The following is a 72,089-nucleotide window of genomic DNA, read 5'->3' as shown; positions in this document are numbered from 1 at the left end:
ACTTCTGGTGGGGAACTTTTTCCCAGAGCATTCCCATACCTGGCTGCTCTCTGCAGCCTGTTTATACCTTTCCCTGCTTTGCAGAAGAAGTTGGTAACCTGCTTGCCCTGAAGGCAGACCCTAAAGGCTTTAAAAAATGAGTAAAAAAATCTAAAGGATGATCAATAGCTTCTATACAGAAAGAAAGCAAGTTTGCAACCCTAAGGAGATTAATAGCAAACAGTCTCCAGATAATACCTCAAAGGGGAATGTTACTTGACCCCCATCACATAATGCTCTCCAAGAAGAGACCATTAATATCTCAAAAGAGTGCTAGAAGAAAAATGGGGAAAGGAAAGAGAAGCTATGCAAGAAAGTAACAACTTCCTGAAATGTGAATTGGAAAAAGTAAAGAATTCCCAGGAAGTGCAGGAAAACAGAATTTGTGAATTGGAAAAGGTAAAAAAAAATTCTAGGAAAGTAGGATTTGTGAATTGGAAAAGATAAAGAATTCCCAAGAAAGTAGGATTTATGAATTGAAAAAACAAAAAAACTCACTAAAAAAAATAGTGAAATGGAAAAAAATTCTATAGAGCAAAATAACTCATTTAAAAACTCAATTGCACATATACAAAAAGAAGTGTAAAAAAAACTAATGAAGAAAATAACTCATTAAAAATCAGAACTGAAGAAATAGAAATCAATGATTCATTGAGACATCAAGAATCAGTCAAGCAAGATCAAAAAAAAAAAAAAAGAAAAATTAGAAAGAAGCATTAAATATTTACTTGGAAAAACAACAGACAGACCTGGAAAATAGATATGGGAGAGAGAATCTGAAGATTATTGGACTTATCAAAAATTATGATGAAAAAAGAGCCTAGATACTATTTTACAGGAAATCATCAAAGAGAACTGCTCAGATGTAATAGAATCAGAAGGTAAAATAGGCATTGAAAGAATTCATCGAACACCTTCTGAAAGAAACACTAAAATAAAAATCCCAAGGAATATTGTGGCCAGATTTCAGAACTATCAGATTAAGGAAAAAATTTTACAAGCAGCCAAAAAAAAAAAACATTTAAATACCAAGGTGCCACAATAAGGATCACCCAAGATCTGGCTGCCTCTACATTAAAGGAAAGAAGGGCCTGGAATATGATATCTGAAAGGCACAAGAACTTGGATGCAGCCAAGAATAAACTACCCAGCGAAGCTTGAGCATTTTCTTCCAGGAAGAAGATGGAATTTAATGAAACAAATGAATTCCATTTGTTTCTAAGGAAAAACCAGAACTAAAAAAAAATTTGATTCCAACCATAAGACTAAGAGAAGCAGAAAAGGTAAAGGAACTCTTGAGAATTGTATTTCTGTTGTGGATATACAAAAAGACCAATGTATAATTTGATTTTACTGATATAACATAAAAAAGGGAAGAGAAATGGAAAGGGATACTGTCAGAAGGGAAAGGAGGATAAAAAGAGGGAAACCACATGCCACAAAGAGGCAAAGGAAACCATCATATCTGAGGGAATTTAGAGAGGGGAAGAATATTGTGAATCTTACCTCATCAGAGTTGGCTCAAAGAGAAAATAATTGACATATTTGTTTTATAAAGAATCTTCTCTCACCTCATTAAAAAGTGGGAGAGGAAAGGGAAAAGGAAAAATATTTAGAGGTTACGAAAAAATAGAGAAAGAGAAGACAATGAATTGGGACTTGAACTTTGGGGTTAGAAAAAGACCAAATTAAATATCCCAAAAATACAAATTGAATTTAAATTTAAAAAAGGGAAATTAATAATTGAAAAAAAAACTATTAATAAAAAAACTAACATTTTTTAAAAACCAAAAAAAGCAAGGAAATCTGATTAAAAAGGAAAAGGAAAATCAAAATTAGGTTTAAAATGAAAAGGGAAAACTTCCACCAATAAGAAAACAAAATGATAATGATAACCCAATTTTTTGCCAATAAAGAAAACCTAAGTGAAAGGGAGATTACCCACAAATTAGGTTCCAAAACAAAAGGGAAAGAAATTAAAGCCCATTTAAAAGAATAGAAAAAATTTAAAATCCTAAGAAAAATAGGACCAGAGGATTTTACATTTTTTTACCAAACTTTAAAAAATTGGCCCCAATTACATAAACATTTAAAAAATAAATGAAGGATCCTAAAATCTTTTTTTTGAAGAATTGAGTACCTAAACCAAGGTTGAAAAGAAAAGAAAAAATTATAACCAATCTTAAGAATATTATGAACACAAAAAAATATTACAAAAAAGACCAGAAAATCATCCCCATTTACAATGATAAGAGGATTTTACCAGGAATACTTAATTAGGAAAAATCAATAATGGCCAAAAAAAACTTAGAAAAGAATAAATATTTCCCAAATAATAAGGATCTATTTAAAAATTATTTAAAAAGTAAAAAAACTGAACCATTTAATAAATCAGGGAGGAAACAAAACCCAAAACCCGTAATTCTTTGATTAAAAAGTTTGGAAAAAAAGGGAAAAAGAAAAGGAAAATTAGAGGGAATAAGAAAAAATTACTTCTTTTATGAAATGATAACTTAGAGAACCCCAAATTTCCTAAAATATTATTAAAATAATCCCATTTAGAAGTTGCAGGATAAAAATAAAAAAACAAAAGATTCTTAATTACTAACAAAACCAACAATTAATTCAAAAAAATTATTTAAAATAATTTTATAGTTAAAATTTTAGGACCCCTATCTCCAATGAAAAAATCAGAAACTTTATTGAGCAAAACCAAAAAAACCCACAAAATCATGTTATTAACCAATGAAATAAAATTTCTGGATAGGGGGCAAATAAAAAATACAATACTACAATAAAACATTTAAGCATAAACAAAGACTCCCAAAAAACGTTTTAAAACCTAGAAAAATAAAACCAAATTCATAAAAAAAAAAAGGTCAAAATTTCAAGGGAATTAATGAAAAAATAAAAGAAGGGGCCTATTGTAAAGGATTAAAAAATTATATTTTAGTATTTTAAAGAAATATCAGAGAACCCCAGGATTAATAGAATCCCAGAAGGTAAATACATTAAAGAATTCATCGAACACCCTTTAAAAACCCAAAAAAAAACCCAAGGAATATTTAAAATTTCGAATATCAGATTAAGGAAAAAAACAGGCCCAAAAAAAAAACATTTAAAACCAGGCAAAGGATAAAATCTGGTGCATTAATTAAAGGAAAAACCTAATATATATTCAAAACACAAAACTTATGACCAAGAAAAACACCCAGCTAAGGGAGCATTTTTTCCAGGGAAAAGAAAAAAATAAACAAATGCCATTTGTTTCTAAAAAAAACCAGAATTAAACAAAAATTTATTCCAAGAAAGCCCAGATGAGAAAGGTAAAATAACCTTGAGAATTTATTTCTTTGAAACAAAAAAAAAATAATTTGTTGAAATTAAAACATAAAAAAAATAAAGGAAAAAGGGAAAATTTAAAAGGGGAAAAAAAGAAAACCACAAAAGAGGAAGGGGAAATATATTCGAGGGAAAGAGGGGAGAACATTGTGTGAATTTCTTCCAAAGAGTTGGCTTTAAAAGAAAAATAATTAATTTGTTTTGAAAAATTCCTTTGCCCTCATTAAACGGGGAGAAAAAAGGAAAAAAAGAGAATAAGGGGAAAAAAAGATCAAAGGGGAGGGAGGATTATAAAAGGAAAGTATTGGAAAAAGGGGAATAATTTAAAAGGGGAAAGGGGGGGGAAAAGAAAGAAACACAATCAAGGGCAGGAAATACAATTTAAATTTTAAGAAAGGAATGGGTGAACTCCCCATAAAGAGGGAAAAGAAATAAAAGTAGGAACCCTACAATAAACGTTTAAAGAAAAAATTTAAAGGAGGGGAAACAAGGGGAGAAATAAAAGGCTGACAAAATTATTAGCTTCGGGGAAAATTTGGGAGGCAAATTTTATTAGACAACAAAAGTAAAATTGATTTAATTAAAAAGAATGGAAGGAACCCCCAAAGGGAGCAAAACAACGAACAAATCAAATTAAAACTTTTCAAGGGACACATTTAAAAGGGAATTAAGAGAGTAAAAAAAAGACAAAAACTAATAGTAGGGAATCCAATTGCACCTCAGAATTGAAAATAAAACAAAAAAATAAGAAAAAATTAAAGAATAAAAGAAATTAAAAAAATTAGGATGTTGGATCTTTAAAAAATTAAGGATTTAAAAAGGGTTCCCTAAGTTAGGAACCTATTTTCAAAATTGACCAAATTAACCAAAAACAAATTAAAGAAGAAAGAGAAATAGAAATGTTTTTTTCGGGAATGATGAATAAAAATATTCCAAAAATTAGGGGGAAATGACCAAAATATTTGAAATAAACAATCTCAAAAGAAGATTGGGTGAAGCAGCAAATTATAGATAAATTAATAATTTCACCAAGATAATGACAATGATGAACATCATACCAAAATTTGTGGGATGCAGCCAAAAGGGTAATAAGAGGAATTTTTAATCCTTAGAGGCTTACTTGAATAAAACAGAAAAGAAAAGATTAATGAATTGAGTTTGCAATAAAAAAAAAAAAAAAATTAAAACCCCCAATCAAATATAAATTGAAATTTTAAAATTAAAAGGAGAAATTAAAAACACTGAAAGTAAACAACTATTGAACCAAATAAAACTAAGAGTTTTCGAAAAGCCAATAAATAGATGTTTTGGAAACTGATTAAAAAAGGGGAGGAAAATGAAATTAGTATCTTAAAAGAAAAGGGGAGAACTTTCCCCAATGAAGAGGAAATTAGAGAAATAATGAGTTATTTTGCTCAACCATGCCAATAAATTTGATAACCTAAGTGAAATGGATCACTTCCAAAAATACAGACTTCCCAGATAACAGAGGAAGAAGTAAATTGTTTGAATAGTCCCATTTGAGAAAAAGAAAAAACAGGCATAAACAACTCCCTAAGAAAAAATCCCAAGGACCAGATGGATTTACATGGAATTTTACCAAACACTAAAGAAAAATTGGCCCAACTATAAATTATTTGAAAAATAGGGAATGAAGGAGTCCTACCAAATTTTCAGACACAGACATGGATTGATATAAACCAGGTAGGTTGAAAAACAGAGAAAGAAAATTATGACCAATTCCCACGAATAGATGCTAAAATCTTAAATAAGATATTAAAAAGACTACAAAAAATCATCTCCAAGATAATACACTATGATCAAGTAGGATTTATACCAGGGCGGGTTCAATATTAGAAAACTATCAATAAAGGCCATTTAATAACCAATTTAACAAAAACCATATGATCATTCAAAGATGCAGAAAAGCATTTGATAAAAATCCAACATCCATTCCTATTAAAACACTTGAGATATAGGAATAAATGGACTTTTCCTTAAAATAACACAGCATCTATTTAAACCATCAGGCATCAATGTATGGGAAAAACGCAACCATTCCCAATAAGATTAGGAAACAAGGGCCCACTATCACCGTTACTATTTAAATTGTATTAGAAACATAGCTATACAGTAAGAGCTGAAAAAAGATTAAAGGAATAAGAAAGGGCAATGAGGAAGCCAAATTATCACTTTGCCGATGACATGATGGTATAATAGAACCCAAGAGATTCTACTAAAAGTTATTAGAAATGTCCAACGCAAAGTTGTTTTATAAAATAAACCCAATAAGTCATCACATTCTTATATATCACTAAAAAATCCAAAACGAGTTACAAAAGTTCCATTTAATGTAACACTGATAAATAAAAATATTTAGAATCATTCCAAGGGAAAACGAAACCAATGAGAAAAAAGACCACTTTAACACAAATTAAGTCTGATCAACCAATTGAAAAATATTAAATGCCTTGGAAGGGCGAAAAATAAAAAGATGAAATATTACCTAAACTAATCTATTTATTTAGCGCATACCAATCAGACTCCCAAAAAACTATTTTAATGACCTAGAAAAAATAAAAAAAGTTCATATGGAAAACAAAAAGTCAAGAAATTTCAAGGAATTAATGAAAAAATCAAATATGGTTTAGCTGTACCAGATCTAAAATTATATTATAGAGCAGCAGTTACCAAAACATTTGGATTGGCTATAGATTATTGATATGGAATAGAAGGGTTCGGTAAACAGTCCAAATATAGCAACCGCTTTGAAAACCCAAAGTTCGTTTTTGGGAAAGAACCGTTTGATAAAAATTTGGGAAAATTAAACCATATAGAAACTAATTGATCCATACTTAACGCCGGAACCAAGATAAGGTCAGGGTTCGACCTAGGCATGAAGAAATTTTAATAAATTAAGGAAATAGGAAGTTTACCCTCAGACCTGTGGGGGAATCTTAGACCAAAGGAACAAGATCATTACTGATCACAAAATAGAAAATTTCGATTATACCAAAACTGAAAAGTTTTCCCAAACAATGACGATTAGAAGGGAAAAATAAACTGGGAAAAATTTTTACATCGTTGTCTTATAAAGGCCCATTTCCAAAATATAGAGAATTAACCTAATTTATAAAAAAAGATTTCCAATTGAAAATGGCAAAGGTATGAACAGACAATTTTAGATAAGAAATTGAAACATTTCGAGTCAATGAAAGATGCCCAAGTCATTATTAATCAGAGAAACAATTAAGAAATTTAAAATACCACCACAACCTCATTCTAAGATGAAGGAAAAAATAGTATGATTGTTGGGGGATGGATAACTGGGAATTACTTGTTGGTGGAGGTAACAATCCAACCATTTTGGAGAGTAGTTGGAACTATGCTCAAAAGTTATCAAACTTGCATACCCTTTGATCCAGAGTGTTATACTGGGATTAACCCAAAGAGATTATAAAGAAGGGAAAGGACCAGTGCACGAATGTTTGGGGCAGCCCTTTTGAGTGGTTAAAAACTGAAACTGAATGGATTCCACGTGGAGAATGGTAAAAATTTGGTATATGAAATTATGGAATATTACTGTTCTGTAAGAAATGACCAAAGATTTCAGAAAGGCCCGGGAGACACACGAACCAGCTGAGGAAATGGACGACCAGGGATCATTATATCCAACAATAAATAGATGATGACCATCCTGATGGACAGGCCATCCCACAACGAGATCAACCAAATCATTTCTAATGGAAAGTAATGAACTGAACAAGCCCAGAAAAGAACTTGGGAGAACTAAAAAACCATTCATTAAATTTAATCCCTATATTTATGCAACATGCATTTTTGATTTTTCACAACAATTGTACAAAATTCAGAGCCGATTCTTTTTGTACAGCAAATAATTTTGGTCATGTATATTTATTATGTATCTAAGTTCTATTTTAATATATTTAACATTACTGGTTATCCTGCCATCTAGGGAGGGGTGGGGGGGTAAGAGGGAAAAATTGGAACAAGAGTTTCAATTGTTAATGCTGTAAAGTTACCCATGTATATATCCTGTAAATAAAAGGCTATTAAATAAAAAAAAAAAATGAAAAAAAAAATAAAATTATATTATAAAGCAGCAGTTGTCAAAACCATTTGGTATTGGCTAAGAAAGAGAGTAGTTGATCAGTGGAATAGATTAGGTTCAAAGGACAAAACAGTCGATAACTTTAATACTCTAGTGTTTGGCAAACCCAAAGACCCCAGCTTTTGGGATAAGAACTCACTGTTTGACAAAAATTGCTGGGAAATTCGAAACTAGTATGGTAGAAACTAGGCACTGACCCACAGCAATACACCGGATAAGGTCAAAATGGGTTCATGACCTAGGCATAAAGAATGAGTTTATAAATAAATTACAGGAACATAGGATAGTTTACCTCTCAGAGCTGTGGAAGAAGAAGGAATGTATGACCAAAGAAGAACTAGAAATCAATACTAATCACAAAATAGAAAATTTTGATTATATCAATTGAAAAGTTTTTGCAAACAAAACTAATAAGACAAGATTAGAAAAGAAAATAAACTGCCAAAAATTTTTACAGTCAAAGGTCTGATAAAGGCCCTTGTTTCCAAAATATTGGAATTGACTTAATTTAAAGAAAACTTCTCCAAATAAACCAACAATTTTAGACAAAGAAATTAAACTTTTTAGCCATATGAAAAGATGCTCCAAGTCATTATTAACGAGAAAAATTGGCAAGTCTGAGAAATATATACCTGTGATTGGCTAGAATGACAGGAAAGATAAGGAATGTTGAGGATGAAAACAGGGACATGATACATTGTTTGGAATTTGGGAATAAATAAGCATTCTGAGAAATTTGAACTATGGAAAAAGACAAAAGTATTTTTGATCCAGCAGGTTACTACTGGGCATATCCCAAAGAGATCTTAAAGTAGGAAAGGGACCTGTACATGCAAGAATATTTGTGGAGCCCCCTTTTGTAGTGGCTAGAAACTGAAACTGAGGGGATGCCCACTGTTGGAGAATGGCTGAAAATTGTATATGAAATTAGGAATATTAGGGTAAGAAATGACCAACAGGATGATTTCAGAAAGACCTGGAGAAAGTTACATGAATTCATGCTGAGTGAAATGAGCAGGAGCAGGAGATCATTATATATTTCAACAACAATACTATATGATGGTTGATTCTGATGGACCTGGCCCTCTTCAGCAATGAAATGAACCAAATCAGTTCCAATAGAGCAGTAATGAATTGAACCATCTACACCAAGGGAAAGAACTCTGGGAGATGACTAAGAACTATTACATAGAATTCCATTCCCTATATTTTTGTCTGCCTGCATTTTTTATTTCCTTCACAGGCTAATTGTGCACTATTTCAGAGTCCGATTCTTTTTGTACAGTAAAATAACTGTTTGGACATGCATACTTATTTTGTATTTAATTTATACTTTAACATATTTAACATGTATTGATCAACCTCCCATCTGAGGGGAAGGAGGGGAAAGATTGGAACAAAAGGTTTGGAGATTGTCAATTCTATAAAATTACCCATGCATATAACTTGTAAATAAAAAGCTATAATAAAAAAAAGGAAATAAATTTTTAAGTAGAAATGAAATGCCTAATTTTATTTCTTAAAAAATTACTTAATGGTCCAATTCTGTCCCACTCACTGGGTTGTATTGAAGATAATTGTTGACTGAGCCAGAAAGAGCAATCCCTCCTTCTCAAGGGCTTGGCTAAGTGCATATCCCTCTTGAACTATCAAGAGGGATGGGGAAGGGAGAGTTAGATAATGTTGAATGGTGAATCGATCCTGTCTCTTTGTGTCCAGCAGTTACCCAGACCAAACAAGTAAATGGCAGTGAGGTCATATGCATGACACCTAAGCAAACCTGAGATGCAGGACTTCAAGTTCTTAGCTACCTCTTCTCTTTTTTGTTTCTTTTCTTGACCTCAGGGCAGTCAGTCAGTCAAACAGATTCAGTAAGCACTTGTTATGTGCTGAACGCTATCACTGATAACAATTCAGAGAAATCCATGCTTTCAGATCTGGAGATAACCTTGGGCATTATAGAAGTTGGGAGGTCTTGGATTGATGCCAGTTGCCCAACAAGAGATGATTTTAAAAAACATATCTCTTAAAGAAGAAAAATACCATCAAAAAAGTTGCTTATCTAAGAAGCTATACTCAGTGCCATGTTAGGGTGGCTAACAGATTTGTTATGAATGAAATATCTCTTCAGAAGTAGTGCAAAATTGTTCTTATATTCCACAAGCCAGTGAAAAGATGATTTATTACTGTTCTATGTGGTAAATATTTGATAATGTATAGTTATTACATTTGTATAAAGGATAAATACCTTATATCCAGAAAAAACGTTTTTCTTTCATAAGAACTTTGTCTTTCCCATGGGTATCTTTCTAACAAAGAGCTTATTTTTAAAATAGTATTTTATTTTTTCCTGAGTTACATGTCAAGAAAATTTTTAACATTCATTTTTACAAGACTAGGACTCCCAAATTTTTCTACCTTCTTTCTTCCCTCCCGACCACTCTTCCAAAGATAATAGGAAATTTGACACCTCTCTAATATGCCCTTATGCAGATACTCAGCTTTCCCCAGCACCCCTACTAATTCAATGTCATGGCCAGGATACCACTCCTTATGTAATCATGCAGAGGAATCACATGAGACTGTTGCCCAAATCAAAGGTCCTGCTCTCCCTCCCACCATTCTCCATCAGACTTTCCCAGCCACCTTCCTATCTCCTGAACTAGTTTTCCCTTTACTAATGGGCCATTCTGATAAAAGTGATCCTAGCCACCAAAAATTCTCCCTACCTGCTTTGAAGAGTTTTGCCAGCATCTGCTGGTTTGACGTGTGCACTTTTTTGTCCTATAGACATCATTATTCTCCTCTGCTGTACTTTTCCATCACTTTTCTCCAGGCACCATCAGAGGAAGAGACAATTTGTAAAAGAACAATAATTATGATTGTTTACAATATTTGTGTGTGTGTGTGTGTGTGTGTGTGTGTGTGTATGTGCTTGTGCGCCTGCTTTGACTTTCTCTCCTGTACAAGTCCTGATGTTAAGTGGAGTAAAGTTATCATGTAAAGTATAACCCCTGAGAGTACAGTGGCTCAATGACTCATAACTTGTCAACTGAACTCCCTGGCTCCACAAACTTTCTAATAAAGAGATTGGCCAATACAAGGGCCCCCAGATACTCTGTGCCTCAGGTAGTCCAGATAAGAAGGCTAGTGCTCCTAAGCCATCTTTTCTATGAACACTTCCCAAGGTATTAGATTGGTGGGTGGATGGATAGATAGATGGATAGATAGAGCAAGCAAACATTTCTCAGGTGCTTGCTTTGTGGCAAGCACTGTGCTAAGCATGAGCATAGGAGAGGTGGGCTAGCAGCACTCAAGGAGAAAGACAAATATGAGAGTCCAAGCAATCAGTTGGTAAATCTCGGTTTGGACATGAGAGGCCATCACAGCAAACCTCATTGTTACAAGGGAGGAAATGGAGGCAGAAAGTACTTTAATAACTTTCCTTGGGACACATAACTAACAAGTCTCTGAGACAGGGTTGTGCTCAAGCATTCTTGACTCCATGTGCAGTGTTGTATCCACTCCATAGCACAGCTACCTCTTCATTCTCCATCACCTTCCATAGCCAATCCCTTACTCCACCCTGGCATGTCAGCTCCTTATTTCTGCACTGTGCATTCCCTTTAAGTCCCAGCACCACCACTATTTCTTCAATCTGTTCTCAACTACCATAGTGCTGTAATGCTGCATCACTCCAACTACCCACTACCTTGTGTCACTGAACAAAACTAGAGAGAATCACAAAATGCTGTTAACTGGATACATGACAAATTTTCTGTAGATGACTTGAACTGGAGCCTCATTGATACAAGGCAAACTTTTACACCTCCCTAATTAATTATCCACTAACCTACTCAACACAGTGTCTCTTCTGAAGCTTGTCATCCCTGCTGCCATGTCCCAAGGCTCCCATTACCAAACCTCTAAGATGAGAGCCCTGCCTCATATATTAAAGAAAAAATAGAGTCCAATCACCAAGAGGTCCCTCTCTTCTCCATTTCATGCCATAATGTCCAGCAGATTACCCCCTCCAGCATTCCTTCTCTCACTTTTCTTCAATCTTTCCCTTTTGTGGATAGCTTCTCCTGTCTGCAAACACATTCATTTCTCCTAGGCTCTCCAAAAATCATCTCTTGACCTCATCTCCACTAGCCCTCATCTTCTATTCCCTTTGATGGTGAAATTGATTGAGAAGGCTGGCTTCCTTCAGTGACCCTACTTCCTTTCTTTTCTCTGTCTTCTTAAGCCTCTATGGCATAGATCTCATGATCCACATGATCCTCATGATCTCAGACAAAGCAAAAAAAAGACCTACTTGAAAGACATAACTAGGGAAACTAATTGTGTGAAAAGATGCTACAATAAATGTAGTAATATTGAAATTAACCTCCCATCACAAATGTATCAGGAACTCTTCCAGATTTATAACAATAAGAGCCATTCACTAATTGAATACTACTGGAGGGATATGAACAGGGAGCTTTCAAAAGAAGAAATAACAGCTATCTATACTCATATGAAAGCGCATCCTAAATGACTAGCTTTTATAAAAATAGAAATGAAAACAACTTAGAGGTACCACTTCACATCTATCAGAAATGATAAATACTCGAGGGGATGAGGGAAAATAATTACACTGATGGGAGGCGTTGTTTCCTGTTGCCACCATTCTGGAGAACAATTTGGACCTATGCCCAAAGGATTGTAAACTCTGTAAATCCTTTGAACAAGCAATATCACCATCAGGTCTGTATTCAAAGCATGAAAAGTAAAAGAAAAGGACCTATATGTTCAAACATAGTTATAGCAGCTCTTTTTGGGGTGGGAAATAATTGGAAATTGAGGAGGTGCTTCTCAATGGGCAATAGCTGAACAAGCTGTGGCATATAGTTATGACAAAGTACTACTGTGCTATAAGAAATGACCAGGGTGACAGTTTCAGAATCACTTGGGAATATTTGAATTCATGCAAAGTCAGGTGACTTGAAACAGGAGATCATTGTGCACAGGAATGATAATTGTGAGAGACTTAGCAGCTCTAGAGAGTTTCCTAGGCAATGACACCTCCTCACGTTCTCATCCCACATGCAATTTCAGGATGTTTTTGACATTTCCTTTAGATTGAGTTCTGGAGAAAAATTGTTCGAGGCTCTTTCTCTAATATGACTCTTAGACAGGAATTTCCTATAGACAGGAATTTCACCAAAGACATCAATTTAGGCCAATAAGTGACTGTTGAATGTTAATAAGGAGGTAGAAATAGCTAGTTTTGGGAAATGACTTTTCTCTTGAATTTGAATTGAATTAAATTGAACTTCTCTTCTATTTTCTTAAAATAAAAACTTATCTCCCATCTTTGCAGTCTTAGAACAACTAGAGAAATGAGGGTACACTACTGAGATGGAGTATAAGAGGCAGCACAATCTAAGGACAAAATTATTGACTTTTGAGTGGGAAAAATCTGGGTTTACATCCTACCTTGCCAACTGTGGACACTTCCATGTTGTGTGACCTCAGACAACCCCCATCACCACTCTGGGGTTCAGTTTTTTCCTCTGTAGCAAAAAGGGATTGGACTAGGTGACTCTGAGGGTGCTTTGAGTTGGTGATTTAAGTCTTTGATCCTCCAGGCCCATTTGGTGGCTCATAGTAAAAACTGAGTGAAGGGGAAACTGAGGCAGCCGATAGAGCACACACATAAGAGACTTGAAGGAGAGGCTTAGTTTGGGAAGGAGACCATGGTCCAGTGGCAAGAATAGTGGGATATGGAGTTAGAGGAGCTGGATTGGAGTCCTATTTCTACTACTGACACAAAGATACAACTCCGTTCTCCCTTGGTATCCGAGTTTTGTATAGCGCAAGGTTAAATTTTCACTTACACTGTGTTTGGGCTTCCCTGACTTGATGCTGGTAAAGCATCACTTGCTGCTCATTTAACAAATATCCTTCCTAGCTCAGACCAGCCTTTCTCTTGTATATATTGCCTCCATGTTTTGTCAGTGAGCTACACTGATACTGTGCCTGGTGCTTGGTCTCTGGGCTTGGTTGCTTGCCCATTTCCTTGAACTCAGCAGCTTGGTGAGCCTCTGACATGGCTGCCTCTCTGAAATCCAAGTAGAAGAGCATTGTCATTGTTCTCCCCAGCTTCTTGGGGCACGGGTGACCTGAGGGCCAGTGTCTGGGCTGGCCCAGGACCCTCCGCTACCTACTGAATGTGTTTACTGAGGGGGATGAGTCATCTAAGTTCTCCATGTTCCAGGCAAGTATCTGAGAGTACAAACTGAGAGTAGAAAGAAAACTAGAAAGTAGAAAATGTGTCAATGGAGAGATTTTCCTTCCCTGGGAGTCCCCCACAGCCTTCAGATGCCCATTTTATCCCTGCGGCTGTCTAATCGAGATGCCTTCTTTTCAGTATCCAGGGGCTCCTGGCTGGATGCCTGGACCCCTCAGGAGCTCTGGGTCCCCTGTATGATGCTTCTAGTGGGTAGGACAGCATCCTGGAACCTGAAGGACATCCAAGCTTCTGCCTCAACTGATCTGCCTCTTCACTGGGGGGAAGGTGGCCATTGTCTCATCCTCCAGGCCAAGCTTGATCAGGGGCGCTTGCCAGGGTGCCCAGGCCTGGTCTTGTCTCATCCTGCCTGGAGAAAGGAGGCTGAGAGGCGCCCCTTCCCCAGACTACCCCCTTCCTTCACTGCTCTTGGGTTGTCAGGGATCCAAGTCCCATTCGAGGGCTGGGGGTCTGCTGCTGCTGCAGCTCCTGGGAGGTTCCCTTATGGGGAACCCAGGACAGCCCTCAACCTCCATCCCTGCCCTCTTTCTCCCAGTTTTCCATAAAGGGGCTGACCCCCAACAATCGTAATTGGAGCTCGGCTCCTCCCCTCCCACTCTTTCCCAGCCCCAGCAGCCTGTCCTCCCGAACCTTGGACCCTGCTCGGCCTCAGCCCCTCCTCCACGTGGAAGATGCGCTGCGGCCTCTCCCCTCGCCAGGCAGGGAGACTGGAGCTGCGAGAAAAGCTTGAGGTGGGCAGGGCGAGCTCCGAACTTCTCGGGGTTAATCTCACCGAGCCCCCTCTTCTCCCTCCCTTTGCTCTGGGCGGAGCCTTAGCCCTGCTTACTGTGACCTCACTGAGCCTGCCTCTCCCTCCTAGACTTTGACTTTGATCAGTACTCCTTTGTCGGAGGGGAAGGTGCTGGGGTCTGGGGGCTAGGAGACCCCCTGGTCAGGGGAACAGGAGGAGGAGGAGGAGGAGTCTGGAGGGGAGGCTGCACTCGAGTAGCTTAAGGTCCGCCTGTCCCCAACCACCTGCTCTTCCCCTCCCCCACCACACTCCTCTCACCCCCACCCCCTTGGGATTCTGGAATATTTTCCTTTGGGAATAAGGGAAATCCCTCCTCCCTCCTCCCTCCTCCCTCCTCCGCACCGCCCCCACCCCGTTCAGTCTTCTGAATGTCTCCCATTCCAGCTGGCTTGTCATAGTGTCCCGGAGGATGAGGATGCGAGCCTGCGTGGCTGGGGCGGGGAGGGTATCAGTACCTTTGCTTATGCGTGCGTTGTTGGGATCATATGTATCTTGTGAGTACTGGCGGGTGTGTATGCGTGTGTACTTGTGTGTACCTGTGTGTGCCCGCTGCAGCCTTCCCACGTTTTTGTCCGGAGGTCTGGGATTTGGGGGGTAGTGGAATGGGCTGGGGTGCGATGGAGCACCCCCCCCGGGGTGGACGTTGCTGTCCCTTGTTCCTCTGGTCCTTCACTTGGCCTTGGGGCTGGGGACTGAGGAGACTGTGCCGGAACTCTGCCCTGCCTCCACCCCTCTTTTTGTTTGGTACCATTTGGTGGAATGGTGTATTCAAGCAGCACCTGGTGAATGGGGCATTTTCACCGAATGCTGTGCAACCGAAAGAGGCGCGGTCCCGGAGCCTGCGGATCTGCAGCTGAAAGGACACAATTGTCTTCTTAGGAGGAATTGGATGCATTTTGTCTTGGGGCTGTTGATTGCTGGGATTTCTTCTTTTGCAAGTTTCCAGTTCATATCCTGGGACCTATTGGAGGAAGGCTCTTAATCTCGTACATTGAATATTCCTTCTATATCCTGCATACAGTAACAATCCTTAGAGCACCTGGCTACAAAGATGCTTTCCTCACTTAACTGTTACCACCATCTTTTTAACAGCATTTGATCTTTGTGCAAAAGCACTTCAACTTCATAAAGCTAAATTGTCCATTTTATTTTCTGCACTCCTCATGCCCTCCTCCCCTATCCACAGATGTAAAAAGTGATTTCCTTCTTTCTCCTCTCATTTGCTATTGATTCCCCCTTTCCACCTAATTCATGCATCTCTTTGTAACTTAATTTGATAGATGTCATGTGATGTGACTTGCTTTCCCTGTTAGGAAGAAGGCCTAATGGTTTTAGTCAGAGATCACAAATCCGCAGACAATTGTGTTCCTATAGATAATGTGACATTAGAGTCTCTTGTTAATTCATACATCCTGTCTCCACTTAGCATCTTTAAAGACCGGTCACCACAACCTTGAGACAACCTTTATGGGAATTTACCTTTTCCAGACTGATTTATTACCATGAATTAAGATAGTCACAATGTAAACTCTATCAACCATAATTGCATCCAAAAAGGAAGTTAGCTTTCCCAGACTACCTTGGTTGGCATATCTTTAGACAGATCTGGGATTTGTTCCACCAGGTGCATTCCATGTGACTCTGACCCTTTTTCTCAACTTGCTGCCCTTATGCTATATTTCCTCCCAAAATGTGATCTTGATGAAGATCTTTGCTCAGTTCTTTTCAGGACTAAGCCCACTAGGAAGTTACTCTCTCTCTCTCTCTCTTCTCCTAGTGCCTTCCCTCTAATTGCACTTCTCTCCTTCCCCCAACTCTGTGTATGTGTGCTCCCAACTCTTTCATATTCACCCTTCCTGGTATCTATTGTGTCCCTTCATCTTGGGTGTAACCTCTTTCCCTAAATAAATCTACCTTTTGCCAAAATGGCTGTTGTGAATTTGTCACTTATTTATTTCGAACTAGTAATTGCTGCCCTGACCCCATTGTCCGGTGTGAGGTGTTGATGTGCTCTCAAATTTCTGACAAATGGCTTTTCCCTTATCCCATCTGCTTTTTATTATTTAAAAAATGTGTCCTCCCCTGTACCTCCCTCCTCAACTGCATTTTGATTTAGTAACCTGTTTTATTTCATTTGTTTGCTTCTGTACATAGCATTCCTTATCTTTTCTACTGATCAATTTTGAACAAAATCTAATTGTTTTTCTGGGCTGCAAGGTGTCTCATTGGGCCTGAAGTCAGGAAGACTCATCTTCCTCAGATCACATCTGGCCACAAATACAGGCTAGCTGCAAGACTTTGGGCAAGTCATATAACCCAGTTTGCCTCAATTCTTTGCCTATCAAATGAACTGCACAAGAAAATGGCAAAGCACCACAGTATCTCTGCTAAGAAAACCCCCACTAAAGTCACAAATAGTCAGAGCAAACTAGAGCAACCACAATTGTTTTCATAGTCACTGATTTCTAGTAGAGTTTGAGATCTATTTGATAATGGCTAACTCAAACCTTTCTTTACTCCTGTCCTCCATTATTACCCTCTAGATTCTTGAACTTTTTCTAAAAATTCTTTTTACTTTTTTACATTACCAGAGAATGGCATGTGTCCCTCTCTCTGCCCATTCTTGAGAGCCATGTTATGTGACAAATCATATTCTTTTGTTTTAGGGAGTAAAAGAAGAAAAAGAAGCACAAGTGCCTTCAGGAAAAGGTGCACCATGTCTAATACCTGCTGACCTCTCCCCGTCCTGGAATAGGTAAGGTGATGGTGTCTCCTTATGCCTTCTTTTCATTCCTGCTTGTTCTTTAACATCTTGTTGAAGATACTTTAAAATTTTTGGTGTTGTCCTTTCCATTTAAATTGCTGTAGTTATCAGGTAGATATACTACTTTCATGGCTCTGCTCAATTCACTTTGCATCAGTTCATAAAGAGCATGCCATACTTTCCTGTACTCTCCACCTCATCATTGCTTAAAGCCCAGTCTTAATATTCCATTATTCATGTTCCATAACTTGTTGTCCAGTTGATGAGCATGTACTTTGTTTCGAGTTTGTAGCTGTCAGAAAAAGTGCTTGTTATAAGTAATTTGGAATATATGGGGCCTTTTTTTTTTCTTATTAATGGCTTCTGCAGGGTATAACTCCAGTATTTTTGGAGTCTTTGTTTTAAAGGCTATGGACATTTTTGTTGCTTTCTTTGAATTCCAAATTACTTTCTAAAATGGGGGTGTCATTTTACAGTTCTACCAAAAATGTATTAGTTTACCTATTTTCTCACACCCTCTCATTTGACTTGCAATTTTTTGGTTTTTTTTTCTTGTCCATTTGCAGAGGGTGAGGGGGATCCTTAGGGTTGTTTTGATTTTCATTTCTCTTACCATTACTAATTAGGAGGATGATTTTCATGTGGTTGTGAATTCTTAAAACTTCTTTTGAGAAGTTCATATCCTTTCACAATTTATTCATAGGGGAATCGCTATATATATCATGCATTCATACATACATGTGTATATATGTTTTTTGTAACTGGCATAGCAAACCTTTATTAGAGGAATTTGATACAAAGATTTTTTTTCTCATTTAGTCACTTCCATTCTTATCCTAGATACTTGAATATTGTTTGTGCAGAAGCTTTTCAGTTTTAAGTAATTGAAGCCATCAGTTTTTTACTTCGTGATTGTCTCTGTTATCAAAGGACTCTCTTGAACTCAGCAGGATTGGGGAGTAAGCCTGGGACAAGCTGCTGCTGCCCATGGCTTCCCCAGTTGCAATTCCCCAGTTGGTCCAGGAGTAGGGTTATAACCCATGTTCTTTAGAGTGAGAGAAGAATCCTTTATTCAGCATTTCTCATGATGCACTCATGGATGGGACACACCAGTACTTCGAGGAAGCAAACTTTATACTGATAGCTTGGTTCTTTACCCCTCCCTTCAAGGTTTAGATTGGTCAGATTCATAGTCAGGATTGGTCATAATCGGTCGAATTTACTATCCAAATAGGAATTAGGTTGGATTACAATCAAAGTTATAATTGCTTGGTTTCACTATCAGAATAGCAGTTAGGTTGAATTATATTCCTCTCAAAAGTCTCATGCCTTGTGACTGACCATGACTGGTTTGGGTTGGTTTAACCCTAAACACCCTTTGTCAGGAACATAGATGACTAACTATTTACTTTACTTAAATCACAGGTGATTGGAGATATCTTAACAAGATATTTCACCTCCCCTCCCCATGGAAACCCAAGCTCTCATACTTCTAACAGTTTTTCCCCATTTAAAAAAATATAGATTAGGTTTCCACACATTTTATACCTTATCTCCTGCTTCCTCTTCAAACCTGTTTAGCATCAGTTCACATTCATAGTCACTGGGAGATCAGTCAAGTACCTTTTCAACCATTATCTTGATATGACCTGGCCCTGATATTTGTACCTTTGTCAGGGAGGTTTCTATTAGTCTTTGAACTAATCCTCTAACACAAGGCATTATACAACATCCTACAACCGTGAGGATTCTTACAGCTACTATTAGAGAAGTGAAGACTGATGCTGCAATTTCTTCCCATCTACCAAACCAGGATTCTAAATAGTCAGTGACAGGATTGTCTATTCCTGAATTCCGAGCTAGTTCCTCAGAGAGGGAGTCAAACTCCTGCAAAGCCTTTGTAATGGTATCATCGGGGGCAGTATTATTTGGTATAAAAGGATGACTCTCTTCTATCATTTTGCAAACTCCCATTTTCTCTGCCAGTAGCATATCCAGAGCTAGTCTCTTTCCCCATGCATCCTTCTGGTGGCATCCAGTTGTCCTGCAATTCCTTTTATTGCATCTCTGGTGTAATTTATAAATCCTTGTTGATTATTATATATATAATTTATCCAATCTACTTTTTTTTTGTTTATGGTTATTCACCAGAACAAAAAAGGATTCATATCCTGAGGCCTCTTGATTTCTGAACTCCTTATGTATCTCCTGTAGGACTCATATTGTCTAAGTGATTTTATCATCAAATTATTCTTGGGGAACTTTAATTTCTATTTTCTGCCTAAAGTGGATGGCAGTCCCCGGAGACAAGTCTAGGAATGCCAATGTGAATAGTGTAGCCAAATGTACCAGAGCACAAGTCCCAGCCCAATCCTTAGGCAAGACTGGTTTGCAGATCTTTCCTCCACAGAACCACCAAAGGTCTGCCTAAGGAATGTGTCAGTAGAAATTGTCAGTACTGTCCTCGTGGATTATATTCCAGGTCTTGGTGCAAATCACATAGCCATGGACAGCAAGCCTCTCCACCTCTCTAGAGAGACAGGCAGAATGACTTTCAGGTCTAAGTGTTGTAATATTCTCTCTAAACTGTAATATTCTCTGTTGGGGTTTTCTTGGGGTCTCTGGAGGCAGCCTTCATTTCATTTCATTTCATTAATCACCACACAAGTAGCCAGGGGTTAAAGTCCAAATCCTTTCTCTCCTTCAAAGTCTTGTCTCCTTCATTTGGGGCTCCGCTAGTTTTTCTGGAGCCTTAGGGATCTTGGTTTCAGTGAAGAAGGAAAGGAGGAGAGCCTGCCATCACTTCCCTCTTCCCTAGTTCTCATTCTGGCTGACTTTGTCCGAGCTTATATGGTCTCTTATCAAAGGTGTGAATGTTGTAGAACTATAGTAAGTACTAAGTACATATACTTAACTAGACAACTGTTAAGCACCAGGCTAAATAACCATTGTCTCTATCAATTCCACTGACTTAGGATCTTGTTTCAAGTTATAGCCCATAACAGAGTGTACAAGTTTTTTGTTTTGTTTTGTTTTGTTTTTTATAGCTTTTTATTTACAGGACATATATGCATGGGTAATTTTTCAGCATTGACCCTTGCAAAACCTTCTGTTCCAACTTTTCCCTTCCTTCCCCCTCCATCCCCTCCCCCAGATGGCAGGTAGTCCAATACATGTTAAATATGGCAAAGTATATGTTAAATACAATATATGTATACATATCCATACAGATATTTTGCTGCTCAAGAAAAATCTGACTTTGAAATAAGGTAAAAATAACCTGAGAAGGAAATCAAAAATGGAAGTGGACAAAAACAGAGGGAGTGGAAATGCTATGTTGTGGTTCACACTCATTTCCCAGAGTTCTTTCACTGGGTGGAGCTGGTTCTCTTCATTATTGAATAAATGGAACTGATTTGGTTCATCTCATTGTTGAAGATGGCCAAGTCCGTCAGAATTGATCCTCATACAGTATTGTTGTTGAAGTATATAATGATCTCCTGGTCCTGCTCATTTCACTCAGCATCAGTTCATGTCAGTCTTTCCAGACCTTTCTGAAATCCTTCTGGCCATTTCTTGTAGAACAATAATATTCCATAATATTCATATACCACAATTTACCCAACCATTCTCCAATTAATGGGCATCCATTCATTTTCCAGTTTCTAGCCACTGCAAACAGGGCTACCACAAACATTCTTGCACATACAGGTCCCTTTCCCTTCTTTAAAATCTTTTTGGCATATAAGCCCAGTTGTAACACTGCTGGATCAAAGGGTATGGATGACTTTTGGAGCAGAGTTCCAAATTGCTCTCCAGAATGTCCCAGTTTTCCCACATCCCTGCCAACATTCAGCATTATTTTTTCCAGGTGGAAAAGTTACAGAGATCCCTTTAGTGTTTGTCCTGAATTTGGAATAAGTATGACCAAGAACTATAATTTTTTCTCTCAGAGTGCTGTTCATGAATAGCCAGACTATGCACTTAAATTCTCCGTACTCAAGAGGAAGGGAATAACATGTGCCATTGGCCTGCCAGAAGCACAGACATAGCACTCGCTTTTGTTCAGTCTTTGAACTGCATATTTTACCCATTCATCCCAGACTTTCATATCTCCATATCCTATCTCCAGTTTCTTGGTATACTTCTGATCTTTACTGTCTTTGGGTTTTGTAAAGGGAAGCTGAGCTCTATCCTACACTCCATATTGGTGAAGTCTGACACAGGAGGGGTAATCGGTCTTTCCCTTTTCTCCTTAATTATTATCCTAAATCTCCCCAGTCGATCTCTTCCAGTTATATTTATTCCAAAACCATAGGAGATGTTCACTTTGGCATTTGCATTAGTAATGGTTAATATCAAGGGGTTACATTTCAAGTTCTCACAATGTGATCATGGGACTGAACCTCTGATCAGCAGAAAGATTGACTTTCTGCTGTATTTCCCTAACAGCAGTGGGGGAAGCCCATCCATTAAACCGGGAAATGAGCCAGAAGTCATTCCAAGCATTACACTGTCTGCCTCTCAGTGGTTCCCTCCACTTGTGATCGGAGGTCCTATCTCAGGGCAGAGATACTTATCATAATAGGTCAGTCTTCTCTCATTTTCTACATTTCCACATTCATTTATTTGACAAACATCAAAACTGGCTGACTGGGGAATATCTTCTTGAGTTATGTTTATGTATTGATAGGATAGTCCTCATCCCTTAGCTCCAATTCATCATCTCTGTCTACATCTGATCCCTTAGCCATAAGAATTAAAGTCAGAAAGAAAACAAAGTGAACAATTGTCACTCAAAAGGTCATGGTAAAGCCTGGTTACCCAATATCACTCACCTTTTTATAGTGACGCCTGTTCTCTGTGAACAGGCGTCTATTTTTTCCAGAACTGGAGTTGGCCCTGGGCCTTTGTACAGGTAAATCTAATTGATTAGTCTGGGAAAGTTTCTTTTAGCCATACCCTATTACCATGAAGACTTAACTGATTTTAAAGATATTACCAAAAGTGAAACAAATAAGCTAAAAGCCTAGTGTCCTTGCTTGGGAGTCCAATTAGGATCATCAAGGAGTCATATAACAAAAAAGGGTACTTTACAGGCTTAAAAGAGTTCACAGTTCAAAGTATAAGATTATGAAGATTTCACTCTAAGTTCTTTTTTCTTTTCTTCAATTTTATCTGTAGGGGATTTTGGTAGGAATTATCTCCCAATCCTGTTCTGCCTTTTAAGTCTTCTCTATCTCCTCTCATTCTTTTGGCTCAGGAACTGGTCCTTTACTTTGGTATAATGTGTCTAGTCCTTCTCAACAATCCTTATACCAATGTCTGTAGTCAACAATTTTTGATAAGATCCTTCCCAGTTGGGATGTAACTTCTCTTTTCAAGTCTTTATCAGCACCCAGTATTCTGTCTTGAATGGATGAACAGCAAACTCAGGTGGTGGAGTTTGTGTCAGCAAGCCTCTATGACAGAGTTCTAAAAGGGAAGATGATATTGCCAGTATAGAATCCCTTAAAAATCTATCTTTATTCTCAAAAGTGGGAAGTTCAGTGTTTCTACCCAGGTATGGCAATCCATATAGTGTCTCATAAGGGGCTTTCTAGTGTGCTTTCTAGAGCCCCTACGTTGGGGTGCCAAAATGTACTATGCTTTCTAGAGTCCCCATGCTGGGGTGCCAAAATATACTGTCCAGACTAGCTCTCTGGAGGATCTCGGGACCAACCTGAATCCTTGGTCTTAGTGGAGGAATGAAGGAGGCAGGAGACCCACGAGGGTGGTCAAAGATGGAGTCCATTTATTTCAGGTTCTCTCAGCCCCTAAATACCTTAGTAAGATTACATCACCACAGCACTCTGAGCAAGTGTTAACTATAAGCACCCTGCTATTGATATGTAAATTCCTCTTTACTGTAAGTATCCCTTGCTTCCATCAGAACCCATCATGCCCCCCTTGACTTCTCAGTAAGGATGAGATGAACCAAAGGGAGATGGGAAGCCAAACCAGACATTATCAGCATGTTCCTCCTGGACTGAAGGGTTTTATACTTTGCCCAGAGTTCCCCCACTACCTCGGCCCTCTACAGGGCACAGCCTTGTGTCTTTCCTGAGGAACCAGGACTCCCTTTCCATTAATATAGCCTCATATTAATCATTCAAACATAGAATAGAATTAATCATTCCATTAATCTAGTCACATACTGTAAGATCTTTGAGTCAGTCAACTACCTTTATGCCTTTTGGTTTAGTATCTAGTAATTTTAATAAGAAGACCACTGGCTACCTTTTTCCGGCCCAAGACTGAATTACTACTCCTAATGCTGCTTCTTTGTCCACAGTGACAAATAGGTGAAATGGCTTGTCTAAGGTGGGGAGGGCCAGGATTGGAGAAGTCATCAGGATGTGCTCCGACTTGGTCATTTTGTCTTTTTCTTGTATTGTCCATGTTAAGACCTCAAGTTCTGCTATTAATTTCTTATATAATCCTTTAGCCTTTGGGGCATAAGTCTATCCATAATTCACAATACCCAATCAATCCCAGGAATTTCCTAAGCTCCCACTTGGTTTGAGGCAAGCGAAAGTCAATAATTCCTTGAACTCACTCAGGATTGATTTTCCTTGACCCTTTGCTGATTAAATGTCCCAAATACCTAACTTCCTGCTCTACAAACTATAATTTCTTAGGGAAACTCTCAGACCCTGAATGCCCTCAAAATTTAATAATGCAATTGTAACCCCCTGAACTTCTTCCCTTTTCTTTCCAGACAAAAAGAGATCATCCACATACTGTAACAACTTGATTTCAGAGGGAACTGGGAATAATTCTAATATCCCTTCCAAAACTTGTCCAAAAAGATTGGTAAGTCAGTGAATCCCTGGGGGTAATACTGTCTATATGTATCGCTGTTTTCCACCAGTATCAGGATTCTCCCAGGGGGATACCAAAATATCCCTGCTATCTAAATCAAGAGGGCAGGCCCAGACTGCATCCTTTAAATCTATGACACTAAACTACTTATGTTCTGAGGGGATTTGACTCAGAAATGTATATAGATTAGGCACCATAGGGTGGTGAACTGATACCAACTGATTAACTTTTCTAAGATCCTGCACTAAATGGTAACTACCATCTGGTTTTCTTACTGATATCCTGAATGAGGGCATACATGGTTCTAGAAGCTTATCCTGAAATAATTGTATAATAACTGGCTGTAGTCCTTTTGTTCCTTCCACCGAGATGAGATATTGTTTGACACATGACATGATCTGAGAGTCTTTTAGGATGATTTTTAAAGGCCTTTATTTTTAGTTTCCCTCAATTTCCATCCCTAACCCAAATCCTAGTATTAATCTTTTCCTCCTCTTCTGTTGTCAGAATTCAAATTTGAATTCTCAACTGCTTATTTAACAATCTTATTCTCAAATTAAATGCAGTTAAGTTCCTCGCTAATAAAGTTAGTAACTGCTTCAGGTAGATACAAGAATTTGGCCTTGTCCCATTCTATTTCTACTTCTTCAAAAACTGGTATCCAAAAGTTTTCTTCCTTAACTCCAGAGATTTTTAAGTGTTTTCACTTAATTTCATTCTTTTGGCCAGAGAGTCAAGGATAATCTCTCAGATCCTGTGTCAACAAGAAAAACAATTTCTTCCCTGGAGTCCCCAACCTTCTAAGTTTACCAGAGGTTCCCAGTTGGGCTTAAGAAGAAAGAGTCCCAGAATGTCCTATTCTTCCTCCTCATCAAAGACCATGAAGGATGCTATCTGCTTTTCCCTTTTAAGTTCAAGGCATTTTCACTTAAAATGTCCCAACTCTCCACAATGAAAACACTCATTCTTACCTCCCACTTCCTTTTTGCTTCAACTTTTGCTGTCTGTCTGTTTCTAGGTTTTTGATGGCTCTAATTGGACTTACCTTGTTTTTTCCTCACCACCACCCCCTTCTAGGGGGAATCCTTCTTCACAACATGCCTTACTGTCTATACCATAGGTCTAGCGTTCTGCTTCTCCTTCTCATCTTCTCTCCTTACATACACTTTCTTTTTTTTATTATAGCTTTTTATTTACAAAACATATGCATGGGTAATTTTTCAACATTGACCCTTGCAAAGCCTTCTGTTCCAAATTACCCTCCTTTCCCCCACTCCCTCCCCTAGATGGCAGGTGTCCAATACATGCTAAATATGTTAAAATATTATGTGCACTTTCAGTGCTTCCCTCAACAACTCCCCTAATGGCCCAGTGTCCCATTTATCTATTTTCTACAGTTTCTTCTTAATATCCGGCCAAAAATTGGTTACAAAATTGAGTCTAAGCATTCCCTTAGCTATTGAATCTTGGGGATTCTATCCTTAATACTTTCTCATATTTTCTCTCATTCTTTCTAAGAAGTCAGAGGGAGTTTCATTTTTCTTCTGAGTTATTTCAAAGGACTTAATAAGATTTTACAATTTTGGTACTGCTTTGTTAATCCCTGCTACAGTCAATTTTTTTGCATCTTGCATATGGGATCTTTGGGCCACATTGTTATGATCCCATCCAGGATCTACATTAGGGTATTTAACCTCTGCAGGCAAGATATACTGGGTAGGAGGATGCCTTTTCTCCCACCCTTCCATAGCTGCTCTCCTGATCATACCCCTCTCTTCCTGAGGGAAGAGAACAATAAGAATGGATATTAACTCATTCCAGGTGTAAATATTTGGACCCCCAAATTGGTCTAATTGTTCTGATAGTCCCACTGGATCCTCTATCAGGGACTTCAGTTTCTTCTTAAATGTCCAGAAATTGGTGTAACTAAGGGGAGGCATTTACATATTCTAGAGCTTCTCCTGGCCCCTCCATGGGAACCTCACAAAGGGGGTACGTGAGGGCCAGAGTGGAAGATAAAGGAAAATTTTGTAAGTCTTTTTGACACTGAGCCAATTCTTTCCTTAAATCTAGTGTGGGGTCCCCTCTCTGCCTCCTTAGGTGTTTCCATGGGTGCTGCTGCTGTCACAGAGGGCAAAGCAGCAGGAGGTTGAGGAATAAGAGGGAAAGGTCGTTAAGGAGGGGGTAAACTTGAAAGAGAGTTCAACTTATTATTTCTTTCCTCCTGCTTTTCCTCCTCCTTTTCCTTTTCTGGTGATGCAAAGAAGGAACATAATTTGACCCTTTCCCATTTACTTAATAAGTAGTCACCACCACGGAAATTCTCACTCAATAGGCTGTATAATCTAATTCTTCCCTACTTACTGGAAGCTTAAAATTTATATATACATTTAGGAGTTGGCAAATCCAATCTTCATCTGCTCCAAATTTTGGCCAAAACAGATGGTTTAAGAATAGGTTCCTTTGGCCACTTATAATAACACTATTTAATCATTGTTTTTTTTAATCTTTTCCCTGGGTAGTTCCACTACCCCAGTTAGCTAACATCTCTCCCAGTGGACTATTGAGGGATTTGGGGGAGGGACTCCTTGCCCTAGCTAGACACCTTTGTGTTAGAGGTTTTTTTCTCCCATCCTAAGACTCTTCCTCCAAGGGCCTTTTACTAATCTGGTCTAGTTTAGTAGATAGGGTCCCCAACCTAACAAGGACTGCTTGTTGCCAAATTTTTCATACTTTGTTCCATATATAGATTTATGTGGTCCTCTGACTGGCTTCCTCTTCCCTGGATTTGTTCAGTCTCTCTGTTCAATCAGTGCTGATGCCTTGAATCCCATGTGCAGCACTGGGAGAGCCAGAGAAGAGAGCTGAGGACTGCCAAAAACGTGGCGGGAGCACTTTTCCTGTCCTCACCCCTCAGGCAGCCAACCAGAGGTCTCAGAGAATCTGGTGGAGTCCCCACATTATCAAAAGATTCCATGGATCTCAGCAGGATTGGGGAGTAAGCCGAAGAGGAGCTGCCACTGCCCACTGCTTCCCCACTTTCAAGCTGGCCCAGGAGTAGTGTTACAACCAGTTCTGTTTAGAGTGAAAGAAGAATCCTTTATTCAGCAATTCTCTTGAGAAGTGAGTGCACTCATGAATGAGACACACTAAGTACTTTGAGGGAGCAAACTTTATACAGGTAGCTCGGTTCTTTACCCCTCCCTTCAAGGTTTGGATTGGTCAGATTTACAGTCAGGCCTGGTTACAATTTGTTGGATTTACTAACTGAATAGCAATTAGGTTGGATTACACTCCCCTCAAAAATCTCATGCCTTGCCACTGACCATAGCTGGTTTGGCTTGGTTTAACACTAAGGCATCTTTTTCAGGAACTTAGTTGTCCAACATGCTCCTTAATTCACAAAGGATTGGAGATCTCTTAACAAGATATTAAACTTCTCCTCCCTTATCTTGTTCTAACAATTTCTGTGGAAACTCAACTTCTCATACTTTTCACAGTCTCCATTACTTATTTGATCAAGAATAGGTTTCTCACCCATATCTGCAAGAGGTTCCTGATTTTTTATTCACGTGGTCATATATATTAAGGTTATATATCCAGTTAGAGTATACTGTTTCAGTGTGAGCCTAATTTCTGGCAAACTGTTTTCCAGTCTCGCCAGCAGTTTGTATCAAATAGGGAATTGTTTTTTCTAGGTAACTTATGGTTTCTGCTATGGTTTATACTAATAATACTATGTTATTGAGTTATTTTATTTCTGCATCTCCCTTTTCTCACCTATACCATTTGTCAGTTGCTCTATTTGTAATCAATACAAAACATTTTTGGTGACTGCTGCTTTAGAATATAATTTTTGCCTTGGAAGTCCTATGCACCCTTCACCAGTATCACTTTCAATCATTTCTCTTGATAGTGTAGATATTTTTTCCTAACTGTGTTTATTATCATTATGTATAATATCATAATTTCATTAGCATAACATTAAAAGCATAAATTAATTTTGGAAGCATCGACATTTCAGTGATATTGTAATGGCTTAATCATGAACACTGAACATTCTTCCACCTATTTGGATTGTTTTTTTAAAAATTTTTTTAAATGCATTTTTTATTTATTTCTCAGTTAAAGGCAATACATATTAAAATTGATTTTTTAAAAAAATGTTGAGTTCCAAATGGTACTACTCCCTTTACTCCCATACCTTGTGAAAAGATAAGATATCTGATATTACTTATACAGTTATGTTATCTATGTTGTAAAAGAAGACACATAAAAATACAAGAAAAATAAAGTTTTAAAAAGTATGTTTCAAAGTGCACTCAGAATTCATCAGTTCTTTCTCTGGAGATGAGTGACAGTTTTTCACCATGGGTCCTTTGGAATTGTTTCAGATCATTATCTCGATCAGAATAGTTAGGTCTTTTGCAATTGATCATCGTTATAATATTACTATTGCTGTGTACATTTTTCTCCTGGCTTGGTGTGCTTCACTTTGTATCAGTTGCTTATATGTCTTCCCATTTTTTCTGAAACCATACTGTTTGTCATTTCTAGTATAACATTCTAGTATTCAGTCTCAATCATACGCCTCATATTGTTCAGTCATTACACATTGGATTCCAATTCCTTGTCACCACAGAAAGAGTTGCTGTAAATATTTTTGTACAAATAGATTCTTTTTAAAGTTTCTTTGGGATACAGACCTAGTAATGCTATTGCTGGGTCAAACAGTATGCACACTTTTGTAGCCCTTAGTGTAGTCCCAAACACTTCTTCAGAATGGTCAGATTAGTTTGCAGCTCTAAAAACAGTACTCTCCTGTTGGTGTTTTTTCTTCTTTAAATAATAATATAATAATAAGATCCAAAATCGCAGCCAGCTGATAAAAGAGTTCAGATCTTTTATTGTGTCTTTCAATATAGCCGGGTTAGCCTAGAGGCCTATCTCTCCCCTTGGTTCTAAGAGCCTCCACCCGAATGTCTCCAAATCCAAAGGTTTGTCCTTCCGACTCCAGCCAGCACAAGGTAGAAAATATGATGAATCTCTCTTTCCTCGAAGATAGGGCTTGTGGGCTTCCTCCCAGAGTGCTCTGTCTCCGACCCCAGTCGATGTTCCCCAGAAAACTCTCTCAAGAAAACCCTCTCACCTGGCTGTGGTTTGGAAAAAGAAACACCAACATGACTTTATTTGTGTGGAAAGTGTTTTGTAGTTTTGCTCATGTAGTTCCTGAATTTCCTTTGCCAGATAGATTTCCAAATATTTTATATTATTGAGATTTATTTTAAATGGACTTTCTCTTTGTATCTATTGCTGTTGGATTTTGTTAGTGATGTATAAAAATGCCGATGATTTATATGGCTTTATTTTGTATACTGAAACTTTGCTAAAGTTGTCAATTATTTATAATAGTCTTTTAGTTGATTCTCTAGGTTACTCTAAGTATATCATCTGCAAAGAGTGACAATTTGGTTTCCTCATTACCAACTCTAATTCCTTTAATCTCTTTTTATTCTCTTATTGCCAAAGATGGCATTTCTAATTCAATATTGAATAGTAATGGTGATAGTGGGCAAACTTATTTCACTTCTGATCTTACTGGGAATGGTTCCAGGAAAAACTCTCCAGCTCTAAGAGCTTCCTGTATATATATGATCTCCCAAAGGTTAACTCTGCCTTCTGGAGAGAGAGGGATTCTGGGTTATCTCCCAGAGTGCTCTCTGGCCCTAAGGGAGGTGTGAATTCGGATATCTCATAGTAAGCCTGAAATCTCCCAAACATGTGAACTCCATATGATACTAAGTATCATAAGTACTTAGATACTTATGAGCTCTCTAAAGGTGTGAACACAAGCATTGTTTCCATCAGTTGTACTTAGTACCTTGTTTCAAGTTCTGGCCCAAAATATCTCTTTCTAAGATCAAATCAATCATATTGAACCATGCCAAATTAGATAATTATTGTCTCTATCAACTCCAATGGCTTAACAGTTTGTAAAGATTCCAACACTCTCCCAGTTTTTCCACATCCCCTCCAGCATTTGTCATTTTTCTTCTCTCTCATGTTAGGCAATTTGATAGGCATGAGGTTATCACCTTATACCTCAGGGTTGTTTTCATTTACATTTCTCTTATCAGTAGAGATTTAGAACATTTTTTATGTGATTATTTTTAAATTTTTAAAATTTATTTTGAACTTAAATACAAAAAGACAAAGGATATTTCCCTCTATTCAACACAGCATAAAAAGGATTCAGTATAAAACCACAAATTTCCATTTCACACTGTTTCTTTTTTTGAAAAACTCTGATTTTCAAATGATGTACACATTTTAAAACCTATCCTGCCTTTCTGTTTCCCTCTAAATTGTATTTTGTTTTCTGCTGTACACTAATTTTTTGTCACCCTCTCTCCTCACCCTGTACTAGAGAAGGTTACTATTAGAGACAAATATGTGTGAATATAAATTGTGTATGTGTGTATAAACCATAGTATAATATGCTTATATTTAGATATTTTTCCTCTGGACATGGGTAGGATCTTCCTTCATAGGTCATTTGTAATTGATTTAAGTATCTGTAATAGTCAAAATGACTTTATTCATTCAAAGTTATTCTTAGAATTATATTGCTGTTGCAGTATACAATGTTCTCACTCTTAATTGTTTTTTCCTAGTTTTTACATATTTTTTCTAAAATCAACCAGCTCATCATTTCTTATATCTCAGTAGTATTCCATTACAATTATATACTACAATTTAGTTAGCTATTCCCCAATTGATGGCCATCCCCTCAATTTGTATTTCTTTGCCACCACACAGAGAATGACTATAAATATTTTAGAATATAAAAGTTCTTTCCTTTTTCCTTACTCACCTTGAGAAACAGACCTAATAATGGTAATGTTGGGTCAAAGGCAAGGCACAATTTTATTACGGTTTGGGTGTAATTCCTGATTGCGCTCCAAAATGGCTGGATTTGTTTGCAATTCCACCAACAGTGAATTAGCTTTCCAATTTTGCCACTTTTCCTCAAACATTTATTGCTTTGGGGTATAAACCTAGTAGTGGTAGAGTTGGATCAAAGGGTATGTAAGGATTTATAGTCCTCTGGGCATAGTTCCACATTTTTCTCCACAATGGTTGGACTTCTAAAGAACTCTACCAAGAATTCATTAATTTCCTAATTTTTCTACATCTCCTCCAGCATTATTCTTTATTCTTTTCTGTTTTATTAGTTAGTCTGATAGGTGTGAAGTGGGATCTCAGAGTTGGTTTCATTTACATTTCTCTAATCAGTAGTTATTTAGAGCATTTTTCCAAATGATTATTGATAGCTTTGATTTCTTCTGCAAATTTCCTGTTCATATTCTTTGGCCATTTATCAATTGGGGAATGATCCATATTTTTATGAATTTGACTCAGTTCGTTGTATTTGAGAAATAGCATTGTTATCAGAGAAATGCTGTCACTCCCCCAGCCAATATACCTGTTTTCCTTCTAATTTTGGCTTCCTTGGACTTTTGTTGTTGTTCAAAATGTTTTTAATTTCATATAATCAAAATTATCTATTTCCTCCCCATGATCCTCTCTATCTCTTGTTTGGTAATAAAGTCTTTCCTTATCTATAGATCTGACAGGCACATTTTCCTTTCTTTCCTGATTTACTAATGTTATCACTGTTTATATCAAAATCACATACCCATTTTGACCTTATCTTGGTATACATTGAGATTTGTTGATCTATGTGTAGTTCTGCCAAACCACTATCTAGTTTTCCAGAAATTTTGGTCAAATGGTACATTCTAAGTGTTGACACTTGGATCTTTCATTGATCAAACATTACACTACTATGGTCATTTCCTACAGTGTATTGTGTATCTATTCTATTCCACTGATCCACCCCTCTATATTTTAGCTAATGCCAGTTTGTTTTCATGATTGTTTAGTATTATGCTTTGAAATCCAGTACTGCTTTGCTGCATGCCTTCACATTTTTTTCATTGATTGCCTTCATGTTCTTTACCTTATGTTCTTTTCAGATGAATTTGCTTATTATTTTTTCTAGTTCTATAAAATAAGTTCTTAGTAGTTTGATTAGGTGTGGCATTGAATAAGTAAATCAACTTAGGGAGAATTGTCATTTTTATTGGCTTACCCTACAAATGACCACTTCATATATCTCCTATTATTTAGATCTGTGTAGAGTGTTTTGTCATTGTTTTTATGTATTCCATAAATTAGTGTTGGCAAGGAAACTCCTAAGTATTTTATATTGTTTGCAGTTATTTTAAATGGAATTTCTCTCTGTTTCTCTTGTTTCTGGGTCTTGTTGGTAGTATACAGAAATGCTGATGATTTACATGGGCTTATTTACAGAAATGCTGATGATTTACATGGGCTTATTTTGAATCCTGAGACTTTGCTCAAGTTGGTAATTATTTCTACTATTTTATATTTGATTCTTTAGGGTGCCCTAAGTATACCATATGTAATTAGGAAAGAGGGGTAGCTTTGTCTCCTTGTTGCTTATTTTTATTCTTTTAATTTCTTTTTCTTATCTTCTTGCTATAGATAGGATTTCTGGTACAATATTAAATAGCTGTGGTGACAGTGGACAGCCTTGCTTCATTCCTGCTCTCATTCAGAAGGCTTCCAGTTTATTTTCATTATAGATGATACTTTCTCTTGCACAAAAAATATTTCTTATCATTTTAGGAAGAGTTCTATTGGTTCATATGCTTTCTAATGTTTTTAAAATAAATGGGTGTTGTATTTTGTCAAAGGGTTTTTTTCTACATTTATAGACATAATCATATAATTTTACATTTTTTTTGATACGGTCAATTATGGTGTTTCTTTTGCTAACATTGAAGCAGCCCTGCATTCTTAGTATAAATCACACTGGACATAGTGAATGATCTTTTTGATATATTGCTGCAGTTTTCCACTTGAGATTTCATTTCAAATGTTTCATTAAGAAAATTGGTCTACAATTTTCTTTTTTTTTTCTTTCTGCTCTCCCTTGTTTAGGTAGAAAAACCACATTTTTTGTATAACAAGACTAGTAAAACTCCTTCTTTACCTGTTTTTTTTTTTTTTTCATACAGTTTATGTAGTGTTGAGATGAATTGTTATTTAAATGTTTGGCAAAATTTACTCCTAAATCCATCAGGTCTTTGGGATTTTGTCTTAAGGAACTCATTTATGCGTCATTCAATTTCTTCTTTTAAGATGGGATTAAGTATTCTGTTTTTAATTCTGTTAAGTTAGGAAGTTTATATTTTTGTAAATATCCACTTAACTAAGATTTTCAGTTTACCTGGCATGTGATTGTGTAAAATACTTCCTAACAATTACTTTGCTTTTATCTTCATTAGTTATGCATTCACCCTATTTATTTTTGAGCATGAACTTGATTTTATTTCCTTTTTAAAATCAAATTACCATTGTTTATTTTACTGTGTTTGTTTTCCCATAAAACTAACTCCTAGTTTTATTAGTTCGAATTTAAAAAAAATCAGTTTTATGAGTCTCACCTTTGTGTGATGACCATTTATTTTAAAATCAGCCGGAGTCAGGAATTCAGGTTAAAGGAAAATCTACAATCTTTATTCTCAGTAGAGGTGAAGAAGGATCGGAGGTGAAGGGGGGATCACGATCGCAATGTGTGCAGCTGCAACAGGAAGCTAGGCAGCAGTCTCTCCCCGCCTCTCTTCCTGCCCCTCTGCCTCCACCCACCAAAATTGTCATTTCCTATACAACACATCAGGACTTGCACAAAGAGTGGGTGGGGGTCATTCTTTCTCCAAGCATATATATTAATAGAGTATGGTCCAATTACTATTTAGCCTCACGTGCTTGGGACCTCAGTGCATCAACTCGAGCTACAGCCCATTACAACTTTGATTTTCAGGATTTTCATTTTGATCTTTAATTGAATATTTATAAATTCTTCTTTTTCTAAGTTTTTCTTAAAATATAAACCTAATTCCTCAATTTGCTTTGTTTTATTGATGTAACCTTTTAGAGAAAGATAATTTTCTTCAATACTGCCTTGGTTGCATCCCTTGATTGCATTTATATGTTGTCTCTTTGTTGGCATTTACTTTAATGAAATTATTGATTGCTTTTTTTTTTTTTTTTGGTGAGACAATTGGGGTTGAGTTGTCCAGGGTCACACAGCCAGGAAGTGATGAGTCTGAGGCCATATTTGAACTTATTGATTGCTTTTATGATTTGTTCTTTGACCCACTCATTCTTCAGAATTAGATTTAGTTTACATTTATTTCTTGATTTGTATCCACATTATTTACTGAATATCATTTTATCACACTGTGATCTGCAAGTGGGTGTTTAAGATTTGTTTTTCATTTGATTTATAAGGTTTTAGTACCCAAATACATAGTGACTTTTTCTGAAGGCCCCATATACAGATGACAAAAGGTTTTGTTCCTTTCTATTTCCATTCACTTTTCTGTGGAGATCTATTATATCTTAGCTTTCTGAGATTCTTTTCATCTACTTAATTTCTTAATTATTTTATGCATACATTTACCTAATTCTGCAAAGGGAAAGTTGGGATTAGCCATTAGTATAGTTTGACTATTTTCTTCTCTAAATCGTTCAACTTTTCTTTAAGGAGTTGGATGTTCTGCCATTAGTTGCATATTTGTTTAGTATTGATATTACCCTATTTTATTCTAATACTTTTTTTTTTTAGCAAGATGTAAGTTCCTAGTTTATCTCTGTGAATGAGACTGTTTTTGCTTTTGCTTTGTCTGAGATCATGATTGACACTGCTTTTTGTGTCTTGAACTTCCTTCTCCCCATTATAGATTTTTATGGTCTGGGTTTTAATTTTTTGCTTATTTTTTCCAGTTTATTGCTTGATTTTAAATTTGTCTTGAAGTTGGTCTCTGTTTCCAAAGTGGGAGCAATGGGGAAATGCAATATCTGAAGTCTCAGCCTTTGTTACTCTGTTTCAGAATAATCCTGGGGGTTTGGAAGTTTTTGGTGACTAGAAGATAATGTGATTTAGGGAGATTTAGGGATTAATATTGTTTCTGCTTTCCTGGTTTGTGCTGTGACTTTTACTGAAGAAGAAACCTTTATTCCTTGGGAATGCAATCATTACAGATTTTCACTCCTCCCCTGTCACTGAAAATGACACTGCTGCTGAGGGTCCCTACACCCTCTTGCCTGAAAGTGTTTCTTTCTGCCCTTGAACATGACCCAGAAATAATTATAAGTAATGGAGCTGCCAAACAGCTTTTAGTCCTGTGTCCAGTGCTAGCACAGTGGTCTTCTCTAATCTCTTGAGCAATTATCCCTTATTGTTTCTGGCTTGACAGCTCCCAAAATGTCTGTTTTTTTTTTTTTTTTTTTTTTTTTTTTGGTTTGTTTGTTTGTTTATTTGTTTTTACTGCCACCATTTAATCTCACCAATAGCATTTTATCCACATGGGGTCCAGGCCAGCCTCTACCTCTTTGTGTCAAATCTCTTCCAATCTCTTAAGTTACCTTGACTGTTTGTCAGCTCTGCCACTTGAATTTTGACCATTATTTTAATTTTGGGCTGTTGCCGCAGGCTTTTAAGAGCTCATAGCATATGAACTCTTGGATCTCAGAGGTGAGATGAATGATGCAGGGGACTTATAGGGTGTGAAAAGAGTTCCAGTTTACTATGCTGTACAGCCTTGTTGATATACATTTTTGCAAGCAAGATCAGCATGTGGACCCTAGGCAATCCCCAATCCCCATTCAGACAAAAAGCTCATGGGCATTGCATATGCATGGTATCTACCAATGGGAGGAGAGCTGATCCAGTAATTCAGCAGCTCGCCCACAAGTGCGAGGCCCTGTTCAGAGGCATCCTAGTTCACATAGCCACTGGCTGTGACCCTCTGGCTCAAGACTCATTCCCCTGATCACACATCAATGCTTCTTGCTCAACAAGGGTGTTTCTGCAACGTGGCAGAAAACTTACTGTGCATCAAGGATCCAGGTGTCCTCGGTACTCCCTCTCAGCAGAATCTGTAACTTAGCAATTCTTCCAAAAGTCCTTTCTTGAGCTGTAATCTCCGAAAGGATGGTGGAGAAAGATCTATAAAAGCATCCTAATATTACAGGGCAACAACAGAGCAGTAACAACATAACAACACACAGGGCGATCCATGATTCTAATTTTAACCACCATAAAAAAAGGTATTATCAAACCAATGTTTGATTTTTTTTTTGCAAGTTTTATCTGAATTCAGTTGTAGTTGAGCTCCTATTTCCAATGATACTTCTCTTTTTTCTAATGGGACTAAGGTCTGTTTCTCACTTTTGACAGGAAGAATTGATACATGAGTTCTAGTGATCACAAATACAGTCTGATTTTCAGTTTCAGTATACAATTCCAACAAGTAACACTGTAAAAATCTAATGTTTCTTTGGTAACAGTTACAGTCTCCCCACATAAATGCATATTTCCCTCCCAGATAGGCTTTAGTGTAGAACTGATATTCAATTCTTGTGCCATTTGTCCAAAAACCAGGGCACAAATTGTTTTTCCATATGCCAAACTGCCGGCCCAATTGTTGAGCTACAAGAATGTGTCCCATGGAAGCTTGTGCTTTCTAAGGGGCCAACATGATGATCCATTATGTAGACACAGTGCTGCAACCCTCCTGCACATATGAGGGTGTGGCTATGACAGGGTGTCCCCTGCATGCCCAGCATGTGTCACATGATTCTCCCCCTTTCCCCCCATGAGACAATCCTAGGCCATGGTGGGTCCACTGCCCATCTTTTGGCCACTGTTGCCGGTCCTGATTGTGTGTACACAAACCCATATATACAGAAAATATTTATCTAGTGGTTTTGGGGGCACGTCTTCTCCTCCTGTTGGATGGTCCCCTCTTCTTCCTTCTTTTCCTCTTCAGTTCTATGGACAACTTTGAGATGTCTGGTGGGACTCCACTGCTGAAGGTTTTCTCCTGTGGAGATGCAAACATATCCTGACCTCCCACATTAGAAACCTCCCATCCTTCAGGACCCTTTTTCTTTACCATGGTCTCATTCTTGGGGGCCTTCTTAATGAAGATGGGGTGTTATCTTTGAGTGATTCTCTGTGTTTACCAAAGAGTATTTCATAACTGGACTTAAATCATTTGAATCAAATTTTAAGTAATTGATTGTGTACACTGCTTTATCTATATCTTTCTGAGTGATCCTACTTCCATCTCCCTGTTTTTGTTTTTTGATACATTTCTTGAGGGTCTGGTTAGTCCTTTCTACAATGGCCTGTCCTGTAGGGTTGTAAGGAATCTCAAAAATATGATGTATAGAGAATTCCTGTAAGAACTGTTTTAATATTTTTAAGTGTATGAGGGTCCATTATCAGTCTTAACAGTGTGTGGGAAACCCATAGAGGCAAAACAGTGAAATAAGTGATTTATTACATGTGAAGCAGCTTCCCCTCATTGAGAGGATGTAGACACAAACCCTGAGTAAGTGTCAATTGTAAAATGAATGCATATTTTTCCCATATGTGTAACATCCATTTGCCATATATCATTTGGCCTATCATTTCTGGGGGTAGTCCCCAGCCCTAGAGGTCTTTGAGAATTATATGTTGGTACTGAGAAAGCAAATTTATCCCTGTCCTCAGGGTGAAGAGGGATAGAGTAAAAGCAATCTTAAATATCTATTATCCATAAGGGCCATTCCCCGGGGATCATGTTTGGAGATGACAAACCTGCCTGTAAAAATTCATGTCTTTCAAGACTGAGTTTACTTGTCTCAAATCTGTTAACATTCTCCACTTAGTAGAATTTTTCTTTATCACAAATACAGGAGAGTTCCATGGACTATTTGTTTCCTCAATATGTCCTAATTTTAATTGTTCTTGTATTAATTGATGTAGAGTGGCTATTTTCTCTTTGGACAGGGTCCATTGCTCCAACTGTACTGATGTGTTGGAAGCCTTAACAGTAATGATCCTTCCTAAAATTTCTGTGGTGATATTTCATTCCTAAATTAATGTAATATATCCCTACCCCATAAGTTAATATGTAAGCCATTTATTATTAAAGGAAAAATGTTTCCTGTCTTTCCATCTTTTTTGCCAATTTACTGGTTCAGTAGACATCCTTACTGCCCCTTACCTTTGCCAAGGGGGCGATTGAGAAGCAGCCACCACAGTCCTGTCAGCTTCAATGTGTATTAATCCTTCATACTGTTAGTTATTCAAAGTAAGGGTTAGTATTGGCCGAGTGAGTGTGATAGCCTTTGTGAAATGTATTTGTCAAATTGTCTCTGAATTTTGATCCATCTATGGGGCTAATTCACAATTATTATCTTCTGTTTTAACTTAAATTCAGATGGAATAACTATTACAGACACAGGCACTTCCTCATATATTTGTGTGACTGGGAGAGCTAATGAATCTTTGATACTGTTGAATGGGCACTTCACAAACAGCATGAGGAAGTAAGTGATAATAATCATTGCTCCTGAGTTTTATTACTTTGATTGTCCCTTGGCATCTGAAGCTGCATAGCTGTTCCTCCATTCCTGATTTATATCTATCCCTACTTGAGTTGTCATTCCCCATGTTCGTTTTGGGGCCCCAGTGCTGCTAAGTTGCTCAAAATATAACTTCATGTTTGTTCCTGGAACAACCTGAGTGGGCAGTCAGCCGAGTCTGTTCTAAAAATTCTGTCATCCAGAACACTGCCTGTACTGTGATCAACAGTGCCTGTGAGAATGCTTTCCAATCACTGGGGTACAAAATTTCCCATGACATTGTTTCAAGTTGTAACATAAAAAAAAGTCTCTATAAGCCCATATTTATGAACTGAGTCCTTAAGCTGGGTTAGACCTTTAAAGGGAAGTGGTTCATGTCTGCATTCTCCAATTGATGAACATCCATTCATTTTCTAGTTTCTAGTCACTACAAACAGGGTTGCCACAAACATTTTGGCACATACAGGTCCCTTTCCCTTCTTTAGTATCTCTTTGGGGTATAAGCCCAGTAGAAACAATGCTGGATCAAAGGGTATGCACAGTTTGATAACTTTTTGGGCATAATTCTAGATTGCTCTCCAGAATAGTTGGATTCGTTCACAACTCGACCAACAATGCATCAGTGTGCCAGTTTTCCCGCATTCCCTCCAACATCATTATTTTTTCCTGTCGTCTTAGCCAATCTGACAGGTGTGTAGTGGTATCTCAGAGTTGTCTTAATTTGCATTTCTTTAATCAATAGTGATTTGCAACACTCTTTCATATGAGTGGAAATAGTTTCAATTTCATCATCTGAAAATTGTCTGTTCATATCCTTTGATCATTTATCAATTGGAGAATGGCTTGATTTCTTATAAATTAGAGTCAATTTTATATATATTTTGGAAATGAGGCCTTTATCAGAACCTTTAACTGTGAAAATATTTTCCCAGTTTGTTTCTTCCCTTCTAATCTTGTTTGCATTAATTTTGTTTGTACAAAGGCCTTTTAATTTGATATAATAAAAGTTTTCTGTTTTGTGATCAATAATGATCTTTAGTTCATCTTTGGTCACAAATTCCTTCCTCCTCCACAAGTCTGAGAGGTAAACTATCCTGTGTTCCTCTAATTTATTTGTAATCTCATTCTTTATGCCTAAATCATGGACCCATTTTGATCTTATCTTGGTGTGCACTGTTACGTGTGGGTCCATGCCTAATTTCTGCCATACTCATTTCTAGTTTTCCCAGCAGTTTTTGTCAAATAATGAATTCTTATGCCAAAAGTTGGGATCATTGGATTTGTCAAACACTAGATTAATACAGTTATTGTCTATTTTGTCTTGTGAATCTACCCTATTCCACTGATCAACTCATCTATTTCTTAGCTAATACCAAATGGTTTTGGTGACTGCTGCTTTATAATATAGTTTTAGATCAGGTACAGGTAGGCCACCTTCATTTGATTTTTTTTTTTCATTAATTCCCTTGAGATTCTCTACCTTTTGTTTTTTCCATATGAATTTTGTTGTTATTTTTTCTAGATCATTAAAATATTTTCTTGGTAGTCTGATTGGTATAGCACTAAATAAATAGATTAGTTTAGGAAGTATTGTCATCTTTATTATTTTCACTCAACCTATCCAAGAGCACTTAGTATTTTTCCAATTATTTAAATCTGACTTTAGTTGTGTGGAAAGTGTTTTGTAATTTTGCTCATATAATTCCTGACTTTCCTTTGGTAGATAGATTCATAAATATTTTATGCTATTGATGGCTATTTTGAATGGAATTTCTCTTTGTATCTCTTGCAACAGCAAGAAATTTTGTTGGTAATGTATAAAAATGCTGAGGATTTATGTGGATTTATTTTGTATCCTGCAACTTTGCTAAAATTATGAATTATTTCTAATAGCTTTTTAGTAGAATCTCTGGGGTTCTCTAAGTATACCGTCATATCATCTGCAAAGAGTGATAGTTTGGTTTCCTCATTGCCTACTCTAATTCCTTTAATCCCTTTCTCGACTCTTATTGCCCAGGCTAGGGTTTCTAATACAATATTGAATAATAATGGTGATAGTGGGCAACCTTGTTTCACTCCTGATCTTACTGGGAAAGGTTCCAGTTTTTCCCCATTGCAGATGATGATTACTGATGGTTTTAAATATATACTCCTGACTATTTTAAGAAAAAGTCCATTTATTCCTATCCTCTCAAGTGTTTTTATTAGGAATGCATGTTGGATTTTATCAAATGCTTTTCTTATTATTAAGTGATTAGGTTTTTTTTAGTTTGGTTATTTCATCAATTATGCTATGGTTTTCCAATTCCCCCTATTCCTGGAAAAAATCCTATTATCCTAATTATTATCCTGGGGATTTTCAATCTTTTTCTTATTTTATTTAAGATTTGATCAATTTTGGGGATTGGTCTATAATTTCTTTTTTTTCAGCCACCCTGGTTTGGTATATCCATGTCCTTGTTAAAGGAGTTTTAACTTTTTCAATTATTTTTTTAGTTTTTTAAGCACAATATCATTATTTTTTCCTTCTCTTCCCAACTACGGTTAGGTATCAGTACCATTTGTTGTGTCCTTTAGGGTTTTTTTGGGGTTTTTAGTCTATTTTTGTGTTTCCCAATCATTTCTTTGTTTTTTTAATTTCCCAATTTTTTTTTGGGTCTACTTTCCCTTTTTTTTTGGGTGTATTTTTTTGCATCTTCTGAAAGGATCATTCACTATTTCTTTACTGCATTTGGGTTTGGGGGTTTTTTGTCCTAATTATGGTCTATTTTTGTATAGGTTACATGAACTGCTGAAAAGAAATTACCCTTTCTGTCTCCATTTCATTTTCTCAGGGTCTATCATATTAACTTTTCTAGCATTCTATTTACCTCTTTGACTTATTTCATTTTTTTCGTTTGTTTATCTAATTCTGAGGTCAAGGTTGGATCTCCCTATTATGTTTTGCTATCTATTTCCTCTTGCCTCTTTTTTCTCTTTTAAAATTTAGATGCTACACCAGTTGGTGCATATATGTTTAATATTGATTTGCTTCATTGGTTATGCTCCCTTTAAAGGATTAGTGCCCCTTCCTTATCTCTTTTAATTAGATCAATTTTTGTTTTGTGATCTGAGGATCGGATGGTATCCTCTTTTTTGACTTCACCTGGCTATGGGTTTTTGCTCCATCCTTTTCCTTTATTCTGCGTGTCTTGCTTCAGGTTGTTTCCTTAAACAAAACATTTGGGATTCTGTCTTTTAATCCATTTGTAATCCTTCCTCTTTTGGGGGTTTCCCTTTCCATTTTGGTTAAAATTACCAATTCTGTTTCTTCCATCTTGTTAACCCCTTTTATGCTTTTTCTCCTTCTTTTTTCCCCTTCCAGTATTAAACTTGTGGGCACCACTTGCTTCCGCCCTCCCGTTCCTCCCCACCTTAGAGTTCCTCCCCATTTTCTCCTTTCCTCTCGTTTCCATATTCCTTCTGTTGCTTTTCTTCCCTTTTCACTTTTTCCTTCTCACTTTTCAATGGTGGGAGATTTCCCATATATTGAATATGTCTAAATTTTTCTCTTAAAGTCAATTCTTATAGCGTAAAAATCCCACTTATTCATCCCCCTCATTCTTTCTCTCAGATATAATAGGTTTCCTTTGCCTCTTTTGAGGATATTCCCCCCCCCCTTTTCTGATACAATGTTCTTTCCACCTCTAATTTCTAGAACAAAGGTATCATGTATTTTTATACATCTTTAAACGAAATATAGTTCCCAAGATATCTTTTTTTTTACCTTTTTGGTTTTTCTTGAGTTCTATATTTGCAGATCAAACTTCTTGTTAAGTTCTGGGTTTTCTCCAAAAATGGTGAAATTCCTTTTTCTTTGAATGACCATCTTCTTCCCTGGAAAAATGCTCATTTCCTAGGTAAGTTATTTTTGGTTGCATCTGAGTTCCTTTTTTTGGAATATCAATTCAGGCCCTTCTATCTTTTAATGTGGATGCTGCTAGATCTTGGGTGATCCTTTTGTGGCTCCTCTATATTTGAATTGGGTTTTCTGGCTGGGGTATTTTTTTCCTTTGTTTGAGGTTTGGCATTTGGGCCCACTATATTTCTTGGTGTTTTGATTTTGGATCCCTTTCAGTGGGTATCGGTGAATCCTTTCAATGTCTATTTTCCCTCTGTTTCTATGACTTCTGGGCAGTTCTCTTTGATTTTCCTGGAAAATAGTGTCCAGGCTCTTTTCATCCTATTTTTGGGAGGTCAATGATTCTCAGATTGTCTCTCCTAGACCTTTTTCCAGGTCTGTTTTTTTTTCCCAGAAATATTTCCATTTTTCTCCATTGTTTGGTTTTTTGGTCTTGCTTGACTGATTCTTCTTGTCCCTCAAGTCAATCAATTCCATTTGTTCTATTCTGATTTTCAATGAAGTGTTTGTTTTCTTCACTCACTTTTTATATCTTTTCTAATTGTCCAATTTGTTCTATGGAATGTTTTTCCATTTTGCCCATTTATTCTTTAGTGAGCTATTTTCTGTTTCAGTTCACTAATCCTATTTTTCAAGGATTTTATTTCTTTATCCATTCTGTCTTTAAGTGAGTGGGATGACTTCTCCAGAGTCTCTTGCCAAGCCTCCCTCTCCTTTTCCATTTTCTTCTAGCTCTCTTGGGAGGCCTTTTAATTCTTCTAAGGATTCATCTGTGCTGGAGACAGATAATCTCCTCCTGTGAGGATTCACCTGGAGATAATCTGTTTTAGTCTCCTCAGGGTTTAGAGTCTGTTCTCTGTCTGTATAAAAGCTGTCAATCGTTAAAGTCCTTTTTAACTTTTTGCTCATTTTGTCAGAGAAGAATCAGAGACAAACTAGCAAAGAAAAAAAAGGAAAAAAAACCTAACTGGAATCTGCTTTTTTGGGGGAGGGGCTGGGTGGCGTTACCGAGCTTCCTCTACAGACTGCGGGGGCAGCAGCGAGGCACTAGCAGGACTGTGCTGCACCTGGGCTCTGAGACTCTGAGAGCGTGCTGAGATGCTGTGGGGGAGGGGTGGCCGGTCCCAAGGAACTCCAGCTGTTTGGGGTTGTATTCTTCACCCCCGTGTTTTTAGCTTCTCTGCTGGGCTACTGACTTGCTGTCAGGGCAAAGTATCCAATCCTGTAGTGAAGCTCTCCCCACAGAGACGGCTGAGATCACACCCCAACCCCCTCCGGTCTGCTCAGCTGTAAGCTGCCTGCCAACCTGTTGCTGCCACTGTATGCCCTCAGCCTATTCCCAATCTAAAACTGTCCCGCCCTCGAGCAAAAACAGACCTTTCCTGGCAAATCTCAAGGATGTCTTCTCTTGGTAACTGTTTGTGGGTTTTATTTTTTTCAGTCAGGCATTAATTCAGAGGCTTGTAATGAGATGGATTCTGAGAGAAAATGCAGAGCTTACATAGCTGTGTGACTCTGCACCGCCATCTTGGCCGGAACACATGTGTTCTTTATATATCTTTATAGCAGAAATATAGTTCCCAAGATTTCTTTTTACCTGTTTAGGTTTCTCTTGAATTCTATATTTGTAGATCAAATTTTTTCTTGAGTTCTGTTTTTTTCATCATAAATAGGTGAAATTCGCTTATTTTGTTGGATGCCCATCTTTGCCCTGGAAAAAGACTCTCGTTTTGGCTGGTAAATTATTTTTGGTTGCATACTAAGTTCCTTAGCCTTTTGTAATATCATATTCCAGGTCCTTGACCCTTTAATGTGGATGCTGCTAGGTCTTGAGTAATCCTTATTGTGGCTCCTCTATATTTGAATTGATTTTTTCTAGCAGCTTGTAGTATTTTTTCCTTCGTCTTATTGTTCCGGACTTTGGCCACTATATTTCTTGGTGTTTTGATTTTAGGGTCCCTTTCAGTAGGTGATCAATGAATTCTTTCAATGTCTATTTTACCCTCTGTTTCTGTTACTTCTGGGCAGTTCTCTTTGATAATTTCCTGGAAAATAGTGTCCAGGCTCTTTTTTTCATCATATTTTTCAGGGAGTCCAGTAATTGTCAGATTGTCTCTCCTAGATCTATTTTCCAGGTCTGTTGTTTTCCCAAGAAGGTATTTGACATTTTTTCCATTGTTTGATTTTTTTTTTTGGTTTTGCTTTACTGATTCTTGTTGTCTCCTCGAGTCACTCAATTCCATTTGTTTGATTCTGATTTTCAGTGAAGTATTTTCACTCACTTTTTAATATCTTTTTCTAATTGAGCTTTTAAGTGGGTTGTTTTGTTCTATGGAATTTTTTTCCATTTCGCTAATTTTATTTTTAGAGAGCTATTTTCTTTTTCCATTTCACTAATTCTGTTTTTCAAGGATTTGATTTCTTTATCCACTTTGTCTTTAAATGAGCAGGATAATTTATCCAGACTCTATTGCTAAGCTTCCCTTTCCTTTGCCCACTTTTCTTCTAGCTCTCTTGGGAGAGCCTTTTTAATTTTTTCTATGAGAGTCATCTGGTGTTGAGGACCAGATCATATCCCCCTTTGGGGATTCATCTGGAGATAGTCTGTTTTTAGTCTCCTCTGGGTTTAAAGTCTACTCTCTATCCATATAGAAGCTATCAATAGTTAAGGTCCATTTAAATTTTTTGCTCATTTTGTCAAAGAGTTAAAGAAAAGAAACTAACAAGAAAAACAAATGGTCTACTTTTTTGGGGAGGGGGTGGTGGCTGGATGGTATTACTTAGTTTCCTCTACAGACTGCAGGGGGCAGCAGCGAGGCACTAGCAGGGCAGCAATGGCTGTGCTGCATCTGCACTCTGAGACTTTGAGAGTGTGCTGAGATACTGCAGGTGGGAGTGGCCAGATCCCTAGAGACCCTAGCTTTTCGGGGTTATAGTCTTTACCCCCTGTGTTTTTAATTTCTCTGCTTGTCTACTGGCTTGCTGCCAGGGCAAAGAATCCAATACTGTGGTAAAGCTCTCCCCGAAGATACAGCTGAGATCACACCCCACCTCCCTCCCGTCTGCTCAGCTGTGAGCTGCCTGCTGAAGTCCTGAAAAAGTCCAGTGATACATCTTGAAGAAAGACTGGGTTCCTCCTCTTTATGGGGGGAACAAAAAAAAACTGGATGACCATTTTTCTGCTGTTACTCTGGGTATTCCTTTCCTATATTGATTAGTTGAGATGGCTGATATGGTCCCTTCTAATTCTCAAATTATGTGCAAACTATGCAAACCAAGGCTGCCAAGAAATTCTGAGGATACCATAGGGATTTAAAAAACACTTTAATAAGGCTGGGGCAGACTGCATTGTAGAACTGCCTTGAATTCTCCCTGAACATATCTGACAATATGTGGGCAGCACTGGCAGAGTGTAGGCTAATGGAGCAATCTTTTAGGTCCAGTGATAGCAGCAAAAGGAAGCAGACCACCTGCCACCTCTCATCTTTCCCTCCAGGTGACTCACTGCTTTAACTAGACTGATTTGCTTGTCAGTAAGGAACAGGTAGTGGGAATGGCAGAATTGTTTCCCTCAGAGATGACTGCAGATAGTGAGTTTGAAGCAGGATTGGTTCTGGAAGCAGGTTCTGGAAGATGCACTTGGATTTGAGAGATTCTTGGGCTCAGGATGCTCAGCTGTTTCCATCAATGTCTCAGGGGAAGTGGTTTTTGAGATGGTGGTAGTAATTTGACTTGCCTGACACAAGCTACCTCATGGCTCTCCCTCAGTGGGACTTGTTGCGGAGAATGGAGAAGAGAAAATGTCCCCGTTTTTAAAAAAGAGATAAGGGACTGGAATCTGCCACTTAGAGATGAATGAACTTCACCTTTGATTTCTGGGAAGCACTCTAGACTGTATTTGTAGGGACACTGGGGCTTTCATTGGCCAAAATAGAGTACAAAGCAGGTTTGCTGCTGATAGATAGGCATAGTTATGGTAGTATTAGGGTTAAGATGTTGGGGTAACACTAGTCTTGATTGTTCAAATTACATTTTGTTATGCCTTAAATTCACTATCAGCTAATTTGGCTGAATGATTGGACGATCAGGGTTGCTTGTCAGCTGGGAAGGAGATCTCCAGTGGAGTGACCCAAAGTTCTGCCCTGGGCCTTTTGCTGCTTAACTTTGGTCTAGGCCTTGGGATTCCAATTCCACTTCACTATCCAGTGCCGATCCACTAGAGGCAGGGCGACTGGTGTTGGGGAGAACAAAGCCCCAAATCTGAAATAGATTTAGAAAGAAATTTATGAAGTCACTTGGTAGAGGAGACTGAGCCAGAAAGGAGGGTGTGGCTCCCTCTGTCCAGATTCTCAGAGGTTTTTGTTCCACAGGATTCAGACCAGAGTACCCATACATAATTAGGGGGACAGATGTGCCCATGCATGTCTGAGTGCCCCTCTGTCTCTTCCTGCTCATTCTGATCTGTCTCCTCCTGCCTGGACAAAGGAAGTTGAGAGCTGCCTCTCCCTCAGACCACCCCCCTTCTCCTAGGCTCCCCCAGACCACCCCCCTTCTCCTCGGCTGTGGGGGCTTTCAGGATTCCAAGTCCCATTCAAGGACTGGGGTTTGCAGATGCTGCTGAGCTATTGTGCTCTTCCCTTTTGTGGAGCCCGGGACTCCCCTCCACGGGCCTCTCTCTTTGCCTTTTTGTCCTTCCTCTCCCAATTTCTGTAACAGGGCTGCCCCTTAACCACCTTAAACAGAGCTCAGCTGCTGTGCACGCCCCCCCCCCCCCCAGTCTCAGCAGTCTGTCCTCAGGAACCCAAGACCCAAGACCCTGGTCAGCACCGTGCCCACCTCCAGGTAGAAGATGCTCTGCTATTCCCTCCATTAGTGAGGCTGGGTTTTGGAGTCAGGGAAATGATTAGGGGGGGTGGATGATGTCACAAAGCCCCCTTCCCTCCCTCCTCCCTTTTCCCTCTGCTCTGGGAGGAGAACAGCTCTCTCTACGGTGGCATGACAATGACTGCCTTCTTCCACCCTGTGTTAAATGAAAGTCTTCTTTGCCTCTGAGAAGGATGTGAGGGGGGCATGAGATGGAGGTCTGTGAACCCCTCATCCCCTATTCCTCCCTTTCTCCTCCACACCCCTTCCCTCCATTACACAATCTCCCAGAGTGACAGATCCTGAGGGTCCTGCTAGCACCTATGTGTCTGTGAGTGAGGTAGGTGCCCCCTCCCCTGCTCCTGCCTCAGCCCCTTCCTATCTTCTCCTCTTCTCTTTTTCTTCTCTTCCCTTTCCCCCAACCTTTTCAGTAATGTCCGCCCTCCCCAACTGACTTGCCTTGGTGATCAGGAGGCTGATAAGTAAGTGTGTAAGTATGAGTAGAAGTTCCTGGGAGTATCTTAACCTGTGTTTATGTGTGTGTTATGTATGTAACACATACATAAGTATTATATTTGTGTGTGTGTATGTGTGTGTGTATACACATGTGCACCTGTGTGTGCCTGCTGCTTGGGACCGCCCCTGCCTTTGGGCATTTTGCCTTCCCAAACAAGCTTCTGTCTGGAGTGCTGGGGCTGGGGTGGGGGGTAGTTGGGTGGGCTGGGGTTCAGTGAAGTCCAACAGAGAGAAGCCTTTGGGGACACCACCTGCCCTCCATACCCAGCTGGACGTTTCCATCCTTCCTTCCTTCTTTCCTCCATCTTTGGGCTCAGGTTTGGGGCTGGTGAGAGAGGAGGCAGTCCATGATCTAGTGCCCTCTGCTTTTCTATATCATCTTTTCAATGTCTTGTGATGTAATTTAATGGTATATTTATTTTTATTCTGATTTCAAGCAGTTCTTGGTGAAATGGGTATTTCCATGTACCTTATGGAACAGAAAGAAGAGATTGTCCCTGAACCTTCTATTTCTCTGACTGACAGGCTGAAAGAGAAGAATTATGTTAATGTGTTCTCCCATTAGAAGGGATTAGTCACATTTTTTTCTTTGGGCTACTGATTTATTGGTTTTCTTCCTCTGTAAACTTCTTCAATTCTTGTAATCTTTCAGGATTCCAAGTCCCATTCAAGACTGGGGTTTGCAGCTGTTGCTGAGCTATTGTGCTCTTCCCTTTTGTGGAGCCCAGGACTCCCTTCCACGGGCCTCTCTCTTTGCCTCTTTGTCCTTAAACTTGTCTGTTAACTTCAGTTCTTTTTCATATACTTTAACTGGGTGAGGAATGACTCTTAATCTTGTATCTTGGAATCCCTGACTTCTATATCTTGCATATGCAACAGTCCTTTGAGTACTTGACTGGAAAGATATTTTTTCCTCACTTAACTCTTTTGTTTATTTTAACTGCATTTAGTCTGTTTGTTATTTTCTGTGATTCTCTCCATGGCTACTTCTATAAAGATCTCTTCCCCTATTCATATATTTGAAGAGTAATTTTCTTTTTAACTTCTTTAGTATGCAGTTGATTCCCCTTTTCCATCTAATTCATCTTTCTCTTTGATACATGGTGTGAGATGTTGATGTGCTCTCAAATTTCTGGCAAGCTGCTTTTCCCTCATCCCATCTGCTTTTTAAAAAGTCAGTGTACCCACTTGCTACTGTATTTGGATGCATTACAAATTATGTTATTTTATTTGTTTGCTTCTGTACATAGTATGCCTTATCTTTTTATTGCTTGACCTTTCAGTTTTTAACAAGTTCTAGTTGTTTTCTGGATAATGAGGTGTTCCACTGGACCTGAAGTCAGGAAGATGCATATTCCTTAGATCAAATCTGGCCTCAGATACTCTCTAGTGACTCTGAGCAAGTCATATAATCTTGTTTCTTTCAGTTCTTCATCCGTCAAATGAACTGCAGAAGGAAATGTCAAACTACTCCAGTATCTTTGTGAAGATAACCCAAAATGGGGTCAAGAAAAATCAGATAGGATTAAAGAAAAAATTAATTGTTTCCATAATTACTCTTTTATTGTATAATTTGAGATCTGATACTGAAAATCACTATGTCATACCCTTTCCTTCCTTCCTCTCCTCCATTATTCCATTGAGATTCTTTTCAAAAACATTTTTTTGATGTATTTATTCTCTTTCTTACATCAATGAAGCATCCCGTGTATTTCTTTTCCCCATCCTCAAAAACCATGGGATTTGACAGTCTTTTTTTGTATTGGGGAGGAAATGAAAATGGAGCACAACTAATATATGGATTCTTGAAAAAGGTGTGTAATGTGTAACTCCTGTGGATCCCTCTTCTCCTACATGTGGTAGGATGGTGGTGTCTTCTTATGTATCTCATATTTCCTTTTCAGTCCCATTTGGTCTTTACCATTTTGCTACAAGTAGTTTTAATTTTTTTTTTACTGTTTTTTACTGCTTAATTCATTTTACTTCAGTTCATAAAGATGTTTCTGTACTTCTCTGTACACATCCCATATGCCATTTCTTACAGATCAGCAGTAGTATTCTAAGATGTTCATGTTCCATGCCTTGTTTACTTATTTCCCAGTTGATGAGCATTTTGTTTTCAATTCATAGCTGTCAGAAAAATTACTATTATAAATATTTTGGAGTATAGGGGACTTTTTTTCTTATTGATTGCTTCTTTGGGGGTATAATGGTATCTTTGTATTAAAGGCTTTGGATAGGTTTATTATTTTCTTCCCCTAATTCCAAATTCCTTTCCAAAATGGATGTGTCACTTCACAGCACTCCCAAGAGTGTATTAATCTGTACATATTCCTAAACTCTTGTTTAGGTATCAAAACCATATTTGTGCCATAAAAGGAATTTGATGACTCCTTTACCTGTTATTTCCAATAGTTTATACAGTCTTGAGATGAAATATTTTTTTCAATGGTTGGTAGGATTCACTTTCAAATCTATCTGATTGTTTTCTTAGGAAACTCATTTATTTCTTGTTCAATTTCTTTTTTTAAAGCTATGGTTATTTAAGTCTTCTGTTTTGTCTTCTATTAACTTGGACAGGTTCTATTTTGGTATGTATTAATCCATTTCATTTTTCATCAGTTTTCCTGACATATCACTGGGCCAAATCCCTCCTCAGCATTGCTTTAATGTTATCTTTATTGGTTATGCATTCACCCTTTCATTTGTAAGACTTGTAATTTGGTTTTCTTCTTTCATTTTTTTAAATAAAATTAGGCAATACTTAATTTACTTTATTAGTATTTTCATAAAACTAGTACCTACTTTTCATTATTAATTTGATTTTTAAGTAAATTTCTTAATCTCAGGTTTTATTTTCAGGATTTCCCTCTTAACACTCAATCTAGTCACTAAATCTATACTCAACCTAGACTTAAGAGCATATTTTTTTGCTAATTTGGCTTAGCCATGAGGGCTAAATTTTCCTTAAGAAGGGAGCTAAATCCTAGAATTAAACTAAAATGAATAAATGTAATCAAAGCAACTGATTTAAAGGGTAATCTTTTTTACTTTACCATCTAGTCTTACCACTGGTGTTTCACCTACATGGACTCCAGACCAGCCCTCACCCCTCTGTTATAGATCTCTTCTTCCAACCTCTCAAGTTGTCTTGGCTTCTAAGAATGTCTCAACTCAATCTTTGGTTGAGTATGCTACTGGAGAATTTGAGATGAGTCATTATTTTAAAGTTGTTTGGAAGGAAGTTTTGGGATAGATAGGCTTAGTTCTCCCTCCAATCAATAATTCCACATTATTCTGTCCATAGCATGTTTCTCCATATGTTATCTTCTCCATTAAACTACGCTCCTTCAGAACAAAGACTAACTCTTGCCTTTCTTTGTATCCTTAGCACTTACATAGCAAAATGCCTGATACATAGTAGGTGCTTAACATATATATTCATTAACTGACTCTTCTGCATCGGATTCTCAGTAATAGGAAGGAACTGATATTTAAGACATATAGAGAACAGATTTTTGTTAATAAACATAAGAATTCCTCATCTTAATTTCCTAAGAGATAATGGATCAAAAGAAGTAATTGAAATGTTACACAAACATATGGTCCACTCAATATTAATAATAGCTGGACCAGTTATAATTAAAGCAACTCTGATATTCTACTTCATAACCAGGAGAAACAGGGCACTGGTATTGAAGATAAATAGATAAACATGTAAGAGATTGAACTGATTGGCATGAATATAAAAAAAGGAAACTGATAATTTTTGAAGAGACTGTGGGAAAATGGGCACGATAACAAACTGCTGATGCAACTATCAGTTGGTCCAACCATTCCAAAAATCAGTTTTAACATATCTTCCCAAAGTACTAAACTGAGCATTCATTTTGACCCTGCTATAACACTCCTGGCCTGTACATAAAAAAGCAAAGTTGGGAAAGACTTGTTTATAAAAAAATATTCATAACATCTTTTTAATAATTCCTATAGAGACTAATCGGGTGCCCTTTACTCCGCAGTTGCCTAAACAAATGCTTAAGTGAAGAGTTTCAGAAAAACCTGGGTCATCAAGTATGCTATGTGTCATGACAGATATGAAAATACATTTAGAAGAATTGTGCATGTTTAACCTATATTGGATTACTTACTGTCTCGGGGAGAGAGGGATAAAAATTTGGAATGCAAGATTTTGCAAGGGTGAATGTTGAAAACTGTCTCTGCATGCATTTTGAAAGATAAAAAGCTATTATTTTTATTTTTAATAAGTCTGCTAGAAGATATTATTTGTAACCAAGGGCTGTAAATATATGTATTTATGTAAATGTAAATGTATTATGTATATGTACATATAAATATATGTATTACATAGCCTTTGACCTAATAAGACCACTACTTGGCATAAATAGCAAAAGGGATTCAGAAAAAAAAAAGGAAAATGACCTATATGTACAAAAATATTCATAGCAACTCTCTTCTCTGGGCAAAAAATTTGGAAATTGGTAGCATGTTCATCAATTGGGAAATGACTCAATTAACTGTGGTATGTGTTTATGATGGAATATTATTGTTCTATGGGAAATCATGAGCAGGATGCTCTGAGGAGGAAAAAAAAAGAAAATCCTCCATGTAAAGTGAAAATGTACTCTATACAAAGTAATAGCAATGTTCTGGGATTACCATCTATGAATGACTATGAATGATTGTACTACTATTCTAAGTAGTACAATCATCCACAACTATTCTGAATGATTTAGTTTGAAGACGGCATATTTTAAAATCAGCAGGAGTCAGGAATTCAGGTTAGGGGAAAATCGTCAGTCTTTATTCTCACTGTAGAAGGATCGGAGGTGGAAGAGAATCAGCGATAGCAATGTGTGCAGCCGAGTCAAGAAGCTAGCTAGATCAGCAGCCACATGACCAGCAGCTAGGAGAATGGAACCCAGGCCCAATCTCTCCCAGCTTCTCTTCCTGTCTCTCTCTGCCTCCACCCACCAAGATCGTTATTTCCTATACAACACATCAGGACTTGCACAGAGAGTGGGCAGGGACCATTATTTATCCAATCATGTATATTAATAGAGTATAGCCCAATTACTATTTAGCCTCACATACTTGGAACCTCAGTGCATCAACTCAAACCTCAGCCCATTACATCTCCCGCTTTCTTTTATTTTAGAAAACAGGTGGTCATGCCATCCCTGACTCCTCAGGGAGGCCAGAGCCCCCAAGGGGAGGTGATCACAGCTTCCCTAACTTCTCAGGGAAGGAGGTGAAAGCACCGAAAAGGAGGTGATCACAGCCTCCCTGACTTCTCAGGAAGAGAGATGAAAAGCACCAAAGGGAAGTGGGGGTTGCTAGAGGGTTTCTGGGCTGAAGGGTCTTATTATGCACAAACCCATCAGCATGGGAGGTATTACACAAGCACATAGCAATAACACAGAGGCTATTAGGGATGACTCTCCCCACAATCAGTGCAGGCTCGATGTGGTGTAACAAACATGAATTGTACATGCAAGTAGTGGCATAGCAAACAATATAAATCAACATGGTGTTGGAAAAGATCACCAGAAGTCCTAAAAGGAGGGTATGTACATAACAGTCACACATACACCTTCTTCAGCAGCCAAGAGATAGTCCAAAACCAATCTATTGTCCATTGCTTCACATGTCAGGGAATCCAATGATCCCCCTGAGTTTTTGAAGTCCTGCAAAAATCTTTTTATGTGTTAGGGAATCCAATGATTCCAGCAGATTTTGAAATCCTGTAATAGTCTTATCATTTCTCAGAGAATCCAATGATTCCTGAGAGTTTTCAAGTCCTATGTCTCAGAGAATCCAATGATTCCTGAGGATTTTAAAGTCCTATGTCTCAGAGAATCCAATGATTTCTGAGGGTTTTCAAGTCCTACAACAATCTTATCATGTCTCAGAGAATACAATGATTCCTGAGGGTTTTGAAGTCCAACAATCTTTGATGTCCATGAGTCAAACGCCATAACTGCCACACTCTTTCAATGGTGAGCACAATCAGCAACAGAACCCCCCGATATTTCTTGGGTCTTCTCCTTTGTTTCAAGGGTCTGCTCTGTCTCTCTGCGATGGACAAGGCGAATATGGCTCATTGGCACCCATCTGATTCCTTCTCCACCTGTAGAGATACAAGCAAACCCTCTCCCCAAAGCGGTTAGCCTATAGGGTCCTTTCCATTCACCACTTTCTGGGTCTCTCCACATCACCTGGCGATTATCTAAAGATAGTGGAGCTGCTCGCACTGGACACTGACCTTCCGGTGGGTTATAAAACCTGTCTGCCGGAGCCAGTGCATCTTTGTCAAAAATCAAGAAGTTAATAGTATAAAGAGCTAGATTTAGAAGTTCTCTGGGTTACCTGTGGCTCCCCCTTTCTTTTCTTTTTGGAGGAGTGTCTTAATATCTCTGTTTCTCCTCTCCACTATTGCTTGTCCTTGAGGATTAAAAGGTATGCCCATGGTGTGTAAAATCTTATACTGTGCACAAAAGTGTGCAAAATGTTTTGAAGTATAAGCAGGACCATTGTCTGTTTTTATTGCTTGTGGCACACCCATAATGGCAAATGCTTGTGTGAGGAATTCAGTGACCATTCGGGCTGTCTCTTTTGCTGCCGGTATTGCAAAAGTGAATCCCAAAAAGGTGTCTACCACAACGTGGATGAAAGACAGACGACCAAAAGATTTATAATGGGTCACATCCATTTGCCAGATTTCATTGGGTCTCAAACCACGAGGGTTCTTCCCTGGAGGCAGTGTAGGAGCGTGGAAAGGAAGGCAAGCCATACAGGCTTTTACTATGCTCCTGGCTTCCTCTCTTTTTATTCCAAATTGTGAACGTAAAGCTCGAGCAGCCTGATGATATTTAGAATGAGATGCCTGGGCTTCATGGAACAAAGGGGTATTGACCAACATAGTTAGAAGGCTATCTGCCTTTGAATTGCCATCAAATATGGGACTTGGAAGTCCACTATGAGAGTGGACATGTAATATATAGATCTTACCTGGATGCTTTCTCACTTGCTTTGAAGTTTTTAAATGATATATAAAGGGCTCAAATTTTATTTGGGCTGTGGTAATTCTTTGTCCACACCTACTTAATGGCCGAATCAGATATTATATTTATGTCTCCCTGGATAATAAGTAAAACTGAATGATGGGTACAATTCATTCTGCTGGTGGTGAAAAGGAGTTCTGACTACTCTTTATAGTTAGATAAATACACCCAAAAATATTATTTTGGATGCATCCAGAAGATAGTTGGTCCTTAAGAAGGAACTTTGAAACTTTTTCTTCAAGTCCATTGCCAATTATTAATAGTCTAGTTAATTTTAATGGAGACCCATTAAAAATTTGAATGGCTTAAAAAATTTACTCTGGGATGGTCTCCACACATTAATTTGTATTGTATAAAAGTGTATATCTTGCGGTTTGTCCCAGATAATTGACTGTTTAGTGGCCTTTAATAAAATTCTAACAAGCACTGGGTAGGAAATAAGGCTTTTTTTGGTTGTGCCGGAGGTTCCCCTCTATCCACACTGTCTCCTTGATGAAGGACTGCTATAGGTGCCTCTTGTGGCAAAAATTGATATCCAAGGGTTTTGGTGACTCTCAACCAATTGGATAAACCAGTTCAACTTCTCCAAAGCCTCTTGAGCTTCTTTTGTAATGGCGTGGTGAATTTAAAGCCTGTCTCCCAAAATGTCATGTAAATTTGTAACTGATAGGTAGTCAAACCTAACTTTGGTCGCATCCATTGGATATCTCCTATCAATTTCTGAAAATCATTTAATGTGTTTAGCTTCTCTGTTCTTAAGGACAGTTTTTGAACTACAAGCACCTTAGGGTATACTTTATATCCTAAATATTGAAAAGGAGCATGTCTTTGAATTTTTCTGGTGCTTTATAATTTTAATTCCTTAGTGTTCTACGTCTTTTGTGACATGCTTTTAACATTTTTCCTCAATTGCACATCCCAATATTCATCCATGTAATGTAATAGCATAATTTTGGGAATGCTTTTCTTACTGGGCAAGAGCAGCACAACATACATTTGACACATAGTAGGGTGTTTTTTATTCCTGTGAAAACTGTCCATTCATATCTTTTATAAGGCTCATAAATTAACCTGGGCACGAAAGGCAAACCTTTTCATATCCTCCTTATCAGAGGATGAATAAAACAATCTAAATTACTTAAAGAGACCATTCTCTAGGCAACTGGTGGAATGGAAGTCAGGCTGAAGGTTCCATAGTTTCCATCTGTTCATTCCTTTTCTTAAATCCTTAACATCCTCCATTTTCCATTTGTTTTCCCAAACAAACTTGAATTCAAGGACAGAAGGTTTTAAGTCTCCTTGGTCAACTGCTCCCTTACTATATCTAAAAGGCCTGAATTTTATCGTTACTTAATGCCACTTTCTATCCACACTGGTGTATCAGTTTTCCATTGGATAGGAACAGGTGAAAGGTTCGGCCTTCAACAGCAGCCCTGCTTAAAAAAGAAGTACTCATTTTAACCCTAATTGCTGTAAAACTCTCTTCCCCACAGATTGATGGGGATTTTTCTATAAAAGGTAAAAACTCCTGTTTTGCCCTTAAAAAGTCCATCTCATAGGGGGACCTCTTCGCTGCTTTGATCCTCCTATCCAGATTTAGGTGTCTGCTTTAATCTTTGGCCAGTGACTGGGCCAATTGGCCCTCTAATGACCCCGATCTGCCAGGTTACCAATCCTTCCAATGGAAGGCCATTTATTAGATTGTGAAGCATAGGTCGGTCAGTTGTTAAGCTCTTCCAGTATATTGCTGGATTTTGGTCTGGAATCAGAATCTGGGTGACTATCCCAAAGGCTGCTTATTAGGATTCTGTTGGTAAACCTGTTATACTTTCTCCTGGGTGATAAGTCACACATTGTCTGCCTTATTGGTGACTGGGATATTATCTACATTCCCCATTTCCCCATCCAGTGTGTGGATGGACAATGTTTTTTACGTAGTCTCAGGGTAAATGGTCAAACCCACGTGCCAGGCAAGGGATCCATAGGCTGGAGGAACAGATTTCACCTCTCCAGGGGGTATCTCAGTTGTCTCAGCTGCATACAACTCTATTCTCCCTAATTGTAATCCCTTTCTCCCATCAGGTTGCTTCCTGGCTGATTGATCATAATGGGGTACTGGACGTCTAGGCACTCACTGGGTGCACCATTGGCTGCCATCATGCCCCAAAGTATTTTTTGCCTGGGGCCCTGCGGCTGGGCCCCTCATCCCGTTTCCCTGAACCTGTCTACATTCTGAGGACCAATGGGGCTCTGTTGCATTTTGGACATGGGGTACTGGGTTTGTTCTCCCTCTGCTTTCTCCTCTGCCTCTTACCCATTGGCTTTCAGATGCCCCTCACCACACTGAAAGCATTGACGTGTCTCTTTAGAGTCCCTTGCCAGAAGGTTCCCTGTCTCCCATTTGGGATCGGGAAGTCTGCATCATGTCTGGCTATAAAAGGCATTTGTGCCCACTGGGCCGGCGTTTATAGCTCCTCTAAAGGGACATCCTTGGAAGTAGTCCAGTATAATTCTTCTGCACACCTCATCAGCATTTTCCTTAGCAATTGCCTTATTAAAACATCTGTTGATGAATTTTTATTAGTTCTTTTTAGCAGTCTGCAATCCCACAAAGTCAAAAGGGTTCATCTGGCCCCCTTGTGTTTTTTTGGGAAGCTCACCTTTTCATTTTTTTGTGCATCAACCCATGCGTACATTACATCAATTTGCTCATTGCTGCTGGATAATTAATCTGTGCTGTGACGTCTGCATATGGACCTATACCTGTTAGTGGTCATGGTGATCGCATCATGAACCTTTGACTATTTTGTTGGGCTGGTATCCCGACTCATATTTCAGAAAGCCAATGTAATTTTCTGGTTCTAGGCATCTCTTGCTATAGATTTCCAGTCATTAAATCAAGATTTCAAAGCCAAATTCTGTAATACATCTTAACATGCTGATGAGCCCATAAAAGGTGCAAGCCTTTTCAGGTCTTTGATATTTCTATGTTAAAAGGGGATATCTTCGACTTTGTTGAAGGGCATTAAACTGGAAATTACGGAAAGATATGTGGCTGGGCTCCCACATCCATCCCTTTTCTTTGGCCTTCATTAAGCCCTCTTGTAATCTACTCATAATTGGATACTGGGGATGCTGGGGGGGGTGCTGGTGCTGTCACTGCCTCTCCCACTGCCCCTCCTCCCTCCATCCTGGAGGGGTGGAGTTGATGGAGGAGAGTCAATCCTTGCTCTGGGTGGGCTGGCTGCCTCCTGGGTGGAAAGTCACCACACCCTTCTCATAAGTCTCCATGCCCTGTGGGGAAGGTCTTTCTCTTCATTTCCCATCCTCCTTTTCAGGCCTCCCTCTTTGGCTACTCAGAGGGGAATGGTTTTCTTTCTTCTAGGGATGGGTTTCTTAATTAACTGAATTTATTGTATAAATAAAATCCTGGTGGTTGAATGGGCCGTTTTCATTGTAATATCAAATTTGTTGTCAACCGATATCTCGAGGCTGCTCCTGCTCTAAGAACCAAGGGGAGATGCGGGTTTAATGTGAAGTAGCTACCTGTTCCCCAAGTTATAAGTAGCCCTTGTCCCTTCTATCAAAGCAAGCATCTTTCTATAGCACCACTAGTGGGTGGGCGAAGGGTTAAGAGATTGGGGGCGGGATGGAATCTTAGCTACATTTGCCCATTTAGCCAAAAAGTTCTGGTTTATTTTCAGAAAATAATTCCCTGTTTGTCATTAAAATACTCACCCAAGTTCCTGATCACCGGAGACTTCTTGTCCTTGGCCCACCGTTGGGGCCAGTTGTGGATCGTGTATTTTAAAATCGCAAGGGTCGGAATTCAGGTTGGGGAAAATCTCAGTCTTTATTCTCAGTGAAGAAGGATCGGAGGGAAAGAATCGCGTGCAATGTGTCAGCGGTCAAGAAGCTGCTAGATCGCACCACACGACCAACTAAATTTGGAACCCGCCCAATCTCTCCCACTTCTCTTCCTGTCTCTCCTGCCTCCACCCCCAAAATCGTCATTTCCTTACAACACAGGGACTTGCATGGAAGTGGGCAGGGACCATTCTTTATCCAATCATTATATTAATGAATAATTACTATTTAGCCTCATGTACTTGGGACCTCAGTGCATCAACTCAAACTTCAGCCCATTACAATTTAGGATAAAATATCCTATCCATACCCAGAGAAGGAGCTGATTGTATCTGAACACAGATTCAAGCATTCTCTCTTTTTCTTCCTCTCTTTTTTAAATTCTGTTTTTCTTGAGGGTTTTTATTTCCATTAGGGGAGGAGATCTATGTTTTTTCCACAACTTGATTTTTATGGAAATATTTTGCATAACTTTACAAATGGTTTCTTTAATTGTGGGTGAGGATTAAAGAGAGAACTCAAAAACTTTTTAAAAACTTGCAAAAACAAAATTTGTTTTGAATGTAACTAGGAAAAATGTTAAATAATTAAATTAATCTTAAAAAGTAAATTTAAACAGTCTGCAAAGTGGATAAAGGATTAGACTTATTTTTTTAGGCTTCTGAAGTCAGAAATATGCAGAATACTTGGATAGAGAGACCACTTTAGACCTGAAAGCAGGAAAAACTTCCTAAAATGTGTCTTCCAAATGTTTAATGGGCTTCCTTGAACAGATGGTGAGTTCCCCCACTTTGGAGGTTTTTAAGAAAAAGCTAAATAACCATTTGTCTCTTATACTGGACTTTCTCATATTCATTGAACTAGGTGCCTGCCACGGACCATCTAACTCAAAGTTTTATGGGAATTATGTGAGCCAAGGCTGACAAGGAAATCTGACGACAACACAGGGTTTGAAATAATATTTTCCCCAATTATATGTAAAGACCATTTAAACATTCATTTAAAAAAATTTTGAGCGCCAAATTCTCTCTCTCTCTCTCTCTCTCACCTCTCCCCTTTCAGAGACACTAAACAGTTTAGTATGGGTTATACACAATCAATCATGCAAATCATATTACCATATTATGTTGTGAAAGAATACACAGACCTAAAGGAAGAAAAAACAATCATAAAAATATACAGAAAGTGAAAAAAATATACTTTCATGTCCATTCAGATCTCATCAATTCTTTCTCTGGAAGTGGACAGTACTTTTCATCATGTGTCCTTTGGAATTGTTTTGGATGGCTATATTGTAGAATATAGCTAAGGCATTCATTTACTATTGCTACTAATGTGTACAATAGTCTCCTGGTTTTGCTCATTTCATTTTGCTTCAGTTCTTGGAAGTCTTTCCAAGTGTTTCTGAAATCTGCAAGTTTATCATTTCTTGATGAAATGTTCTTTGGCACAGTTATATTCCGTGGCAATCATTTTGGTGTGTTGTACTGCTTCAACTGCTTCCTAAAAATTTTGGTGTGTTGCCTCATTTTTGTAATTCTCTTTGATGAAATTATTGTTTCTATGTTTCTATGGTTTGTTCTTTGACCCACTCATTCTTTAAGATTAGATTATTTAGTTTCTAATTAATTTTTTAATCTCTCTTTGCATGGGCCTTTCTTAAATGTCATTTTTACCACATCCTGATTTGAAATGGATGCATTTAATATTTCTGTTTTCCTGCATTTGATTGTGAGGTTTTAATGCCCTAATGCATGGTCAGTTTTTGTGGATGTGCAATATCCCACTACAGAAATTTTCTGTCCCCATTCATTTTTCTCCAGAGGTCTGTCATATCTAACTTTTCCAAAATTCTAATCTCTTTAAGTTCTTTCCTTTTTGTTTTGTTGTTAGATTTACTAGATCTGAGAGGGGAAAGTTAAGGTCCCCAAATAGTATAATTTTACTGTCAATTTCCTCCTATAGCTCATTTAACTTCTTTTGAAACAGAGATTCCAAGGTATTTGGAGCATATATGTTTAATATTGATACCCATTGTTTCTGGGACTTTTTAGGAAGATATACTTTACATCTTTGTCTCTTTTAATTAGATACTTGGTTACTTTTGCTTTGTCTGAGATCATGGTTCTTTCCTTGCTTTTTTATGTTAGTTGAATCATAAAATATTTTGCTCCAGTCTTTACATTTACTCTGAATTTATCTCTGATTCAAATGTGTTTCTTGTAAACAAGATATTGTAGGATTCTGAGTGTGAATCCACTCTGCTATCTGTTTTCATTTCATGAGTGAATTCATCCTATTCACATTTCTAGTCATAATTAGTAATTGTATATTTTTGTCCATCCTCTTTTTTCTCCTTTTATACTTTTCTCTATCTTTTTCCACACTCTGCCTTTTTATCAGTCTTTGCCTCTGATGACCCTGCTTTCAAACTTTCCTCCTATTCCCACCCCCCAAGTTGTTTTGTCCCCTTCTCCTCCTACTTCCTTATGGGGCAAGGCAGAATTCTGTACCCAAGTGAATGTTTATGCTATATCTTTTTTGAGCAAAATGTATCGAGAAAATGGTTCATACAATGCTTACCCCCATCCCATTTTTCCTTGTAATAGGTATTTTGCATCTTTATTATGAAATAATTTACCCCAGTCTTTCTGTTCTTTTTTTCGCCCAGTTGAATCATCTTTCTTACCCTTTAATTTTTATATAATCCTATCAAAATCAATTTATATCCATGTGCTCTGTGTATACTCTTACCTGCCTAAATAGAGACACAGTTCTCAAAGAGTTAAAAATATCATTTTCCCATGTAAAAATGTAAACAGTTTAAGTTTATTGAATCACTTATACTTTTTACTTTCCCATTTACCTTTTTATGCTTCTCATGAGTCTTACATGTGAAAATAAAAATTTCTGTTTAACTCTGGCCTTTTTACTAGGAATGTTTGAATGTCTTTTTTTTTTTACATTGAATGTCCATCCCCACTCTGCAAAAACACATAATGTTCAGTTTTACTACTTGGTTACAATCTAAGGTCTTTTACTTTTCAGAATATCATATCCCATGCCCTCTGATCCTTTAGTGTAGAATCTGCAAAATGCTGTGTAATCCTAACTGTAGTTCACCCTGATATTGCCATTGTTTCTTGTTGGCTGCTTACAGTATTTTCTTCTTGACCTGAGAGTTCTGAATTCGACTATAATAGTCTTGGTAGTTTTCATTTTGAGAACTTTCCAAAGTTAACTGGTGAATTCTTTGATTGTTTACTTGAACCTCTGCTTCTAGGATATCAGGGAAGTTTTCCTTGATAACTTTTTGAAGGATGCTGTCCAGGCTTTTATTTATTTATTTATTTATTTATTGATCATGGCTTTTAGGTAATCTCATAATTCTGAAGTTATCCTTCCTGGATCTATTTTCTTGGTCAGTTGTTTTCCCAATGAGGTATTTTATTTAAATTTTCTTTTTTTTCATTCTTTTGATTTTGTTTGATGTGTTTTTGCTGTCGCAAAGTCATTAAATTAATGTTCACTTCTGAATTCTAACTTTTAAGGAATCACTTTCTTTGCTTTGTTTTTGTACTTCTTTTTCCATTTGGACAATTCTACATTTTAAAGTGTTGTTTTCTTCAGATAATTTTTGTACCTCTTTGTTCATTTTTCTTTGTGTTTCCTTTTCTAAGCTGTGGACTGCTTTTTCATGTTCTCGTTTGCACATCTCATTTCTTCTCCAGATTTTTGTTCTATCTCTGTTCTATGATTTTAAAAATCATTTTGAGTTCTTCCATAAGGATTTTTTGGATCTGAGATCAATTCATATTTTTCTTTGAGGTTTTGCATGCAAATGTTTTGACGTTGTTCTCTTCTGAAATTGTGTTTTCATTTTTCCATTTGCCACATTAAGCTTTCTATGGTCAGCCTTCCTTCCTTCCTTCTTTCCTTCTTTCCTTCGCTTCTTTGCTTCTCTTCTTTGTTTCTTCCTTCTTTCCTTTTTTCTTTCTCTTCTTTATTTCCTTCCTTCCTTCCTTCCTTCCTTCCTTTCTTCCTTCCTTCCTTCCTTTCTTCCTTCCTTCCTTCCTACCTTCCTTCCTTCCTTCCTTCCTTGCTTTATTCCTTATTTCCTTCCATTCTTTGCTTCTCTTCTTTGATTTTTTTTTCTCTTCTTTATTTCCTTCCTTTCTTCCTCCCCCTCTCTTCCTTTCTTCCTTCCTTCCTCTCTCCCTCCCTCCCTCCCTTTTCTTTCTTTCTCTTCCTTTAACTTGATGTTTCACTGCTTCAGAGGTTAACAGCTTGCCTGTTGTGCCTGCACCACCATATCTCTCAGACCTGACCACTGGCCTATTGTTTCATAAGTCTCTACTTGGAACATGATACATTTCAGGAAGACATTTAACACTTATCCTATCCCATAGAAACCAGACACATTGGGTGAAGCACACCACAAATGCTCAACATTTGTTCAAGCAATGGATTTTACCCATGTGAAGAGAGGTAACATCTGGGTCAAGTGAACATTAAGATAACTCAGGAGAAAAAGAGAGAGAGAGAGAGAGAGAGAGAGAGAGAGAGAGAGAGAGAGAACGAGAACATGTGCACTAGGGTCAAAGAAGGTGGGAGCTAAAGCCTCAAAGGGTATAAGGGCCCTGAAAAGTGCTCTTGCTGCCTCATAGACTGAACTGTAACTCTGTCCCTTGTGCTTAGAGTCAGGAAGAACTGTATTCATATCCTGATTCTGATAATTACAAGTTGCATGACCCTGGGAAGTTCTTTGAATTCTCTCCACCAGTGGTGGCAAAAGGATAATCTGGTATTATACAGAAATGGAACAAAGAAGGCAAAAAGCTGGGAAAAGCCAAAGGTCAGCTTCTCTTGCTGCTTACATTAAAGGCAATTTACATTTTCTGTAGGATGACAAGACCTGTTCCCAGACCCTTGTGCACACCATACACAGAGATATTGGGGAGTTCTTAACTCAGGTAGGATATCCAGAGTTTTTCCTTCAGGTGCAGGTGAGTTCAGAAGGGGCTGAATAATTGGAGAATGTCAGTGTACTGAGAGGGAAATCTTTTCCTAGTCTTCCTTGGTCTCAAGGCAGCCTCCTGCACTTGGCAGTAGGCTTCTGGGATCTCTGAATCCCTCTACCTAGGTGGTTCAGGAGTTAGAGCATGGGACTTGGAGTTAAAAACATCCCAGTTCAAACCCAGCCCTAGGCACTAAGTAGCTACATGATCTTGGCAAGGGCAAGTGAGACTATTCCAAGCCAAGTACTCCTTCCTTTTTCTGCTTCCTCAGTAAGACTGACAGCCCATCTGAATACTTCTGTGGTCTTCGAGAATTGTCTGGGGTATTACGGGGTTAAGAGACTTGACTGTGGTTATCGTGCCAGTATGGGTCCAAAGTAGGACTTCAACTCTGAGCCTTTGTGACTCTGAAGCTGGCCCTCTACCCTTAGGCCTCAGGGAATCCCTCTCTTCCATGCAGACATAGTTCAAGCATCACTTCTACCATGAAGCCTTTCTTGATCAATCTTCCTACCTGCTTGAAATACAAGATGTGTTGCACTTGCTTCAGTGTCCCTGGCCCCGTGTGTGCTTGAACCATTTACTGGCCCTCTCCCTTCAACGGCAGGGGACCCCCTTCCTACCTGCCTTCTTCTTTCCCCTATAATCAGGTATGTGGACAAATTCACATTATTTTGAAATTGTTGGACTGAGAATTGCCCAATAGTCCACTTACACAAAGCAAGAATTGTCTGCATTCAATAAAAACAGATGGCATAAGTGGAAAGTAGATTGGCAGAAATTTGAAGGGAGATCAACACTTTATACCATGTAACAAATTAAAGTACAAAGGAGTCCATGAATTAGCTATAATAAATAAAATAAATAAGTGATAACTGATAAATATAAATAAAATATAATTCGAGAAAATACAAGGTATAATAATAATTAATAATTACTCTAGATTAGATCTACAACTCATGCATTTATTCTTTCTGTAGCTATAAATTAAGCTCCTGCTTTATGCTGGACACACAGCAAGGCAGGTGACCTAATTAAGCAATCAAAAATCATCTTGTAAGAACTTGCTGCATTACAGGTGCTGTGCAAGATTCTGGACTTGCAAACACTGTGAAGAACACGATTCCAAACCACTAGAAGTTTATGTTCTAAGGGGACCAAAAATACAGAAAAGTATGTAGAGAATAAATGCAAATAAAACAAAGGCCATTAATAGCTAGAATCAAAACTTACTACAAGCTTGCTCTATGGAAACACAACAAGTGAAACATAGGCATTTAATGAAATAGAGGTCTTTAAAACATTCCTGATGAAAAGAAAAGAGATGAATGGAAAATGTGACTTTCAAATACAAGACTGAAAAGAAACATTAAAAGGTAGCTATGAAAGAAGAATCAGAAGCCACCCAATAAGATTAAACTGTGTACTTTTCTATACAAAAAGATGATAAACACATCTTGTATTTCAAGAAGGGTTCTATCAAGAAAGAGCATTTGGAAGTAAGCCAAATTAGGTGGGAATGATGTCAAAGAAATGGGTAGGCTACTAATATGTATGCCCTAGGAGAAAGTAGAAGGGAGAGAAAGAATGGGGAAAAGGATCTCACATAAAATAGCCATGCAAGAAAGAGCTTTCATGGTGTACCTGAAAATGGGTGGAGGAACCAGTGCTTGAACCTCACCTCTAAATGCATTCAAAAGGGAGTATATATGTGTGTGTGTGTGTGTGTGTGTGTGTGTGTGTGTGTGTGTGTTTATTCACTTGGTCTTAATAATGTTTTATACTGCAGGTAAGTAGGAGGACAGAATACAACAAAGAAAAAATGGTGATAAGAACATGGGCATATAAAGAAGGCAGTGGTCATATACAAAAGAGATATTATAGGAGGGAAAGGATAGAAAAGCCAAATCAGGAGAAATAGGAGAAAATAGGATGGAGGGAAAGGCATAGTAAAAATAACAGTGAATGGAATGAACTCACTCATAAAATGGAAATGGGTACCAAAATGGCTTAGAAACCAGAATTCAGAAGTATATGGTTTTATTTAATTTACCAAAAAAAAAATACTTGAAACAAAGGGAGAACCACAGAGTTAAATTAGGGGATGGAGCAGAGTATACCTCAACCAAAGCAGAAATGCAGGTGTAGCCAAAATGAAGTCAGAAAAAGCAAAAGCAGAAGTAGCCTAAATTAAAAGGGGTAAGTGGATAAACTATGTATGGTCCAAAGGGACAATAGACAATGAAGTAAAATCAATAATAAACACATATGTGGGAAATGGCATAGCATTCCAATACTTACTGGAAAAATGTAATCAATTACAGGAACAAATAGTTAAACTGTAGTAGTGGGGAACCTCAAATTTTGCCTCTGAGAGCTAGATAAAAGTAACAATAAAATGATTAAGAAAGAAGTCGAGACATCTAATAGAATCTTAGAAAACTCTGAGATCAAGATTTTGGAGAAAACTAAATGGGAATAGAAAAGAGTACAGACAGAGCTTGTTCTGAATTCACATTATACAAATTGGACTTTATGTAAGGAATTCTGAAAGAAATCTGCATTCATTAAAAAACAAAACAAAAAAAGACTACACAAAAGTAAGCAAGCAAACAAAAAAACGATGTAAAGTTTACCACACAGTACTGGGATCTCTTTCTGCTCCTGTCCCTGAGCTTGGTACTCTGATCTAATTTTCCAGCATTCCTTCCCCCCAAAAGAACAAAGAAACAAAAAAAAATACCTTTATTTTTAAAGGTATTTAAACCAAATCCTCCAAATGAAGGCAGAACAGACCTACAGAGACACAGCCACCACCACTGTTGGATCAGGGCTTAGACTGAGACTTCCAATGCTTGAGACCTTCAGAGAGAAGACCGTGCTTTTAGAGTTTGGACCCTGTGTATGTATTTTGTCCATTCATATTGAAGTCTCAGCTGTCTCCCTGGTTTACTGTGTCACCTGTCTTCTCCCAAATGTTTGCATTTCCATCCTTCAACTATCTGTCTGCCAACATACATTTTTCTTTTCTATTCCAGACACATCCTCCTGTGGCTAGTCCCAGGAGACATCTGTTCTTCTTTGTGCTCTCACCTCTCTTTGATTAATCCCCACGTTTCCTTGAACCAAGTGCTGGTCCCTCCTCCATATGTGTGCACCTCTCTGACTGCCTCCCTCCCCCCACTCACATCCATGGGTAAATTCACATTACATAAAAATTGTTTAATATAGAGGTTTGGGGAATGTTCACCTATGTAAAGTAAGGACTATTGATAGCCCTTATTTTCTTAGCAAACTAAAGAGATAAAGAAAAGAGAAAGGAACCAGTTTGTACAAAAATAAGTGTGCCATGTCCTTCTGTAGTGGGAAAATGTAGAGGGCCAGAGCTCTGGAGAAATATACTTGAAACAAGGTGTTAACTCAGAGGAATTGATGAGACAATGGTTATCTAGTTTACATATATACTTAGTACTTAGCATAAACATTACTGATGTAATGGTTGTCTAAGTTCACAATAATCAGTACGCTGTAATGATGCAATTACAATAAGATATATAAGAGCCACCAAGTACTGGAAGGGAGACATTACATCTTCCACCATCCTGGTGGCTCTCCCGCCTCCTACATTCCTCCACTAAGACCAAGGCCCATCTGAAGGTCCCCCAGAAAGCTAGCCAGTCCCAGGTGAAGGAGACAGATTGTGAAGGAGATAATAAAGACATTGAACTTTATTCCTGACTATTCTTGTGATGATTATTCTGCTGAGACCAAAGCTGGTCCAAAGGCCCTCCAGAAAGCTAACCTGGACATTACAAGAAAAGAAGTGGAAATTGACATATGCCTGTTAACTGAGAGATGCCTGAACCAGCTTGCAGAGTGAAGAATACTAATTTTTTTTTTTACTATCCCTTTTGATTTGTTTGCTTTTTATTTTACAACATAGTAATGTGGAATTTTACATGAGCTCACATGTGATAAACAAAATCAAAGAGCTTGCTTGATCAACTTGGTGGGGAGATTGAAGGGAGGGAAGGAATTTGAAACTTAGCATTTTAAATAACTTAAAATTTATTTAATTGGAAATATTTAATGAAATAAATAAGAATAGTTTTTTTTTAAAAATCTGCTAATTCATGAGTGCTTGAATTAGGGCAAACTATTTACAATGGAATTCCTTCCTACTTTTGCAGGCTTCTTAAACTTTCCTCCTCTCCAGGTGCTTAGCAATTCAGAGAAAATGGCCTTCTCATTATTTTTTGCTGACTTTACTTGGCATCCCCATCTAAGCATTTTTACTGGCTGCCCCACATCTCTGCAATACTTTCCCTCCTCCCCTTACCTCCTGGTTTTCCTGGCTTCCTTCGAGTCTCAAATCAATATTCATTCCCAAGTGCCCTTTCTAGTCCTTACTCCTCCCCACTGCTAGCACCTTACATCTGAAATTGCATCCCATTTCTCTGGCATGTACATCCTTGTTTATCTCATTACTTCTCATTCTCTCCTCTAGCAGACTGTGAATTTCTTGACTGCAGCTGGTGACCTTATGGTTTCTTCTAGCTGCAAAGCTAAGGCTAGCGTCTGGTGAATGGTAGATGTTTCCTAAATGCTTGTTCACGTATCAAAAATTGTCACCATTAACCATAACTCATGTGGTTGAATAGTTAGACATGAAATAAAAATGGGAAGAAAATAGAAATAAGTTATTATTAAGTGATTAGAAGTTATTAAAACCTTGCATTTCAGAAAGCAGGATGTTTTCCTTAAACTGGCTCATTGACCCTACCTACTGCAGCCTCTCCATACAAAAAAAGGAGATGGTATTGCAGCCAGAGGGGCTGAAGCATTTGGAGTTCCAAATTCTCTCCTTCCCCCTTCCTTGAGAAGGAAAGTGATTGGCTATAGATTAAGCATGTGCAGTCATGCAAAATATTTCCATATTAGCTTTGTTGCAAAAATAAAAAAAAATTTTGTTTCAGTCCAAAAATAATAATAATAAAGTAAAAACAAGCACACTTTAAACTGCATTCAGACTGCATGAGTTCTATCTCTGGATGTGGATAGCATTTTTCATCTTTAGTCCTTTGGAACTGATTTGGATCATTGTGTGGCTGAGAATAGCGAAGTCATTGACATTTGCTCACTTTTCAATATTGCTGCCACTGTATACAGTGTTCTCTTGCTTTCCCCTCACTTCACTTTGGATCAGTTTACATAATTTTCCCCAGGTTTTTCTGAATGCATTCTGCTCCTCATTTCTTACAGTAAAATAGTGTTCCATCACAATCATATAAGACAGTTTTTTCACCCATTTTCCAGTTGATGGGAATCCACTCAATTTCCAATTTTTTTGCCACCAGAAAAAGAGCTGGCATAAATATTTTTTGCATATATGTTCTTTTATTTTCTCTTTCATCTTTATATACCTTAAAGTATAGATTTAATTGTAGTATTACTGGGTATGCACAGTTTGATAGCCCTTTGGGCTATCATGCTGTCTATGTCCAGAGGCACATTCTACTGATCTGGGGCTTTTCTCCTTGCTGGATAGAAGACCTCAGCTGAAGAATAAACTTTGGGGAGATAGACAGGGTCACTGTAGAGGGCAGAAGATTTGTGTTGACTTTTATGGTCCCAGCCTGTTAGTATTCTTACAAGGTGCTAAGTCAGTGGAATTGATAGAGACAATGGTTGTTTAGCAGGGTGCTTAACTTCTCTAGATATACTTAATACTTACTACAGTTCCACAAAATTCACACCTTTAAGAGAGCATATATAATCTAGTAGCCTCAACCAGGATTGACTCCGGGAGAGTCACAAGTCAGGATTCAGTCCAGGAGATTCACAAGTCAGAGAGGACAAGCCCACTCTCGGAGGTGGAGACAGATTCATTCCATTTTCCACCTTTGTGCTGGCTGGAGGCAGAAGCGGGCAGAGGCAAAGGACTAGTGGCAAGAGCTCTCGGAACCAAGGACAGAAATAGGCCTATAAGAAAGCTAACTGGGCCCAAGGAAGGAGACAACAATTGAAAGAGAAAATAAAGGATTTGGACTTTAACTCCTGGCTGCATCTGAGGTGATTATTACATTGAACTGAAACTAAGGCTGCCTCCAGAAGCCCCTCAAGAAACCTGCTCCTAGAGAACAATATATTTTATTTTATTTTATAGCCTTTTATTTACAGGTTATATGTATGGGTAACTACAGCATTGACAATTGCCAAACCTCTTGTTCCAATTTTTCCCCTCTTTCCTCCCACCCCCTCCCCCAGATGGCAGAATGACCAGTAGATGTTAAATATATTAAAGTATAAATTAGAAACACAATAAGTATATATGACCAAACCATTATTTTGCTGTACAAAAAGAATCGGACTCTGAAATATTGTACAATTAGCCTGTGAAGGAAATCAAAACTTCAGGTGGGCACAAATAGAGGGATTGGGAATTCAATGTAATGTTTTTTAGTCATCTCCCAGAGTTTTTTCGCTGGGCGTAGCTGGTTCAATTCATTACTGCTCCATTGGAACTGATTAGGTTCATCTCACTGCTGAGGATGGCCAGGTCCATCACAATTGGTCATCATATAGTATTGTTGTTGAAGTATATAATGATCTCCTGGCCCTGCTCATTTCACTCAGCATCAGTTCATGTGAGTCCCTCCAGGCCTTTCTGAAATCCTCCTGCTGGTCATTTCTTACAGAACAATAATATTGCATAACATTCATATACCACAATTTATTCAGCCATTCTCCAATTGATGGGCATCCATTCATTTTCCAGCTTCTAGCCATACAAACAGGGCTGCCACAAACATTTTGGCACATACAGGTCCCTTTCCCTTCTTTAGTATCTCTTTGGGGTATTAGCCCAGTAGTAACACTGCTGGATCAAAGGGTATGCACAATTTGATAACTTTTTGAGCATAGTTCCAAATTGCTCCCCAGAATGGTTGGATGTATTCACAGGAGAACAATATATTTTAGAGAAGAACATTGCACCAGCCTATCAAAGAAGCATTTCTTAAGTGCCAGGTGTTCATATGCCAGGAACTGTGATCAAGTAGAACATCTTTGTACTTTGCATTTTTCACCAAATAAACATAAAATTTTTCCTGTATTTGTTGTTATTAGCCTGATTGCTCGCAAGTAACCTTAAAGTACTTTTCCCTTTCTTTGTGGAGGATTATAATTCAAGTTCTGATTTCCCCTGAGGAAACATCTGTTGAATGGTAAAAGCTGCACTGGGAGGCAGAATTGTATTTTGGAAAGAGCTTTGACTTCTAGGTATTCAGAGGACTGGGTTCAGATGCTGCCTCTGATACTTAGTACCTGTGTGACCCTGAGCAACAATGTAACCTTGTTTGGCTTCAGTTATTTCTCTCCTGGGAGGAGAACAGTGAGGTCACCAGAGTGCCTAGGATGGTGTTTGTTCCTTTCCCTGATACATATTCCAAAGCAACAGCTGTCTGCTCTGTCTTCTTCTGTGCACACTCTTCTACAGTCGACTTCTGTGTTTCTCTTCCTCTGGCTCTGCCTGTCTCTGTCTCTGCATTTCTGGTATATAGATAACATGTCCTTGGTGGATTCAGCCAGAATCCACCCAGGACATTTGTTCTTTTAACTATGCTTGTTATGTCTGTTCCCAGGGGTATCCAACAGCTGTATAACACAGGCAAATAATAGTTCACTGTCCTGTAAGTACCCCATGGATGTGAAGAGAAAGTGAGGGCCGAGGTCTACAGAATCTTTTCCTTATACCTATGTCTTTCACAGAGATTTAACTCTGCTGGGCTTATGCAAGGTAATTTGTGCCATGGAGCAAGGAAAATATTCCTTTTTGTTTATTTTATTTAGTTATTAATAAAAAATTGATCCAAAACTACCTAAAATGCTACTTATATACCCTAGGGCCATGGGCCAGAGCTGAGGACATTTATCCCCCTCACCCAGGGCTATGAAGTTTCTTTATTTAAAGGTCCACAAAACAAAGTTTTTGTTTTTACTATAGTCCGGCCCTCCAACAGTCTGAGGGACAGTGAACTGGCTCCCTATTTAAAAAGTTTGAGGACCCCTACCCTGGGGAATAATAACATTGAATACATGAA

Source organism: Sarcophilus harrisii, chromosome X, assembly GCF_902635505.1.
Source record: "Sarcophilus harrisii chromosome X, mSarHar1.11, whole genome shotgun sequence".
Classification (NCBI taxonomy): domain Eukaryota; kingdom Metazoa; phylum Chordata; class Mammalia; order Dasyuromorphia; family Dasyuridae; genus Sarcophilus; species Sarcophilus harrisii.
Note: the sequence above shows the minus strand (reverse complement) of the source record.